At 37.8% G+C, this 72,089-nt stretch overlaps 2 protein-coding genes across 2 annotated transcripts; both read right to left on the bottom strand.

Annotated features, from left to right (window-relative positions):
* Nucleotides 1-9,765: 9,765 nt before the first annotated feature.
* On the bottom strand, nt 9,766-17,261 carry LOC587680 (iduronate 2-sulfatase). Its single transcript, XM_030978338.1, has 7 exons — nt 17,075-17,261; nt 16,018-16,160; nt 13,845-14,022; nt 13,024-13,112; nt 12,013-12,447; nt 11,408-11,534; nt 9,766-10,917 (listed from the first exon to the last, which is right to left on the bottom strand). Exons 1-7 carry the CDS (start codon nt 17,127-17,129, stop codon nt 10,184-10,186), a joined length of 1,761 nt encoding a protein of 586 aa, XP_030834198.1. The 5' UTR covers nt 17,130-17,261; the 3' UTR covers nt 9,766-10,183.
* Nucleotides 17,262-25,388: 8,127 nt separating this feature from the next.
* On the bottom strand, nt 25,389-63,000 carry LOC115921161 (cytochrome P450 2U1-like). Its single transcript, XM_030978337.1, has 6 exons — nt 61,910-63,000; nt 30,259-30,676; nt 29,288-29,537; nt 28,432-28,620; nt 26,822-26,954; nt 25,389-26,256 (listed from the first exon to the last, which is right to left on the bottom strand). Exons 1-6 carry the CDS (start codon nt 62,379-62,381, stop codon nt 26,075-26,077), a joined length of 1,644 nt encoding a protein of 547 aa, XP_030834197.1. The 5' UTR covers nt 62,382-63,000; the 3' UTR covers nt 25,389-26,074.
* Between the last annotated feature and the right edge of the window lie 9,089 nt (nt 63,001-72,089).

The following is a 72,089-nucleotide window of genomic DNA, read 5'->3' as shown; positions in this document are numbered from 1 at the left end:
AATTTTGCCGCCATCTGGCTCACGAAACCCTGATTACCATGTTTTTTCCTCGTCACCTAGGGCTTACGGAATGTTGCCCTCCCCTTCAATATATATAATGTATGTACGATATAGACTTAACTTTGCATGTAATATAATAAGGCTCGATCAGTATTATTTTGATTCGGATTCGTATTATGAAAATAAAACAACCTTAACATATTATTAATCATGTTACTGGTAAGATCGTAGCATAGAATAGAAAATTCAGCTGGAGTTCCTGTCAAAACTAACATCAATGTATTGAGGTCGAACATATGAAAAGAGACAAACAAAATTAATGTTAGATAAAAGTTGTATTATAGGTGGATACTATGCATGTAAATAAGCTTAGATTACGATGCGATCATCACGTAATGCGATAACCCAATAATGACTAGAATAAAGTATACGTTTATGCGAAGGTTTTGCATATTTTTTCCTCCCCATGGTAAGCTCTTTGTATACAACAAGTCTTAACATAAACTCATGACGACGTATCAAAGTGTTGCCCGGCACCAGACTAAGGGGTCAATTTGATTGTAGGAAAAGTCAAAATATTGTCGTTACTATGTCTGATTGTCGGAAGATTAATTTGCGAACGAGCGGAGCAAGTGAGCGAAAATCATAAATGAAATCCTCATGGGGTTTAAGCACATTCTTATAATGAGATAATGAATAAGACCGTTAAAGAATTGTTACATATCGAGATAGGTTTACCATCAATGCAAGCAAGCTTACACAATGACTCAAACAAACACACACACACGAAGGGTGCGGGCGGGCGCTGTGATGTGTATGTGAGGGACGCATTAATAGGGACTTTTAGATTCTGCACGACGAGAACGTAGACTGCCCTTTTAAGGCAATGTGACGTCCTTTTAAATCACTGGCGGTGACGTCACATTTCCTTAAAAGGGCAGTCCGCGTTCTCGTCGTGCAGAATCTAAAAGTCCCCACTATTCTTTCTGGGCAGCCCATATGGGCACAACCCATGCCATGACTACAATTTCCGATGCAACCTTAATAATTCTTTTGGATGGGGCGGTGAGGGTGTAGATAGAGAGAGAGAGAGAGAGAGAGAGAGAAAGGAATGGGAATTATTTGTGAGTATGTGGGTGAGAGAGAGCGAAAGAGAATGACTGAACGGATGGCTAAAGGAAGGAGAGAGACGGAGACAGAGAGAGAAAAAAATATTTATTTTTTCATTGTGTACCAGTTATTTTGTTTGCCAAAAGCGAAATAAATTGAAATATGTCATGCCTCGAATAGTTATGAAAATGAGTGTCAATATAAAGATGTTATCACTACCTCACTACACTACACAAAAATCAATTATGCGTGAGCGATTAGAAGAGCTATTCTATTCAGGGGACATTTCTGCTATTGTATTCTTCCACAGTGAGGCCAAGAGAAAAATATTCCTAGTTTATTGTCCCTGCAAGCATTTTATGTGGGTTTTTTTTTTAGCACTAATAGCACAAGTTAACAGGGAGCCATGCCTAATATGTGCGGCCTTCTTATCAAGAAATAAAATATAACATAATATGGAAACACACGCTCCTCATTTTAGACAAACCTGGACAAGAACTAGGAATCAATTTTACATAGCCTATAACAGACTGCAATCTGTTTTTTAATAAATATTTTACCTTTGATCGAGTGCACACAAGCGTGCTAACCACACGAATTCATCTACCAGAAAAAGAAAAAAAAGGCGTGGGTATAAGGTCGTAGTTCCCTTGCAGGTGCGCCAGAAGCAGTTTGGGATTGAGGGGGGGGGGGTCAGACATTTCAGGGGGCTCACCTTCCAGGGGCAGTGGCGTAATGAGCAAAAACGTTTGGAAGGGGGGAAGGGGAGAAGGAAAATCTGCATCACTACCACTCATACACGTTACATGCAGGCCCCGCGGAACGTTTCGAAGTGGAGTATTAACGATCAGGTAGAGCGTAAATTGGCGTGGGGTCCAGGGCCTGAGCCCCCAGAAGCTCTAGGTTTTTAGGTATTTAATTACGGTTAGATGAGCATCCAGTGGCCCTCTTTAAGGCCATTGATGTGGTCTAGGGGGCAGAGCCCCCGGAAGCTCAGAGGTTTTAGATATTTAAATACGGTCAGATGAGCATCCAGGGGTCTGCCGTAGGGCCCTTGGTGGGGTCCAGGGGGCAGAGCCCAGAAAGCTCAGGGGTTTTAGGTATTTAATGGCGGTCAGATGACCATCCAGGGGCCCGCCTTAGAGCCCTTGGTGGGGTCCAGGGGGCAGAGCCCACGGAACCCCGGGGTTTTAGGTATTTAATTACGGTCAGATGAGCATCAAGGGGACCACCTAAGGGCCCTTGGTGGGGTCCTGGGGCGAAGACCCCGTAAGCTCTTTTAGGAATTTAATTACGGTCAAATAAGCACATTTTGATACCTCATTTGTGACATTGGCAGGTCACTTATTTTTCTCTCTCTTTCTTTCTTTTTCTGTGTAACATACTTTTTCAAAAAGTGAAAGGGGCTCGAGCCCCCGAGCTCAGCCGTTCTGCAGGCCCTGACATAAAGGCTTCTAAATAAGCATATTTTTCGCCCGACTGTAAATTTGGGAATTTCAAATTTTCCAACAAACACATAAAAAGGTTTAACTTGAGAAAGTATACCGGAAAATCATGTCATTTCAGCAACATTTGTAAATCACTGGTATCGAATAAGAAATACCCCCTCCCCCCATTTAGTAAGCCAGCGTTTAGGGGCTCATGTCTTATCACCCCTTATCAAAAGCTTTCCCATTCTCTCACAATATTTCCACGATATTGATAAAAATATAGGTGGCATGCGGAATCGTTTAGGAAATTTAATTCCTGTTAACTTTTCTTTGAATGGAATTTGATATGTGATTTAATTCAGGTTTTTATTAGTATGTTCTTTTGGGTTAAAAATCTTTACTCCTTTACTGCTTGTCTTTCTTTTTGGAAGGGGTGGGGCGTTTTGCCACCCCCCCCCCCCCCCACCACACACTTTTTTGGTGGGGGGCGCCTATGTTCCCTTGTACATACATACATGCATAGCTAATGCCATTACATGTAAATAACTTTTCTTCTATCATTCCTGAGTACAATAAATATTGGAGAAGGGCGCTCATGTGATTGGAAAGGGGCATTTGTTGACGAAAATGGATCACTTATCAGATTTTAGTAGGGACATTTACCAGGGCTGTAAAGGGGCATTTATGAAAAGAGTAAGGTTCTCTTACAGAAAAGGAAAAGGGCCCCTTGTCAGAAGGAAAGAGGGTAATTATTAGAAAGGAAAATGGGGCACGTATCAAAATAAAAGGGGCTTTTATCAGAGGTTTGAAGATCAATCTATGAGGGGAAAAATAAGGTTTTACGTGAATAAAATGAAGTAGAAAAATCATGACACATTTTAAATAATTTCAAGACAATTAATTAAAAAATCAAAACTCTACACCCGGGAGATAATGATAGGATTGCAGGGCCCTCACTGAGAATAACAACATTTACACTGTTGACGCCACCGTGTGTAAACCTAACATAATTAATAACAAATATCCATATCAAACTCATGAATTTATCACCATGTGACTGCCATGTGACGGTACCCTTTAAATAGTACCGCAATGTCTATTGTCATCAAATATTCCAATAGCATTGAAGAGATGATGAACAAATAAGAGAAATAAAACATTGTCGCCCTCTGCTAAATCCTCTGAACCGTGGAATCACTGCGCAGAATCAATTGTAAAACGAGATATTATGACTCATGCCTGAAAGAGAAAATTGCCACGTCATTATTGTATCAAATGGCGAACGATTCCTGCTTAAATTTACCAAACAAATTTGCTAAGATTGTTTTCCCCTAATATAAAGATTACCATTATAGACAGAAAGTTCTGTTTAAAAAATGTCCGACAAAAATTTATATTGTCTAGACAACATTCAGGAAACATAGGTAATACATGTAAAATGATTAAGACATTCCAGTACCAAATTACCAAGCTCAACTCGGGAAAGATGCAAATAAGGGTTCTAACTAGCAAAACAACTTAATTAAAATTGTGTCTGAGGGGGAAGGTGGGACGGGCTTTCATTTTTGTGCCCATTGACTACTACTGCTAAGTCCATGTCTACGGGAACACGTAGAGTGATTTCCACTCAAAATGTGCATCCTGTACAAATATCAATTCGTCTGGGATAACATAAAATGATCTTTCACATTACAGTGTATCTGATATTTTCTTTTCTGTGCGTGGCTTGATAACATAATGTCTAATTAAGAAAATGTGTTTGATAATGGACAGATTTATGATGTGTAAAGAAACGTTGAAATATATGAGGTTTTATATCCTCCATATAATAGACTAAATCACACTTTTCTGTTTCATTGCGCCATACACAAGTGTGTTATATCCAACTTTAAAATGTATATTAGACTTCCAACTCATAAACAAAAATAAATAAAAATGAAAGGTCGTTTAAGAATAATACATATTTGGTCCAAAAAAAAATAAAAACCGTTATTTGTTTTTCTTTCTTCATTCTATCAAATTTTGAGCACCAAAATTACATATCTTGTAAAGAATGTGAGTAGCAACCAAGCCACATTTACCCAAAATATTCTCCAATGTAGACATAACTACGAATTGGCTGGTCCACTATTATAAAGATATGTATTCGTGATGGGTTCAATTGTTACACTGCATGTCTCTCAGTTGTATTGTAATTGGTGTTTTTTTAATAGCAATTCAGTATTATTTTTCTTTTTCTGTTCAACTTAAAAGAACACACTTTACACTTTACAAGTATATTGACATAAAGAACAAATTTTCCTCACTTTGTTCTATATTTTATATTTTTATTTTTCTCACATTTATTAAAACACAACCACCTCCCGATACCACATGTACAAACCCACACTGACATTAACACACACACACAATGACGAACAATAACAAAGCTCTCTATATTGTACTACTAATAATATTGATTTATATATGTCGCGACTACTCATAATACAAAATAATCTCTTGTGGTGCTGTTATTATGATGTGTTTACTTTAGTAACATTTTGAAGACTATCTTTGAACTACTCGACTACATATATTATTTTAAAAAATCAATCATTATTGTTTTAAAAATATTTTCATACTGTATAGATCTACTTAATTAAAATATTATTCAATACACTTTGGTTTTCTTCTTTATTGTTTTACCCCATGTTTTGTTTGTGCAGTAGACGACTATGAGCACAAGTTAACATGGAGCCATGCCTAATACCATTTGTAAGTGCGGCCACTATATCAAAGTATCTAGTATGAACAAAAATGCAAACACTCAAGCCTCATTTTCGAGAAGGAAAAAATGGACGAGAAACGAGGAATCGATTTTATATAGCCTATAACAGACTGCATTCGATAGCCTATCATAAATATATCAGATTCTGGTGGTTGTAAATACATTACCTTTAATCGAGTGCATGCGAGTTCGGGGCGCCAAGTGTTACCCTAATTTTTCGGTATAAAATCACCTCATTTTGTTACAAGATTTATACCGAATTAATATTGTTACTAAATTATTTGTACCGAATTTATTTTGTTACAAAATAACTAAAAACAGTTATTTTGTAACAAAATTGTATTTTGTTAAAAACTTTTGTAACAAAATAATTTGTACCGAATTCTGAAGCCCAACATGCGTACATATTTATCAGTATATTACCTATTTCGTTTTAAGGCGTTTTATTGGTTATAAACATTGGGCAAGGTTGTTTGAGGATGATGAGAAGGGGTTGGCTTAGTGATATAGCCTGGATGGTTAGGGGCTAGTGTGAGGGGCTGTTGGGGGTGTTCAGGGGAATAAAGGAGTATGTATTACCTACTTCGTTTTAAGGGTTTTTAATATTAATTATGAACAGTGGGCAGGATAGTCTTAGGGTGATGAGAAGGGGTTGGGCATAGTCATGTCGCCTGGATGGGTTGGGGCTAGCGGGGGGGGGGGGGGGGGGGCGTTATAGGATATATAGGGTAACACTTGGCGCCCCATATGCAAGCGCATCAATTCTCATAAGCCGAAGGGGGAACGAGCATTTATGACATAGGAACTTGAAGGGGTAATAGTCAAACTAAAAAGGGCAGTTATCTGTGGTGAAAGGGGGCCCTTCTCATATCTAAACATAATATGAAATAGTATGAACTACTCACTGTATTTATATAATCAATCGGAAGGCATTTAGTTGCAGGTCAGTCACGTCATTCACCGCCTTTAGTGTAGGTGCAAGATGAGTTGTTTCGATGTAAAGATACTTGAATAATACATGAACTATAAACAACTGAAGAGGACTATAATATTCCGTAATAATAGTCCATGTACCAAAGCTCTGCTCAACGCGTACGACGTTATTATACGGCTCACACTGGTGTAAACTGTGAGAATAAAGAAAACTTTAACAAGAGTCTATCGAATCACGATTCCAGCCAAATTCTGGAGTGTCCGAATTTGCTTGCGTTGAAATCTTCTTATTCACCAAATGCAATGTAACTTGCTTGAGTTAAGAAAGAATGAAATTAATCAAAAGTCGACTCCCTGTTTCGAAGAGACCGACATGAAGCAGCATACGAGGAAGTAATAACAAGCGTCAACAGCGTCAACAAGTCTAGTTGAACGCGGTCAGGTTGAGGGAAAACAAATTAACAATGCCTCGCTTGCATAGATAAACATTAAACAGATTCAGGCGCGTACGCAGGATTTTTTCAAGGGGGGGGGGGGGGGGGGGTTAACATTTATAAATCGGGCTGAAAATTTCGCAATGACTCAGCAAGCCGCTGAATAACCGGGGGGGGGGGGGGTATAAGGACATTTTATTTTTTGAGAATTTGACATTTGGCTCCGTTGGGGGAGGGGTAAGGTCACCTTTTTAGGTCAGCCATGGGATTTTTTTTTTTTTTTTTTTTTAATAATTAAAAAAAAAAAAAAAACCAAAGGGGGGGGTTTAGGGGGTAATAGGGGGGGGGGTTTACACACATAAAAATACCAAACGGGGGGGGGGTTAACCCCCCCCCCCCCCCCCCCGTGTACGCGCCTGAACAGATTAGTATATGTGACGGGCTTCAATGTTGCACTGGGGGGGGGGGGAGCGTCTATCAAAGTAGGGGTGCACCGACAAAAAGGGCACTTTCTGCCAACAGAAAGGGGCTCTTACAAAGGCTAATCTCAAAGCGGAAAGAAAACAAGTTACCAGAGATGACACTGACAGACTCGACTACCTTGACAACATTTAGAAAAATAGATAGTCGTAAATAGGCGTAAAATTTTGGTGAACTTGGAACACAGAAGTTAGTACATTGCGATATGTAGAATATTCTGAATATTTATCCTATTAATTGATTTGAGTGAGCATCTTGTGATCCAAGGAACCTGAGGTATTGTTTGATATTTTTATCTTGATGATGTTTGCAGTGTAAATTAAATTCGTAAAAAGGTGGTATGTTATCCTATTAATTGCTTTGAGTAAGGATCTTGTGATCCAAAGAACCTTTGGTATTGTTTGATATTTTGATCTTGATGATGTTTGCAGTGGAAATAAAATTCGTATAAAGGTATTTAATGCGTGATTTGCTTCAGTAGCATTGAGACATACAGACCACTCAACACAATACTTTCTGTCGATGTTTTTTTCAGGCATTATACGAAAACCCCACAAATTATGTCTATCTGGTTTAAACTTTTAAATAAATGAGGGGTGGAGACAAAAATGGGAAAACAGTTTTATATATCAGACACGATGATACCTTCATCTAAATTGTAGTGAACATTAGGATTAAATACGTTATCGATAAGCAATTGTGTGACAAAGGAATGTCGTGTTTCAACTATTTCGCAAGGGACATTGTGAGATATAGCATGCACAAGCTCAGTCACCAATAGCTCACAAGCGTTCATAAAAAAGACAATATGAACTTTAACTGGTTTATTTCAATTTATTGCAAGTATTGTCATTACATGACCAGTAACTTCCCCCTCAAAAAAAAAACAACCCAAAAACCCTTTTTATCACTGAATATCAGCTATCATATTTCATATGGCGCCAAATAATGTATATACACTTTGAAAGATGAAAGAAAGAAAAAATATATAGAAATGAGAGCACAGTTTATACCATTTATTGACACCTTATAAACACGGGAACTCATTTGTGAAGGTGATTACTCAATTACTAATCAAACAATAGTAAAATTTACCTCGTACAATATACAGTTATTAACTGGCAGGGGGTGTAATATAACATTATTTGGACCGCTGAAGGGAGTTATATTTCCCAAGTGGTTTTATTTTCGAGGGAAAATACAATCACGAGGGAAAATATAACTCCCTTCAGGTCCAAAGAATGTTATATACCCCCTGCCAGTCAGCCTTGGCTTGATTTTTTTTTTTGAGGGGGGGGGGGGGGGGTCCATATTTTTTTTGCCCGATTTTTTTTTTCGGGGACATCAACATTTTAGAAAAAGAGATGCAAACAAAAATTGACGGAAAATAATATTTCAAGATAATTCAAGAAAAAAAAAAATTCTTAGAAAATGTGGGGAAAATAATTTCAAGGGGAAAACAAAATTCATGAAAACAAAATATTAAGAAAAAAATGACCCACGGTAATGGTGTAATGTGTGTAATTGGTGACATACAGTCCTCAAGAGGGCGACATGCATTGATTAAAAATATATTCATTTCACCAGCTGGTTAATATAACACTGAAAAGTGACCGGCCAGGAAAATATAACAATTTGGATCCTCACAATTAATATCACGTGACGAGCTCTGGACCAATCACATCTCAGTGTTTGTCTAAGCTATCAAATATATAACAATATATGTATATCTAGAAGAGGAATATATACACCTTGCACGTATATAAAATTGTAAAGAAATACAGAATATAAACAACATTGCCAACTCTCCTGAAATGTTTTCATTGTGAAATTAAATGAGAAAATAATATGTAACGCCTACAAGGCACTGTGTAATATCTAAACACAATTCACTACACTTTTTTTTCAATTCATTAATTTACATTTTATAGTTCTACCATCCATTAAAAAAAAGGCTTGTATATTAGCAATAATTCCCAAAAATATGGCTCATTGATTACAACGCAATGCAGGTGCACTATACTGCTAACATACAGTACTATATCAGTATATCTTCATATCAGTATTACAGTAACACAAATCCATTATAAGTGTCGGCTTGCATGGTGATATAGATATACAGTAGGCTTGCGGGTGCACCACTCCTGACGACGGATAGTCAACCTGTTCGAAACGTCAAGCCACTCATCCTCTTCAAGCGCTATAGTTCTCCTTAGAACTATAAGCTAAGCAAGATAACAGTCCTTTTCAGGACTACACACCCCCAAGAAAGATTACCGAGTCAGAGTCCTTTTCAGGACTCCTCAATCCTCTCTCTCTCTCTCTCTCTCTCTCTCACATGGTGCACCTGCAAGCCTACTGTATAAATCCATTATAGTGTCGGCCTCATTGTTTGGGTTTTCTTTTCACAATCACGTAGCTTTTTATATCAGTTACTTAAACTTGTTATGTAAACAAATATGTATTCGTAAAAGAATTCATATGGCTCCAGACTGCAGATTTTGAAGGTCTCTATTCACGTGAAGACATATGCCAGACAAAACGTCAATTCATCGACCCCCCCCCCCCCAAAAAAAAAAAAAAAAAAAAAATCACATTTGCTTGCACAGTATATGATAACTCAATTCAATTCATTCCATTACAGGTTTTATTATTTGTTTGTATATATTGTTCAACTGTGAGTAGTGCAGGTATCAACAGATAATTGTTGACAGCTGGTCACAGCAGTCCCTGTAATCATAAGGTTGAATTTTGCACATTTACAACAATTTCTCAATATCATTTCAAATTACATATTGTACCATCAAAAAATTATTTAAAATCAAATGACAACTAAAAATACATTGCTTGAGAAACTGTACAATGTCTTATTTGTTTCGGTTAAATCTTTGCATTTTGTTTAGTAGAAATTTCTTACGATGGGTAATTTATTTTGTTATCATTTTCTGGTTTTGACTTTTAAATGTTGTTGGAGTTCTGATAACTTCCTGACTTTAAGATAAAGGGCGATATATGCATTCCATCGGGATTTATGCAGGGACGGGTAAGCTTTCGCGCCAGCCCTTCTGTAACTGATAGCTGAGTTGCTTAACGATGTCCTTAAACTGTGGATCAGCAGCAACATTTTGGTTTTGATCATAGTCCAAGCCATTGAAGTAAAGTTCTGTAGCCTTTACATCAGTCCAGTTACCTTGGAAGGTTTTTGGATTGAATCCTATCCATTCGGTGTAATGGTGATCCTTGGTCCTCATAGAGTACCCCATGACAGTAATGTCACCCAGACTAGGGAGATCAGTCTTTTTGTTTGGGATTACCCCTGGACGAGGATACTGACTGAATGTGGCATTCTTCCATCTGCTGTACCGCTTTGAAGTCAACTTCTCCATGCCATCTTTCTGCAGAATGGCGTTGGAGCCTTGGACTGGCTCCAGAAGAGGGGCGAAACTGTACCCCTCGGAACATAAGGTGACATTGAAAGGCTCTGGAGGACATACAGGTGGAACAGTGATGCCAGCGAGATCAGAGAGGGTGGGGAACAGATCAACAAGTTCTACAAACTCAGCAACAACCATTCCACTGGCAGCAGACAGTTTCACATTGTCTTGAGATTGAATCATCTTTAGAGAATTTTGAAGTTGATTTTTGATTGGCGATGACCTCGGCTTGTCTGTGACACCAGGAATGTGAACGATCAAAGGAACTCTTGTTGCCAGTTCATAGTTAGAGTACTTGCACCATTCTGCATGCTCACCTAATTGCCATCCTAAGAGGTAGAAAAACAAAAGGTTATTTTCAATCCGGGAGGAGTACATGAACACAGGCGAAGAAGATATGTTCCCAGAAATCTCTGCCTTTGCAATAATTTAATAATTGTATGAATTATGACTACACTTTGGAAGGTAATAGGGGTGTGGTATGCCGCCTCTGTATCATTCAGGGTTATTTCCTCCAAACAAAAATATATTCTATTTTTACGTATATCAACGTAGCTCTGAATTAAACAAACGTTTATCTAATGGAAATTATATATGCCATCAAAAGTATTACATGTATTATAAACAACAATAATAACACGGTTTATGCAAGGTCAAGAAATGAAGCCATCATACACGCCATAAACATGCTTTATTAATAACTTATCTAATACCAACAAATTACAAAAGAGTATTTTTAAAAGAAAGGCAAAAGGGGTACATGAAATAGAGACTGAGAGTGGGAGAAAGGGGGAGGGATCTTTGAAGAATTTAACATACCATGATCCCCAAAGAGAACGACGATGGTATTGTTTGAGAAGCCAGTTTCATCAAGGGTTTGAAGTAGTTTTCCCACCAAGGAATCTGTATAGGATGCAGCAGCATAGTAGCTCTGTCTCATCGGAGCCTGTCCGAAAATTAAAGGGAAAAAATGCTTAAGTGAACATGACAAATACACGATTATAATAAAAAGGTGGCCATGTTAAGTTTTCCTTTCCATGCAGGACCATGATTTCGGGAATTTAGAAAATATAGACCCACTGACCAGATTTAATTTGAAAATGAGCTCATAACATTTCTCCTTTTCAAATATTAAATGTTTTGACCACTACTTATAACACTGTCTTTATTCTTTCTTTCTGCTTTCTTTCTTGTTGTTGTAGTTCATGCCTCTCTCTCTCTCTCTCTCTCTCTGAGTGTTGGGGATGGGCTGTCTGTTTCATGCAGTCCCCCGAGTTCACCAATTGAAAATAAAACATATTTTTAATATGTTTAGTGTAAACCCATTAATTCGGCCAAAATGTCATGCATTGCTGCTAAGTAACGCTAAAGACTAAATCTAAAATTAAATTCAATGTTTTTGTTAGATCAAGGGATTATCTTACATGGAATTTAAGTGGTATTGTTCCAAAGGGGAAGCTCATATTCATAGCCTTCACATCTTCTCTATAAGTTCTCATAGTGTAATAATCCTCATAGGCGACATCCGGCTGGGTTGGAGACCGGTATGGATTGGTTGCAATAGAAACCGACTCGATCGGGTACAACGATTTGAATTCCTCTGGGTACTTCCACGGAATGTGCGGTTTGTGAAATCCAACGGCCAAGAAAAAGGGCGGTTGCATGTCCTGAGATGACTGACCGGTTTCAATCGGTTTGCCTTGCTTGTTTGTTGGATGGAGGGCTACGGATAGGTTCTTCAGGATAGATGAGGAGAATTCTAGAGACTGGATATCCGGGAGTGATTTTTGTGGCATGACACTTACGTTGACTGGACACATGACGTTATTGTGAAGCGTGCCATCCAAAGTGGGACACACCTATCAAAAGAAAATAGAATAATATAAGAGAGTATATATATGTATATATATATACATATATATATATATATATATATATATATACACACATGTATATACATGGATATACATTTTTGCATAGATATAGATATATATAGGCCCTAATCAATAATTGTTTTGGTAACCACGAAATGTATAAAAATATTAATACTATTGTATAATAATACTAATATTCTGATCACCCACAAGCATTAATTGTCATTCCTGAGGAATGGGGAAGGTCCCCGAAAAGTTGGAAAGAATATTATGAAGTTGGCATAAAATGTAATCTTCAGAATGTGATCTCTATACTTTCGAACACTGCCAACACGTGGATGAATCAACATAATTATAGGCCCTAAGATATAGCCTACCCATCTGGCCTACCCTCCCCCCTCCCTCCCCTTTTTTAATTTTTTTTTTATTACGGTATATCGGCAACGCCACTGCCTTCCGAAGGTATAGGCCATATACAAAACTTTCTTCTTTTCTCACACCCAAAATCAATAATTTGGCCATGAAATGGCGTACCTCGATCCAAACAAGATCTGTACTAACCTTGGCCCCGGTGTATTGTTCTGTCGGTGGATGGTAAGGAGGAACAGACCAGCTGTATGGATAGTCATCGTGACCACCACTTGTTACACCTTGTCAAACCAAACAGAAATTATCCAAGGTCATATTATGAATCTTGAACACATTGTCCGATATAAAATAGCATTGGAATTACAAAGAAGAAAAAAAATCAATTTATGAAAAGAAATGAGTTACATTGTGCTTTACACATACGAATGTTTGAAAATTAGGCCTACATTATTAAAAGATGAAGTAATAATTTCCAAATCCTTACTAAACCTGTAGTTCCGCTTTCATATCAGCCATATTTTAATTTGTATCACGTTAGTTACTACGTCTCGGTAATAATTTTGTTTACTATTATGTTTTCAATTATCTCCCCTAATGTACCGCGCAAAGAGAAGGAAGAAAATGCTTCAGTGATGCTTGCCATATGTTCTTTATAGATTTGAAATAATCTTCTTCTTCATCTTCTTCATCCTCTTCTTCTTCATCATCTTCTTCATAAATCTTCTTTTTCTTCTTCTTCTTCTTCTTCTTCTTCTTCTTCTTCTTCTTCTTCTTCTTCTTCTTTTCTTCTTTTCTTCTTCTTCTTCTTCTTCTTCTTCTTCTTCTTCTTCTTCTTCTTCTAATCATTACCATTATCATCATCAGCAGCAGCAGCAGCAGCAGCAGCAGCAGCATCATCATCATATTAGTTGTTGTTACTGTTTGTGGAGGAAAAGTACCAAGCCAATTTGTAAAACCTCCGGTAAAGGAATTCATATAATGTATGTGTTATGAGGCTTATTAATTGACGATACCTGGATGAAAAACCTTTCCTACTGACGCTGTGAAGTATCCGTTCTCTTTGAAGTGCTGTGGCAGGGTTGTATAATTGCCTGCATGTCTCCTCCAGTAAGACCCGAAGTCATAGAGGCGAGTGGTGTCGGGACGACGCCCCGTCAGGAACGATGTTCGACTGGGGGCACACACCGATTGCTAGAGAGTAGAGAGAGAGAGAGAAAAAAAGAGAAATTTGAAATAAAGCTTGGTCTTAAGTCTTCCCTCAAAAAATAAAGAAACTAAAAACCATGGATGTCAAGGGGCCAACAGCCGCACCCCCCCCCCCTCTTTCGTTGAGGGAAAAATGAAATACCACCTCTTAAGTTAGTCCTTATTTTTGTGATTATTTTTTCTCCAGTACCCCCCCCCCCCCCCCCCCCCCCTCACCCTCTCCCACCCTTTTATCACTGAATGAGCCTTAAAATAAGGGCCGGCGAGATTCTCGAAATCATGCTCTCAGGCAAAAAAAAATAATAGGAGACTGCGAACTTGCGATTGATTGGAGGACTTGCGATTGATTCGGATCAATCGAAACTCTTTATAATTATGACGGGTCCCAGATTAAAATGAACAGCGGTTAAAGATAAACTTTAGTACTGGTAATGCGATTGCATTGTGAAAGAAAAGGTGTGGAAAGGATCAGAAACAGTTGATCATGTAGCATGTAAGTATTGGTGTGCACTGCAAGGTTCTGGAGTCATCAAAATAATAATAAATTTGACCGAGTAAAGTAACAAGCACTGTACACAGAAAGCTATATATGGGACATCACACATGGTGTCGGGGCTAGTACTACCTTGATTTCCTTGTCTTTCTATGCTCATTACTCAGCCAGTATACATTTTATTCCAAAATTGTTTGGCACATGTCATTTATTTGTAATCTTGAACATTCAGTGTAAGTTTCGTTTGATTCTGTGAGAATTTATTTATTTATTTTTTACCAGAACTGGAGTTTATCTTTAAACTTCTAATCTTCAATCCTTTTTAACCTCAACAAAAATGTCAAAATGGAGGACAGCATTTAAAACTTTTAATTTTATTATTTGACTTTATTGTCTCATTTCCTTTCGCCATAAATTATATAAAATAAATGTACATGTGAATAATATCCGTGTGATGGAAGATAATAATTATATAAAATAAAACGAAAAATCCTTGCGAGTTTCACCTTTGTAATATAAGTTAATGCATGAATCTCGCAAGGATTCCTCTTTTGACTGCATAATAATGGGCACTATAATAGCGCTCATATCCGTCACGCCAAAGAAACTATACCGCTCAGTCATAAGGCCAAAAAAAAAAAAAAAAAACATGTTTAGCGTCCTGTTTTTTTTTGAGAAATAGGAAGGAGGAAGCCCTTTTTTTTTCTTTCAAAAAGGCCGCTCGGTACATTTTCCCCGACATTCGGGCTTTTTTTCAAATTGGCCGCCGACTCTTTTTTTTCTTTTTTTAAAATCAGAAATAGATCCATTTTAGCAGTGTTTTTCATGTTTTTTCCTTTAAAAAAAAAATTCAAAAAAAAAAATTCAAAAAATAAATAGGAGGCGGCCCCCAAAAGGGAAGCGGGCGGGGACGCTAAACATGTATATTTGTTTAAATGGCCTAATATCAGGTACCCATTTACACCTGGATGGAGAGGGGCAAATGTATGTATTAACGTCCTGCCAAAGGACGTTATCGGGCTTCACTATGAACATGACGGACATAGAAAGCGGACAAAATATACAGTTCCTCAGGTAGACAAAGGAACAATTCCCTTCACTGCTATTATGTAAAAATGTGTAGAACAGGTGAATATGCATGTGACACCTGTCCTACACATTTTTACATAATAGCAGTGAAGGGAATTGTTCCTTTGTCTACCTGAGGAACTGTATATTTTGTCTGCTTTCTATGTCCGTCATGTTCATAGTGCTTGTACGTACATTGCATAATAAACACAAACCATTATTAACAATTTGTATTGATGAAATATTGATTACGATCCATATATGTTGGGAGTCTTGAAGCAATGAATGCAGTGTTTAAGGGTTCAAGGTTACTGAACGATATAGGGTTAGAATCAAGACAGTTTACATCAAATTCCGTTGACTTAGGAAGCTTCTAACATCAAAGTTGATTATAAGTTGTAAACCCCATTTGTCCTTACCTGCACCATGGCGTTGGTGAAGAGAGCAGATTTGGATGCAAGTTGATCGATGTTTGGTGATATGATGGGACCCCCATAGCATCCAAGGGATGCTCGTAAATCATCTATCACGATGAACAGAACATTCGGTTTCTCTGACAAAGCTGTAACCATAACAAAAAAAATAAAATAAGATTGGCCTGATTAATTTGGTGATAATGAAAGCATAGGTCTAATGTGTTAAGTCTATTAGAAATGATGGGTATTGTCTAAGGCTGAGATTATAATAGTGTGTTACTTCAAATGATAAAATAATGTAATCATAACAATAATAATAACAATATAATAACAATTAAAATACTCCACTACTTATAATAATAACAATATTAATAATAATGATAATTATTTAAAAAAAAACAATGATAAAATATCGGTCCGACAACTTCTAATCTGATCAATTTAAAGATCAACATCCCCTGTGGACCTAGCTATTCCTTATTGAAGAACAGCAAAGGCGAACGCGATTATATACAGCCCACCTGATAAATCAGTCATGTGATAACATGTATAAACGGTTGTGTTGTTACGATTGGATAGTGGAGGCCATTGACAATGTGTATACTCTCTCTCTCTCTCCCTCGATCTGTCCGTCTTTGTGCGTTTCTCTCTGTCTCTCTCTCTCTCTCTCTCTCTCCATCACCCACCCACATGCACACAACCCTCGATCTCTTTTCTCTGGTCTCTCTCCAGCTCTCTCTCTCTCTCTCTCTCTCCCACACTCACTGTATACTCACACACTCGATCCTTCCATTCCTTGAATTTCTACTCCTTTTCTTTGCCCACTCTCCCTTAATTGCTCTGCCGTGTAGGCCTACGTACAGTCAGTCGTACAATATACCTTTTTAGCAGGTATATCTGCATTACATAATGTTTCAGATCATAGGTCATCACACCAAAAAACAACGACAAAAAATGCATTCATCTAGCTGCATGTCTGCTTATCATTCTCGATGTGACATTCCCGGCCATGGTATAACTTTAAATCATAAACTAGATACTGAAAATACATGATTCCTACCTGAGTTGGAAGAGACGTGAAGCAGAACACACAAAATAGCCACGATATTCTTCATAGTTCCTTCAACAATTAGAGTATGACCGCAAACAGAACCGTTTGTTGGAGCAGGCTATATTTATTATGGAGCGCCGCGCCAGGAAATCTGACACTCTGATCGACATACAAGAACCCACTATTGCCTGCTCAGTGTGTATACAAGCTACCGTAGCTTGGTTATGCAACATTATGCATATGAGATGCGCTCTTGAATACTTTTGTCTCCATGGTTGAGTGATTCAGAAAGAGCAAACAGAAATCAATTTTCGAAGCGTCTTATCCGGGGGCGGATCCAGTGAGGCGTAAAATATCCACAAAAAATGTTCAGTTTACTCATTCAGAAATGCTCCGAAATGTACCATAGCCAGTGGCGGATTCAGGGGGCACAGGGGCACTTGCCCCCCCCCCCCCCCCCTGGTAAAAAAGGGGGAAGGGGGGATGGGGAAAGAAAAGGAGAAAAAAGCGATCGAGGGAAAGAAAAAGGAGGGGAAAAAGAAAGAAAAGGTAAGAAAGAGAAAAAAGAAAAAGAGGAAGGAGAGGAAAGAAAGGAAAGGAAAGAAAAGAAATGGGGCGAAAGAGAGGGGGAGAGAGGGGGTAAGGGCCTGAGAGAAGAGGGGTGGGAGTAGGAGAGTGAGGGGGATGCTGGGAGGAGTCACCACGTCGAGGGAGCAAGAAAGATACGCATGATAATTATGTTGCTGTGTCGGATCCGCAGTGTCGATAATCTTGCTCGATCCTCATGTGCTATATCAATGCAGAAGCTTGAAGTCGGTGAGATGTATTATGTCGGTCGGCTGGCAATTTTCTTTTCCCTTCAAACTGACTTTTTATCGGACAAAGGAACATTTTGAAGATTCAAACTATGATTAAAGGTTTATGGTCATGCGATTGCATTGTGAAAGAAACGTTTTGGAATCGATCGGAAAAGGTTGATCATCTAGCATCTATCATCTGCAAGGTTCTGGAATCATCAAAATGATAAGAAATTTGGCCCATTCTTCGTAAAGTTACAAGCACTATACACAGAAAGATGTATATGGGACTACCCTATATCTCTCACAGACCATGAGAGAAACAAATTTACCAAATATATGAATTAGTAGGCGGTTTCCCGGCAAATTTTTTATCATCATGTATTAAGAGTCGAAAACAGTACAACGAATCGTCGTTTTTCTCTAATAATTTAATGAAAAGTCAAAGCTTTCGCGCTTCGCGCAGGAGTGGGTAAACTGAATTCAGACAAGGATCAAGAGTCGAGAACGGTATAACGAATCGTCTTCTTTCTCTAAAAATTTCGCGCGGGAGGGTGGAGGGGACACTTAAAAATAATTTTAATCCTGGCCCCTGGTTTATAGGGTTAAATTTGTAGATATTGGGACATTGGCATTAATATATTTGTCGGTAATTGGGGGCTAGTTTTGTCGGTAATCGGTGGCCTCTACACCCCCCCCCCCCCCCAACTGAAAAAGGTCTGGCGACGCCCCTGCTCACAACACGCACATACACACAGACACAAACCCTCGCCCACATCACCACACAAACACTAGTTTACAAAGTTAATGCATACTTGAACAAAACTGAAACTAAAATAATATTTTTTACCGATTACATCGTGAATTGTTTATTTTGCATTACTACACGAATTTCATTTTTGAAAGTTACATTCATTGAGATAGCGTAACACACGATTACTCATTGAACTGTCGATAAGTTTGAATAGGCCAATTTCATTCTATATATTCAAATAATTATAACCTCATCTCTCCTCTCTTTAGCGCAAGTACAATGTATTCATAAAAGACCTTAGTCCCTCGATGCGCACATGATATATGAAGCACCACGTATCACCTAATTTAATTTGATAAAATCATGAACTAAAAATAAGAAATGTATTTCATGATGACATGATTTATGTTAATTTGTTCAGTGAATTTTTTGTGCGGGATAAACATGTACAGATTGAAACATTATGCTCCGTAAATCAAGTACAGGTTTATGACAACCAGATATATTCAGCTGCTTTAAAAAGAAGAAGAAAATCTTGGCAAATCTGTACCTTTTTACCTCCAAATGTCTAAATATTCCTAAATATACCAACTTGGTTATTGCTAGGACGCAGAGGGCACTATGTCCACAAAGCTTCCATAGAATCGAAATACTGTACATGTACAGTGTATAATACGAAATTGGCCTATTGTGACGCAATTATTGTGCAATGCATTATGGTACATCTTACAACATTTACTGAAGATCTGTAATAGACCAGTTCACACATGTCTTCAAATTCAATGTATACCCTTGATAGAGGATTGTCCAACATAGCATCAACTGATGCATGCAAGCTGTATTTAAGAATGCAATAGCTCGTCACCAGTATCTTGTGGGTTGAAGTTGAATTTCATGAAATTTGAAACCATAATGTGCACTGGTCTACTTGATAGAATGGTGACTGAACTAAACAGGCAAAATAAAAATAAACGATGAAAATGAAATCAATTTTCTTAAAAGGAGAATCACACACGATATGCTCAAGTAGAGAATATGATGTATCTAGGCGATGTGAGTGTTATTTGGCTATCCAGCTTACACTCATAAAAATGGATTTGGTCTGAACTCGAGACTAATCTGATGTGATGTTGGCGTGAATATCTCAATGGGATAATAAGGATCATAATAACTTATCCAATAACAACAACAACAACATCATTGCCCAAAACAAGTTGGTCTCGTAGGCGTTCATGCTTTCCTTGTTAATGCTCTCGATTCGGTGTGGATGTCCAATTTCATTCCTGTATAAACAGAACTTGAGATCAAACTTCTCATATACATTAACCCCTCAAAATATAGTTTGGAAACTCAAGTTTGTTCAATTATTCTCTTGTCATTCGACAATTATCGTTTTGTTTAGTATCGTTTAAAACTATGTTTATTCGTCTTTAAAATGATACCAATTTTGTTATGACTTTGTCGCCATAGAATGGGTAGTATTAGAATCATTTTCATTAGAATAAGGAGCAGCACTATACACTCTTCAATTTTGACCCTGCCCCTTATTGCGATGTAATGCATATTCCATGACTGAAAAATCATAACAAATAGGGTATCATTTTAAACAGAAATAAGTACATTTCCAAATAATAAAAAATATAACGATGATTCTGCCACAAGAAATAAGACATACTCGATCAAACTTGAGTTTGCTAACTTTTTTAGAGGGTAATGTAGATTTTGTTTTGGTCAGAAACCCGCTTTGAGAACTTATGATACCTGTGACCGCAAGTGGTTCGTGAAATGAGATTACCTATCGCCATCTATCACGTTTATACCGATGTAATACATGACAGAATGATGGGTTGGTAGTGGCAGGGGGGGGGGGTGACACAACTGGTCCATGCCCCCACCTTTTACCAGAAGTACCTAACAAAACTGTCCTTAATTATATCATTTTCATCATGTTGTGTGCTCCGTTACAATTCCCGGATCCATCCCTGACTATCATCTGAAACGAACCTACATCAGACTAGTCTCGATATTTCAGACCAAATCTTAAATTCGTTAAAAGCCCTGATACAAGACCATCATACTGCAATATGAGCGAAAAGTATGAAACTCATAGAATATATATAAAAATATAAAATCTATATTTCGTGAAGACCCAATGCTTTACTTTTCAATATTTACAAACAGACACATATAGCAAGATACGAATACAATACGCATTATAGTCAAGTTATACATTATCTACAAAATAAAAAACAACAAGACTGCTAGAAAAGTAACACTTAACGTCCTTAGGAAAAGTTACCCTGTGTGTATGTAATTAACAGATTTGTGCTCTCAGCTTGGGCATAACACTGTGTACGTACTTTAAATCCCGTTTATCATCAAAAAACTTTCTCCCTTTTCTGGAATACTTGAGAGCGACGTAGAGTACTGATAATTACAAAGGGTAAAAGGAAGGACAGAATGTGATCAATTGAACTTTTAGAGCTATTACATGACGGAAAAAAGAGAAGCGTTTAAGAGCTATTAATATATGATTTTCATCTGTTGATACATGACTTCTTACAGCAAATCATTCTATCATAAATTATAAAATTATAAGATTTAATCCTCTAAAGTGGTAAGTTATTAATTTGGCAAGTTATTTTGTTATAGTCTAAATCATTAAGAATTAAGAAGAGAATTTAACAATTTGATGAATATCTATAATTCAACTTTCGATTTGCAAACATTTTTCTGGGGAAAATGTATTTCCCTTTGACAAAATGAGTTGTATTCTATCGAAACATTTGAATGTTTTCTTTAGCAAAGGAGATAAACCAAACTTTGGCACCTAGTACAAGAATTCATCTATAAAGAAAGTATTATCAACAATATCACTGTTGTAATACAATCATCGAAACAAACAATGATGTAATTACCTACTCAGCGAAACACAATATGCATAATTTATCATACCGGTATACATTAAACTACACCAATCTGTGTGAATGTGTGATGTTTGACAAGTTTTAAAATTTGCCAAGCATCAGCTCACTAAAGATGAGTTGTATTATTATTCGCTATGAACAAACATCTATATACATCACTTTAAAAGACGCAATGACTATTACAATTATTATATAATTGTACATTTAAAATGTACATATACAAGATGAAAGACAAAGTATATTCATTTCTTTATATACACACACGCACACACACGCGCGCACACACAATAAAGTATTACAAATTAATACACCCCAAACCCCACATGGTTAAAAACAAACGAGTATAATGTATAGGCCTAATGATCGTAAAGCAAAACATAAAATTGATTATTGAAGTACTTTTAAATAATAAAGGCAAATATCACTTCACAAATCTGTATATTCCACTTTGAACAATCGTCAAATTAAAAAGATAAAATGTTTTATCAAAATACAAAAATGCATGCTATTAGTTACTACATGAATGTTAGAATAATAGTCACAATTGTCGTAAGATCAAAATCCATCAACATAATTATTTTCAAAATCTCTTTTTTTTTCTTTCAATAGTATCTGATGGGCCTTTTTTCACAATTCATTATTCAATAAATTTTCTTTACACGGCATTGTTTTATAGTGAATTATGTCGTCTTTCTATTTCCGTCTTTCTATTTCTACAATTGCTAATGTTTAACACGATATGTTTTAAGGTCTAACAGACGCAGTACAATAAAGATAGAATAGGGACAGTTTCAAATGATTATGAAAAGAAGGAGAATAAGAAGAAGGAGAAGGAGGGAAGAATAACAACAACAAAAGAAAGAAGGCGGACTGCTCAAAGTGGAGTACGAGATTTCTGAAGTTGAAACATAACATGAAGGCTAAACGACGAAAACGTATCGAAAAATAATGATATTCAGATAACAATTTCATGTGCGGCAATATATACAGACAAAGTCGGCCCAAAACAAGACACTTTTGCATAGAATAGATTCAGGTACTCGAACAAGCAAATAACACCCTGTTAAAAAAATAATATGAATAGTGATCAATCGCTAGACATCACAGAATTGTTAGCATCTTTGATGTAAGTGAGGTAGGTTGGAAAAAGCAACTGTATTCATTATTTTCTTGTCGATAACAGATGCTAATTTGACATCGATCTATGTAGACATGAATCATCTACATTTTAATTGAGATATCGACTAAACTAGTAGACCTACTACTACTACCCTAGCTTTTAAAGTAACATTTCTTTTAAATCCGAGTATAGTTGGCGCCTCCATACCGTTGGTGGCACTATTTCACACCAGAGACACCTCTATACACAGAGTTTGGCCAACTAAGGTTCAGTTGTTCATAACATGGCGTGTATTCCTTTGTTTTGTGCTTGCCCAACGAAGCAGTATTAGCCATATGGGGGCCGGTTTCACGAAACCGTCATGAGTCCAAGTTTGTAGACAACTAGACGACATCCCATATATACGCATGTTAATTCTATAATACACGTTACAATGGAATGTCCTAGAAGTTAGAATTATGACGGTTTCAAGAAATGGCCCCCTGGTGCCCAACTCGATCCGGGTCAATGCCTCTATTACACACCAGGGGCCCGTTTCATAAAACTTGTTATCTATAACAACTGCTAAATTTCTATGACAAATTTGCTCTCAGCCAATCAGATGCCATGATTTCAGTAGCTTATAACAGTAGCTTGTAACTTGTTATTGATATCACGTTTCATGAAACAGGGCCCAGAGCCATCTATACACAGTTCTAGGTTTTGGGGATGTTTTTCTCTTTACAATATCACCAATACTGCTTCATTGGACAGGCACACAACAAATGAATATACGCCATCTTGTGACCAACTGAAACCAAGTTGGCCAAACTCTGCCTATAGGCGGATCATTTTTCACACACCCAAATTTTAGCTTCTCCAAATTTGCGCAGAAATTTGCAAGGTGAATGTACATGTTCTCACGAACAAAGTCTTGTAACCATGTCAACATCTTTTCGTTGTTGTTTCTTTTCTGTAATTCAATACCCTTCTTTCTTTTTTTTTGTTAATAAAAATGCGATTAAACAATCATTAATTTTAAAAAGTGCGCACTATTAAAACTAATTATACCTCCATTTCAATTACAAATAATGTACTGGAAACAGCTAAACTGTTATCACTAATTATATTCAGTCATTCTTTTCCATTAGATTTCCTTGCAAACAGCAAATGTTGTTAGCATTCCAATACTTCGTAAATACATGATTCGACGACATTTTATATTTGACACACTTTCTTTCCCATTTCACTTTGCTGAGTCCATTTTCAGCTGCTTTATTTTGACAGCAGCATAAAAGGTCGAATGTCCGTATTCATAAAGACGGATTATCAGTTAAACCGTGATTAATTTCATCCACTTATGTATGGAATACCAAAATGTAAACATCTACGTTTGTTACAAATTAATGTGAATAAAAAGCAATGAACTATATGTCACAAAATGACAATGATAAATTGATTTCATGATTACGGTGGTCTGTATTCATTCATTCAAGATAGGGTCATTGATGATTATTGAGATTCAGCGCTCCATAATATAGGAGATTAGATTAATACTAGATTAATTAACCCCGGTTTAATCTAAATCGTTTTTAATGAATACAAGCCGTATCACTGACACACCAAACGCAGCATTATATAGATGTCAAGTCCATAATATTGTGTAGTTACTATCTCTTGCTCTCTTCCTTTCAGCTGTGCCATTCTTTATGTTATTTCTATTCAGAAGCATTGCATTAAAGAGAAGGTTGAGTTCTGGGAAGAGGTGAAAAATAATTTGTGAGCGTTATCATTCTTATTATGCAAGTGTGGAAGAACATCAGATAAGACATGTTCCCTGAAAAGCATGGCTCTTCAAATGCCTTCATACTCTAAATATGGTATGTAACATCGTAAAACTCGGGGTGGGATTTTTACGCCACGTGTTCGTGTAGTCCCATATACAAATTTCTGTGTACAGTGTTTGTAACTTTACCAAGACTTGGCCAAATTTCTTATCATTTTGATGATTCCAGAACCTTGCAAAGTTGCAATACAAACAAATTCTAATATGCTAGATGATCAACCTTTTCTGGTCGATTTCACACCGTTTCTTTCACAATGCAATCGCATGACCAGAACTCAACTTCGTCTTTAATACCATCATTATTCTTATCAGTAATGTTATTATTACAACTATTATCATCATTAAAATAATTATTATCAATACTATTACGATCATTATCATCATCATCATCATCATCATCATCATTTATCTTTCTTAGATTGGGTAGCAGTCAGACATCTTAAGAGTATTTCCTCAACCAATAATTGCTGCTTAGAAATAACGTGAAAGTTAATTTATATCAATGTATGGGCTGTTCCCCTCAAAAATTTTGCATTCCTCAGTGAAAAAGCTTGTTTATCATGACAAGAAGTTGTGTTCTATTTTGACATGGTACCTTGAAACCCTCATAAGCAGAAATAAAGTCTACAATATCGATGGCCGTTTAGAATTGAACGCCAGTAGATTAATAGAAACAGCAAAGTAAACCAGCACCTTTGAAAATGTTAAAATATCTATTAAAAAGTGTTTTCCATACAAAAACAATGCGCGACAAGAAACCCGAAACACCTTAATAAGAAAGTGATTCTGTCACATTATGTTTTCCAAAGCAAGACGTAGATTGAGTTTTATATAACTGAGTTGTTTTGAGATCAATTCGATAAACAATGTTTTTTGTGCTTTATACAGCGCCCACACACGTTTTTTTTAAGGAGTAGCTAAAAGCGTTAATAGTGAACTTGTTTAGTAGCCATATAGTTAAAAAGGGGTTAACATAGCCTATCAAGAAATAAGAGATAAGGGGGCGACCCCTTCCCGGATGAAGAAGTCAGAATATATAAGGAAGGCCCGCGAACCCTCGACCTATCGCATAATTATGTAGTATGAATCCTGTCTGCGGGCTATATGCCAGTGTTGATAGGTATTCTGTTGTGAACGAACGTCTTTCCTCTCTCTCTCTCTCTCTCTCTCTCTCTCTTAAAAAACGAAGTCTTTTTCAACTTCGTAAAGGCGACCAGTTTGATTAGTGATTACATTTTCAATTGTGTAAATCACGATACGACCATCGTCAACTTCGTCAATCCCAACCCATTCGGAAACACTCGGAAAACATTCGGAAACATTCAGAAACACTCGGCCACTCTCGAATCTCGAGTCGAGAACTTTTGAAATCTCACAAAATGACTTACATCCGGGTTCTAATCCTCACGAAAGGCACCTCTATAACCTTCTTCATATTCGGAAACAATATTCACTATATTAGCTTGTAGACTGAGTGCGTTGCGCCGGAGAAACATCAGCATACATACTTCGAATGCTCATTTTTTCCTTCGATTCATTCGGCGTGCGATTCACTGTACTCGGAATGTTTCGGAATGTTTCGTTGACTATCGGCGTATGAACCTGAGCCTGTATTTGTCAGGGAGGAGCATCATGCCTTTGACTCGGCCTCGGATGTCGGGGATCGGGTCACCTTCGGGAAAGACGAGGTTGTACCGATGTAGCAGGATGGCCATGATCAGGAAACACTCCTGCTGGGCCATGGGTTCACCAGGGCACTTCCGGGGACCTGCGAAATAAAATAAATTGCCAATAACTTTGTTACGATTTGTTCTTTTCGTCCTATTTGTAATAGGTTCCTCAAATTCTACTTAATCTATTATATGAATTGAGAATCATTGAGACATGTTTATTTATACTACATGTATTGTATAGTTTTTATATGTATGTCTATATTTTGTGTAAAATGTGAAACAATAACAACTTGAAACTTGAAGTTGAAAACTTGAAAACATGACGTCTCTTGCCCAGATATTAACTTACCAGTTTCTAAATTTGATCGCGAAAAATTCACTGTTGGTGAATTGTGTGTCCATTTTATAACACTTAATGTATTTCACTTGTTGAAGTTATTATATTAGAATACATATAAAGTGAGCCTAGTGAGACTTGGTGAACGTATACAAATCAGACTGAAGGAAATTGATGAACAACTGCTGTAAAAGTGTTTTATGTCACATTACAGATTTTTTCCCTCAAATTTATCAAGCTCCTTTTCTTCAAGAATGATTCGATAAAATTTCATCGGGAAATCTCCGACATACAAGGCCCCTGTTGAGAGTTCTATATCTTACCTATGCCGAACGACTTGACGTCAGAAAGACCTTGTAAGCTGCCGTCTTCTGCTAAGAACCTTGATGGGCGGAATACATAGGGATCTTCAAAAACTTCCGGGTCATGATTTAAACTCCACAGATTCCCCAGAACCTAAAAAAGTGAAAAGCACATTCCAACTGGTTAATCACACACACACTAGAAGTCGGCAGATTATAATAAAAAACATTATGCTTTTAAACATTCTAGGAGATATGTTAACGTGTTTGGAAGGTCACACAGATGCAGTGGCGTACGCAGGATTTTTTTCAAGGGGGGGGGGGGGTTTAACATTTTGAAATCGGGCCGAAAATTTCGCAACGACTCAGCCAGCCGCTGAATAAGCGGGGGGGGGGGGGGGATGGGTAAGAGGACACTTTTTTAGGTCAGCCATTTGCATTTATTTTTTTATTTTTTTTTAAATCCGCAAAAGAAAACACATAAAAAAAACCAAAGGGGGGGGGGTTTAACCCCCTAACCCCCCCCCCCCCCCTGCGTACGCGCCTGCACAGATGAAACCATTTAAAACACTTTTCGCGTAAGTTACTGTGCATGATTTCGTTTTAAAAGTGGATAAGAAATGAGAAGTGCTGCTGACTTTTATAGACAAAAAATACCTGCCGCCCCCACCCTTCCATATAGTCCTGCAGGATGGCCAACAAACAAAACTTCAAACATGTAAAATTGAAACTTGGAGAGATTATGTACTAATTTGTGCAAAGTGTAAAGTCTCTTATGGTCGGGGCCTAGGGCTTGCTTTACAAAAGCTTAAGGGTTCTTACACTGCACTCTGGTGCCATCTGAGCGATATTCAGAAATAAATTTGATTTGGGAAGAATTTTAACCTGTCTCTGATTTCCAAACCTGTTACTGAATAGTTCAAACCTGTCGCTGATTTTTCAAACATGTAATTTGGAATTTCAAACCTACTACATATTAAAGGTAAAGACCAGTTATGGTCATGCGATTGCATTGTGAAAGAAACGTTGTGGAATCGATCAGGAAAGGTTGATCATCTAGCATCTAGCATCTGCAAGGTTCTGGAAACATCAAAATAAAAAGAAATTTGGCCCATTCTTCGTAAAGTTACAAGCACTATACACAGAAAGATGTATATGGGACTACCCTATATCTCGCACGGACCAACAGAAGAACAGCCTTTGGCTGAAGTTGGTGCCGTGCAAAAATAAAATAAACTGAACTGAACTGAACTGAACTGAACCATGAGAGAAACAAATTTACCAAATATATGAATTAGTAAGCGGTTTCCCGGCAATTTTTTATCATCATGTATTAGTCAAAAAATATTCTTTCACATGATTGGTAATCAGAGCTTCCATTTCATTTTTTGAAATTGGGGCGTTTCCAATACTGGTCTTTACCTTTAAAGTTGCTCAAGCATGGACATATAGAGGGCAGCACACAGACGTACGCACATGAGCGTAATACCTATTGGCTCAGTGTTATAGTGATTGGAAGTGATCGCCAAGTTGCCTACTTCACGAATGACTATATACCCACGCATGAACATCTTTTAAATCACTTGTGGACCACCCTGAATCCTAGACACACCCTAGGTTTGCAAACCTACCTGTGTACCCTTCGGGATGAAGAACTCCTTGAGATACGTGTCTTGGGTTGTATGATGTGGTACGGTGGTCGTCCCTATACTCGTACGAAGAACTTCACGAGCGATGGCCGTAACCAACGGGAGACGTGGTTGGTCATCGAGGGTCGGTAAACGATCACGACCGACAACCTGGTCGATTTGTGCTTGAGCCTGTCAAAGAAGAGATGAGTGTAAGTCTGTAAGATTACAACTTGTGTGTGAGTGATCCCAGGGAACACACCATTTTATTGGGACGTAAATAAACGCCAAAACGTATGAAGAATACTTAGGACGTTTCGAGAACGTGGTGTGTTTGCTGGGGAAAAAAAACATTTAGACACACCAAGTATAACATCTTAATCAGTGCCCGTTTCCCCGATTGAGGTATGACTCGTAGGAGGGTTACTTCGTGCATAGGTGGATCCATTTATCGCCCCACCGGAACAATTTCTCAGAATGTTACCATGGTTACGCTACCAGCTATCATCAAAATCGTGGACTTTCATAGCGTTCAAACATTTTGCACCCCTCACCTTACAGAAACCCATGCAGGAACCCTATTTTGTTTTTATGTTTTATGTAGCTTGTAACTTGTAATTGATATCAAGTTTTATGAAACAGGACCCAGACTTATTCTTACTGTCAATATCAACTTGCATGTTAACCGATTGAGGTATGACTCGTAGGAGGATAGAAACCGTCAACTAACAAAATAATCAATCAATCTATCCATAGAATAAATTAACAAATTTGTTTAGTTTCCTGCGGCAATCAACCCGGCTCTTCATCATTTCAGTTTAACAGAAAAATTGGATTCAAGTTGATAGTATTATTATACCTTTTCTTGGATCTCGGGGTAGTAGGCCATGTGTAGCATTGTCCACATCGTATGGTTGGACGTCGTGTCTACACCAGCGATCAACAGATCCAACACCCCTCTCCAACAAAACTGATCGTTGATGAAACTGCACGTGTGGTCCTGATCTTTCTCGTCGTCGTCGTCTTCCTCATCGTTGACCCTTGACCCTCTCTTGACCTCTCTGAGGTAGTAATCGATGACGTCGCGTAAAGAGTTATTGTTGAATGACCTATGAAAGATAAGTGATTATATGCTGTCAAACCATGATAATAGACCCGAGGGTTATGTCAATTCACATCATTTTCCTCTGCCAGTCACCGGTGATGCAGACACACACAAAATTAATTATAACCACAATATCAATCCGAAATAAATTGTACCGATTTGTTATAAACACGAATGAAGTGTATTCCAAAGCTTGGGGCCACGCCTTCACAAAAATATATAGAACAGTGCGTCACTTGACAATCTTGCGTTAAACTATTACACATGAAACGATTATGCCTGACGTAAGATTGCGTCAGTGACAGGTGTGGTCTCTGGCGCACCTCTGGCGCAACATGACATGAACGATGCAACGTTTATTCGAACTACTAGCGTATGGATTAATCGCCTTCCCATGGTTGATAACGCAATCGAAATGACACCACGTGTGGTGCTCCGGCATTTTGTGCTCGTGCGACAGTTATTGCTCCAGATTTTATGTTGTCAAGGTATAGGGGTTAGTGTAGCAGGAGGGTTAGGGAAGCAGTAGGCTTTCAGGTTAGGTTTAGGGTTAGGGTCGTGCTTAGGTATAGTGTTGGGTCGAGTTTACAGGGTACATGTTGTATGACACTGTAGGGAATGTCTCAGGAGCAAGTGTCGGAGCAAGTGTCGCAGGAATAAGAGTCGTACAACCGTGCCATGCAAGGGGAATACATAACTTGCAAACAATATCCGACGGTGCTTACTTGTCGTGTTCGATGACCTCATTCTTGACGTAGATCGTCACATTCTCTACAGCTTCTCTATATCTCTTACAGAGGCGCGTATGGTAAAGGAAAGGCAACATGTTGTAGATTGAAGTATTGGACAGATTGTCAAGGATCTCCTTGCAGTCCCGGCGTAGCTTCACGAACCGCGGGTCGTTGAAGTCGTAACGCTTCCCCAGCGCGACGGCATTCATGATGTTGCATGTCATGGTGGTCATCATTTGATCGGGGTTGATGGGGTTTCCCTCCAGCTTGTCCACGTAGTCACACATGTTGAGGCACTCATCGTTGATGCGTTTGCCCATTAGGCTGCGTCCCATGCCCAGGGTGCGGAGGGTTCGGTTCATGAAGCGCCGGTGCTCCTTCCAGGGATCGCCATTCTGCCACGCTATACTTCCTGAAAAATGACGAGGAAGAAAGAGAAGATGTTGAGAGTTATTAGGAAATAATGGATATATTGAGAGACACAGAGAAAATGATCTCTCCTATAGTTAACACATTGACTAAGAACATTGGAGTTTGTGGGGCATTTTAGATCAATTAAGCGCCCATCACCTAGAGATGAACATGGAAAGAAGCGATCATCATCCCTAACATCATCATCACCATCATCATCATCATCACCATCATCGTCATCATCACCATCACCATCATCATCACCATCATCATCATCATCATCACCATCATCATCATCATCATCACCATCATCACCATCATCACCATCATCATCATCATCATCACCATCATCATCATCACCATCATCATCATCATCACCATCATCATCATCATCATTAAATCATCATCACCATCTTTGTCATCACTACTGTCAATTTTAACATCATTGTAAGTTTACAACATGTCAATCGGCAAATAATCCAAAGGTTTCAATCTTGCGGACAACCCATCTTGACCCTTCCCCGCTTCCGAAAGCTTTTTGACTTTCACTACTACTCCAGACCCAGATAAACCCCAAATACCACCTCTTATTCACTCCCGCCCGGAAGCACAGACTATACGTCAACCCTCCCGCCCCCAGTTAGCCCATCTCGTAGGCTGGCCAATTCATCTTCTATTACGTGCCTATTCATCCAGCGGCCCATATCTCCTATGCTTTTGTTGGGAAGCGTTGCTCTTGAGTCATTTCAAATTGATATTGGGCAGGGTCGCTTTGCATATCAATTCTCATTACCCAAGCCATTATGTTGTGTATTAAACAGAGGGCGAGAGAGAGAGAGAGAGAGAGAGAGAGGGGGGGGGGGGAAGAGAGAGAGAGAGAGAGAGAGGGGGGGGGGAAGAGAGAGAGAGAGAGAGAGAGGGGGAGAGAAAATTGAAGACAAATATACAGTCAGGTAGATATTTAAAAAAGAAGGGGAATCGACGGGCGGTTAAGGAGGGAGAAAGAGATGCAAGAGGGAGTGCGAGTGTATGTGTGCTTGCGTGTGAGATAGAACGAGAAAGGGAGAAAGGGAGAGAGAGAGAGAGAGAGAGAGAGAGAGAGAATGATATTGATGGAGGAGCATGGTGTAGTTTAATACATAAAGAGAGCCACATGCTATAAGTGTGGACATCAATTCTAACCTAGTAGGCCCTATATGTTTTTCGTTCATATCATTACCGGCCGACAGACAACAAGTGATAATATTTTCACTGGGGGAAAACATATCTAACCGAAAATACGACCACTCCCATTCAGCAAAGCATTTATAAGTACGTTTATATGGGGGGGGGGGGGGGGGGGGGGGGAATACAAAAGTAATAATTTGTCATAAAATACCTCGAAAATTAATTTCAGTGACTGGAGAATGCAAACAAATCCAGATTTTACTACAGAAAGAGACACATACAACTTACATTACAAAAAAAAAGAATTGTTATCAAATAATTCATGCTCGTATTACGTCCTAATGTTCGCACAACATGAAACAATTCACATTACGTTGATTTCCTCTAAGGCCATGTAAACAAATATACATGTTTAGCGTCCCCGCCCGCTTCCTTTTTGGGGGCCGCCTCCTATTCATTTTATTATTATTATTTTTTTTTTTTTTTTAAAGAAAAAACACATCAAAAACACTGCTAAAATGGATCTATTTCTGATTTTAAAAAAAATAAAATAAAATTGTTGGCCGCCATCTTGAAAAATAGCCTGAATGTCAGGGAAAATGTACCGAGTGGCCATTTTGAGCGGCCAATTTGAAAGAAAAAAAAAGGGAAAAAAAGGGCCTCCTCCTTCCTATTTTTCGAAAAAACAGGACGCTAAACATGTTTTTTTTTTTATTTGGCCTAAAATCTTTACAATAGTATTTGGACTGTAAGTTATTGGATCTATAGCATTATCTATTACTCAAATTGTATGAAATGATGTCACTTAAATACACGTGTCTGTTAGGCGTCAATTCATCTTTAGACTGGGATTGTTTATTTACAAAATAAGCGCTCCAAAGTATTATTATACACATTTTATTGCGAACGCACTTGGATGTTATTGCCCTTGCCCCCCAACACCCCCTAGAACTGACGCCCCCACAAACAAAACATAAACATGGAATAACATATTGTTTAAAAACAGTATTATAATACTGTCTTTATTAGTAAAAGCTCACAACATTTGTCATCTATCGGTTTTACTATCAACAATAATGTCATTCAATTTTCTCCTTGCTGTATTTTTATCATTATTTTCAAATTTATTATCAAGATAATATTGCCACGAAAAACCCATATTGTCAATACCCCTCTCTGAAAAAATATTTCCCCTTGAAAATTGAAGTTATGGTATAGAAATATATACTGAATAGACAGTGTGTGGTATTCACCTGGCATCCCCTATACTCGGTCATCCAGCCTCTAGTCTGCGCTCATAGCTATACACGGAGACAACATCATTGCATTACAATTATTATCAGGTCTGCCCCTGGCTACATAATGCTCTTCAGAATGAGATATGCGGTGCACGGCCTCAGAGCAATTTGGTAGTTGCATTATGTATGGCAGATAGTCGTCTGGTGGTAAACATGGTGTATGCACCTATCCCTATAGCAACGTATCATAGTAGGTATTGTCCCAAATGATATTGCTACTGATTTGTAATTCAAGTTTGTTATAGAGAATTAGAGATGATCTCAATATTTCAATCATGCTAATTATTTGAACCCCCTCTTTTCCCTACTTCATCAGTTTACTCTTATCAAAATCTAATTCATTATTCAAAGTATCAACGTATTATTAAAGTTGATACTCTAAGCAAATAAATGTCCCTTAATTTGTTACCTACGGCAAGTATATGTTATTTTAAGTTTTTCAATTACTTAGTATATCACAACAAAATTCTGTCTACTCGAAATCCTCAATTGAAATGTCTAAAATATCCGCCTCTCTTTGCATAGAAAATCAGTCACGGCGCTGGTCTACTATTTATGACCTCACGTCCGGGAGAGAGTATATTCACGTACCCGGATGTTCCATAGCAAACATGTGCAGAGTGATACGATTTTCTGCATATTTTTGTTTCAAAGGCTGAAAAGTCTAATAAATCATAATTCTATGCACAATTCTTTACCTTCCCCTAGTACTTCATAGTATTAATATCAATTCCCCTTTTAAAAATTATGACATATACATGCCAACGATGTGCTATTAGTCGATATTTTCACCATGTAATTTTTGTTTTGGTGTTGAAATCGGCCCAGGCACGGAGTAAACAGTAGCTGTCTACCCATGCACAGTTCATTACCATACACTACAGCGATCTCCCGATGGTTTCTTCTTCCTTTTTCCCATGTCTTTCGCCTTCCTTGGCCCTGAACATCCTTCATCTACCAATTCTGACACCGGTAGTCAGGAGCAAGTCTTTGTTAGTTGTTTTTCTTAGCTGGCAACGTCGCTTTCATTCTCTTGCAATTGCCGATAAACATATAACTAGCGCACGTACGTTCCATCACAAGCAAGCAGCGCCTAGAGCAGCGGCTTGGTCTTACCTCCCGATTCTGCTCGCTTCACGAACGTTCATGCAAGAGCCGCATCACTCGCCAAAATATTATAGAGGAAGCGCGCTTGCATGATCTCGTTCAAGTTTGATATTTTACAACATAAAATGTTTAACTGGTACTGTATCCTTTTTTGAGGCAGTCACACACATCTATGATAAGTACTATCATAGTTCTAGACCTATTCGTTTTACAAAACTGCTCATGTACATCTGATGACAATATAATGCATCCGCCTATTCATAAGTGCACGATTTAACTTTAATTCCTAAGCAGTAAACTCGTCTTAAATCTCTACCAAATAGGTGAATATGAGGATATAAAAAGAAATCAGCGACTGGAAAATGTTGCTTCGTTATTCTTCATTCAAATAAAAACAGAAAATCCATCAAATATACTCCTTAACAACAACAAATCTAAGCTCTGACAGGATAGCATTTACGTAGGGATATCACTGCCATTCACTCTCACTGAGCCCATGACTCCCGTTCGTGACGTCACGGATAGAGGCCCGACTCTACGTGCACTTCCGGGTTTCAGACTTATATATTTTGGTAGAGTTTACTCGAATAAATTCATTATTCTAAACTTGTTTTGTCGGGTGGACACCATTTGGTGTTATTATGGGGGTTAAAAGCTTTCTATTTATGTAATTATCTCAGTATTTGGGATTGTCTTAGAGTATCAACTTTAAGGATTATAAACATTATATATCAGTTCAGCTTTTGCTTTTCCTAACCCCGCCTACCACTTTATCCGCCATTAAAGTTTCAAACGAAAAATAAAGTATTCAACGAATATATATATTTTTATTTAATTGTAGACTTTAAAGGAGTTTATTATTTATAATTTCATTACTTTAGACTCGATTTCAACCGCGACAACAATCCGTCGCTGTTTTCACGAAGTGACGGTAGTGAAAAAAAATTGCATTCACTTTGCGTTACGATTTTCCTTACTACCGTCACTTCGTGAAAACAAGGAATCATTGAATATTGTAAAATCGTATATGCTTCTAATATGTTCATTTGAACCAAATTAATGACCCCATACCAAAACTTTGTATTACCTTTAATCATTAGACATGTGTGGTTAAGAATACATGCATTCAATCATAATTACACAATTATCATTAATACCATCAGAATCGTACCCGTACCTAATGATGTGCACCATCTCCATTCCCTGTGGAGTACCGTTACCAAACTATGACCTTGGACATAATGGAGGCATAAAACATCATACCGATGTAAACTGCACACGGGCCCAATTTTTGTTTAAAGCCCATCTGTACTAGTTTGACCAGGAGGGATTAGACTATCCAGTGTCGTCACTTACAGGTAGTTATCTCATCAACTCAGCTCTCAAGTAACATAAGAAAAAGAGGATCATGAGGGACCAATGGTCACCGATTAGACATTGTTTTATATATAGAGGGAGCAAGTAGCTACAAGTAGTACAGTGTGGCTTTAAATCCTGGATCATCAACATGACCAAGGGCATATCAATGAATGCGATGCAGTCTTTCTCTGATCAACATCAAGGTCAAACGAAGCATATTGAAGATAATGACCCGTCAATTATTTACCATCATGATTAACTCTTTCAAAAAGCTTTGTATTGAAATGACGATGAGTCAAAATGAGTAAAATGAGTCAAACGATTCATCAGGCCAAATTCTGATTTGCATATGCATGCCCAAAACCGTGGAATTACTTTCATTTAGAAACTAGGAAGTCACCATGATTACGTACTTTTTAAATGGACTAAAAGTAGATTTTTTTCATTTAACTGCTAGATTTTTAAGCATATCAGGAACTCTTGCAGCACAGTAGAATATAATTGCATAGTTTCTGCATGGGCTTCATGAATGTAAATTATTACTATCATCTGTTCTCTTTTCATGAAGAACTACTAATGTTTCTGAACGAATAGAGTCAAATTAGATCTCAATTCCGAATTCTTGCCAATTGTCATGACTCAGGAGACAGTTCGCTGGTTAAAACATAACAAGCCCGGCAACACCATTCATTTTCTCCTCACTATTACATTATACTAGGTGATCCTCCTTGAAACGGTTTCACGGCAAAATAGTTCTTTTCTGACAAGTGACAATCCTGAAATAAAAAATGATATAAATTGAAGGCGCAAAATATCAATATAATAAAGAGTATGTGTATATACTCCAAGATGAGAGTAGGTCACTGTATACGACTATGATTTGTGTCTCAAAATGTATACCAGATTTGGGGTTGTCGGATAAGGGAGATGAGAGTTAAACTCATCTCCCTGGTCAGATGGAGGTCCTCTTATGACTGTATCTACATACACCTCGACATACTAAACTATATACATTATGTTAGAAGGCAAAGCTTCGTCAATCTGTCGGAGGAACCAGTCACCATTACCTTAGAGCTTATCAGTACTAGTTTACAGGAGGGATTAGACCACCCTGCAAGGTCACTGAACAGGTGGTTATCTTAGCAACTCAGCTCTCAGTTAACATAAGAAAAAAAGGATCATGGGGGACCAATGGTCACCGATTAGTTATTGTTTGATATAGAGAGGGCGCAAGTAGCTACAAGTAGTGCAGTGGGCCTTTAAAACGAATTCAGCGACAGCGGCCAATGGAGGATTATCGGATGGAGAGGTGGATGGGGGGGGGGGGGGGGCTCAGGTCTAAACAATCTTGAGAGCAGACATAATTCCACCTTCTATAGTATGGCACGAAGGGGGAACACAATTAAAATTTGTGCATTATTTCGTGTAGGCATATTAGATGCATCATGGCATATCTGACCTTGGCGGGGAGGGGGGCGTGTCCCCTGGACCACCCCTCGAAGATACACCATTGAGTGAGACGAACAAACGAATGGTTTCCGGGTTGCCATGATGCGGGTCATTACCATGGTACTTTGATTATGAAGTACACCACTGATGAAAAGGTCACCAAAGTACGACATAATCAAAAATGGGAATCGCCCCGCGAAGGTTGATTAAGAGAAAGGGCCATTAGCGCATCTACGGAGGGTGAGAGAGAGAGAGAGAGAGAGAGAGAGAGAGAGAGAGAGAGATACTAGTATTAAGTGGGGGTGGCTTGCGGAGTAGTGATGCTTTAGCCCCCACTTTCGAATATTCGGAAACTATATGGTCAGCCGTCACCTCATCTCTCCTTTCATTAAAATGCTTTAAAGAAAATTGGAGTCCTAAAGGTATACTGCCCCTCCTAGCTCTCCCCCCCCCCCCCCGCCCCTTTCCAAACCTAGTGTAGACATGTTGGCCAATCTTTGTAGAATGAATATGTCCAATTTTTGTGTTCGTAATGGGAGTATTATAAACACATTCACGTCGAAAATGCATTTACTACATGTATTACAATTAGCTTAAAGACCCATACCAACACACGCATGTAATTATACCAGTGCAATCCACAGCATAAAGTTACAGGGACGGGCCCCTTGGCGGATCGTAAATCCAACATCAGTCTTTTTGCTTGGGACTACAGTGATTCTCAGACGGCAATCTTCATACGATTACGACGCTTGACCTTTTCCTCCCTTCTTTATAGATTGCGTTTAAATGCCAGTATGGATTAAGCACAATTTTAGGACGAATATATTGTTGGCCCGTTCTACCCGCCATTTGCCATGCTTGCCTACATGCAATATGGGAGTAAGAGAAAAGCTTATTGCATTTTCGGTATTCATCGTTTATGTTACATGAATGGAATTATATTGGATACGCTTTTCAGAAGAGGAAGTGAAACCATTTAAGGAATCTATCCTCAACACATTCTACTTCGAAATGAACAGTAAACAGTAACAATCAATTTATAGCGAAAAAACGTTATGATTATTTCGCATTATTAGTACACTGCCTTAAATAGCCACTGCAGTTCAACGAATAATAGATGGGAGAATAACTTTGATTTTAAGAGACGGGAATAAAGAAATTGTACGTATGCCTAGATAGAGAAAACGCTGTTATTGTCTAGTTTCTTTCGATAGAACTTTTCTCTCTTTGCAGACATCATTATTATGTTTTCGCTATCATTTCCTGCCTTAGATTTTATTTAAATTTCCGTTCAAGTGTGTGAGCATTGCCAGGGGAAGGCTTAAAGATAAACTCCAGTTCTGGTAATGCGATTGCATTGTGAAAGAAAAGGTGTGGAATGGATCAGAAAAGTTGATCATATAGCATGTAAGTAATGGTGTGTAATGCAAGGTTCTGGAGTCATCAAAATCATCATAAATTTGGCAGAGTCTTGGTAAAGTAACAATCACTTACACAGAAAGATGTATATGGGACAACACACATGGTGTCGGGGCTTGTACTACCCTGATTTCCTTATCTTTCTATGCTCATTACTCAGCCAGTATACATTTTCTTCCAAAATTGTTTGGCACGTGTCATTTATTTGTAATCTTGAACATTCAGTGTAAGTTTCGTTAGATTCTGTGAGAATTAATATTCTTTTTTTACCAGAACTCAAGTTTATCTTTAATAATTATTGATTGAGGTTACTTCGTGCATAGGTGGATCCATTTATCGCCCCACCGGAACAATTTCTCAGAATGTTACCATGGTTACGCTACCAGCTATCATCAAAATCGTGGACTTTCATAGCGTTCAAACATTTTGCACCCCTCACCTTACAGAAACCCATGCAGGAACCCTATTTTGTTTTTATGTTTTACGTAGCTTGTAACTTGTAATTGATATCAAGTTTTATGAAACAGGACCCAGACTTATTCTTACTGTCAATATCAACTTGCATGTTAACCTCCCTAGTAATGACATTTTTGATGACATCAGATGAAAATTTTTAGAGTCCAGGGGACATTCTTAACACAGGGAGAGTCCTGGTCCACGAACGGCGTTCCATAAATGTCCTGCTACGTAACCCAATTACATATCATTCTTCACTCATTAGTTTTCCCCGTATGGGAGACCCGGGCTCACAGTGGGCGTTCCATGACATTGGGGGTTTGATTTTTGATGGGCGGGAGAAATTTGGGGTGGGGATGTTGGAGATTATTCGTAGGATGAAAAGGACAGACTTCAAAATGATACAATACTTTTCTGAGAAATTTCTATTTTATTTCCTTTCTCATTGATTCATGATATAATATTACCTAACGTCTTAAACGTATTTTCTTTGGTCAATTGTGGTCAATTTTTATTTTTGTTTATCTCATTATGTCAAAAAGGCTGTATAGATTACGATACTTTGGATGTCATGTAATAAAGTATAGGCCTACAAGTTGGGGCCTACAAAAGTTGAATGGCTTATACTACTGTAACACGAATGAACTAGTTATGTTGACATCGGAACTAAAAGTATGAAGACAAAATCATTTAATATTGAAAATGATCCAGGGCCTTAAAACATTTATAAGACTCGTTTTTCATAGTATAATATTGTTGATCATATTAATGTGCTCCAAGACAAAGGTACAAGTTATTCACTGCTGATTTCCTCTAACATTATAATTGCATTTCCTCATTTTCCTCTCAGTTCCAATCTCCTTTCTCTCGACTCCGCTATAAATACCATTACCAAGACTCCCGCCGTTCCTTTATTATTAACCACGAGAAAGTACAAGCGCCCTCTCGCTGCGAGGCACGGTCATGGTCAAGGTCAATACGAAGTTTGTAGCAGATGACACGGAATTAACGCGCTGCTGTGCGTGCGTTTCGCCTACATCCGATCGGTGGGTTCTCCCTGGTTCTATGGCGGAACTCCAGGCATCCGTCGGCTCACAGCTGGCTGCCGTCTGCCGCAAATGTTAATGAGATTCTGTCGTGTAATGTTGAATCCCTGGATAAACTTATTGCATCAGTATAATTATTTTCTTGTCATCGCTAGAATAATGTTGAAGTTGTATGATATACAATGATAAAGAGATGTTTCACAATTTATTCATTTTAATTAATTGGTGTTTGCAACAACAAAATATAATTGATAAATATAATGCTTTTGAACAAAAGCGTGTTTGCAAAGTAATAGCCTAATAGGTTGTGAAACTTATCTTTCTTATGTCATGTACGTAGACCCATTTTTGCGGGAGACTGGAGCTCAAATCGTTTTAAGCTAGATTAGCTCAAAACCAAATGAATTACGAACAAGAATAGATATGACCCCCTCAAAACTGAATTTCCAATCTTGTAAATTTATCGGGTTTTATCAGTATTCCTGGCTCACGTACCATCAATACCGGTGGCCAAAACACCCTAGAAGGAAAATAAAGACACAGGATTTGGAATTGGATGCCAACTTGTATAAATTGAATCATGAGAGAATCACATCATCGCAGCGTGAATCAGGCAATGTATGCGATCATGTTTAGACAAACATGCACAGAATAACAAGACATCGTGCTTCACATTACAACACCGGAGGGGCCGATCGGTGGTGGTGAGGGCGATTACCCCTCAACTATGCATGGATATCTAATATTATATCGACAAAAAGGATGAAATAAGTTTTGTGCACGTTATCGGCAAAATAGTGCCCCCCCCCCCCGACCCCGCCGCATCATCTGACTTTTTAAAAAATGTATAAAGCTTTTATGTATTATCACAGCGTACAAAGATTGTACGACCCCCCCCCCCCCCCAAGCAAAGAAATACGCAAATAGCAAAACAAACAAACAAAAAAGAAAATGGTCCAAAAGAACTGAATGACAGGATAAAGTGATGAATAAAATAATTTCAATGTTGCAAAAAGATTAATGACATAATAGAGAATAGGGGTTTATTCAATAACAGGGTGACGAAACAATTCAAGATAAAGTACTGGGTTTAGAGTGGTAATGAAGTATTTAGAATGTGATTTTGATTTGAAAAATATTCAATTAAAAATGGCATCATAATTTTATATGAGATCAATTCCCCATGAAATGTAACAAGAGACTCCGAAATTAAAAGATAACCGAGTCATAATAATTAGGTTAGCTTTTGCATGTGTATTGCAAAATATTTTCATTGAATATGAAACGCGTTGTGCAACAGGTGATGAAATCTGAGCCGTCTTGTAACAAACAGAGCTGTCCTAGGGGCTTTATGTGACAGTATCACACAGAGCTGACATAATTTACATGATCATCTTTCAGAGAACACCTCTTTACGATTCCATTATTATCTACGATCAGGGGCGTAGTACAAGGGGGCACTGGGGCGCGTGCTCCCAAATGGATGTTGAATATGCATGAAAGGGGGATAAGAACATAATTGAGAAAGAAAGGCCTGGAGATGACAAGGACAAAAAGAAAATTTCCCTCCCTCGATAACCTTATTCTCTCGCATTTCATCCACCAAGTAAGACAGGTGCCCCCTCCCCGACCCCGTCACCGATGCCCCTTAAACGTCTGAAGTTCAGAACCCATTCTACACTCACATATGGACTGCTTTTCCATGCTTCGTCTTCACAACATGAAAGTACTTTAAACCACGGTAGCACCTCCCTGTTTAAACCGACTACCACAACTTGAAGTGTTTACAACTATTCAATTCAATTCGGGGGGGGGGGGGGTGCAAGACACTTTGAAGGAGGGGGGGTAGGTCAGACCAAAACTGCCGACCTAATTTTGTAGATTTCAGATTTGTTATTCTGTCACGTGTTAAAATAATCTGGTGAGGATTTTCAAAAAGCCTCTGCGTTACGAATTTTAGAAGTTGAAGAGGGTGGTAGGTAGGGGGAAGGGGGTGTTCCCCCAAATATTCAAGCCTTTATAATGCCCCTGTATCATTCATTGCATTACGAAACCTGGAATACGAGGTCAATCATGTATTATCTTCTCACGAGTTACTATTGTATAGCAGACTATTAACGTCAAACCGAAAGTCAACAAACGAGAGTTCCATATTGCACGTTATTTAAATGGTAAAGCGTGATTGTGCAATAGTATTGTATTGTATTGTATTTATTAAACTTCATTGATGTACATCAATATTCTGTTGATGAACATATAAATCAATTTACAATGTAATATAACAAATCAACATTCTGTTTGTAAACAAATTACCGTATAAACCAATTTACAATGCAGTGTTTATAGCAAAACAGAAGGAAATTAATTCGATTGTTACACTGCGTTTCAATTCGTGAATTTACATGAAGATAAATCTTGTTGACCTAACATGCATTCCGCGGTTTATGTCTCACCCCCAACAATACAGGAAGCGATTTTAATTTCAAGCTCCTTTTCATGTAACGACAAAATCAACAGAAAAACAATGGGCCGGCATTTGCAGACAGAATCTCAGATGTGCTAATAACATTCCTTCCCTTTTACCTTTTTGTTTTGTAAGGGGGTGGCATCCCCGCCATTGGTTTACGCTAACGAGTCTACACAAAGCATTGCAGACATCAACAAAATGATGGCAGCCCATTTTCGCTGAGGAACAATTTTTTTAGTCCACGCCCCGTCTCTGTTCTCCTATCATTAGCATGTTGGAGAAAGTGAATGCATGTCACCAGCGAAACTATCCACTGCATACTCGAAAAGATATGCATGAACAACACTGTTTCGTCACCCAGCATCCCATTCGGTAGCCTCTAGGCGAGGGAGTCTCTATAAATAGGGATAGGGGAGAAACAAATTAACCTACAAGTACCTATCCCCACCCCAACCTCACACAACAACAACAAATGAAAAAGGCGAAAATAGTACAAGCGTTTGAATATGCCGATTTTAAAAATTTTGTTAAAGAAATCAAGTTATAACAATTTTGTCGACAGGATTAGACAAATTACTCTATCAAGCGAGAAAAGAAAATTCGCCGAGAAATCGAAAAGTCTATACTGCACCTTTACAGATTTGGAATGGCGTGGATGAGGGTTTGTGGGGTTATGGCGTGAGTGCCCCCCCCCCCCCCACACACACACACACACCCTTCCCCACCATTGCCCATGGGTGCGCTTGCCTCCTGTATTTTGCTTTACTAGCAAAATTCAACTTCATTAATCATTGGAGGTTGACATTCCCTTCTCTCCTCATTAACTTGATAAACGGATATGCATCCTTTGTGATCCATGTTTCACTTTTGCAAACATAATTACCCCGTGACGACTCCGCCTTCACGCTTGAGTGAACCCATCTATCGAAATAGGAGCCCTTTCACATTTTGTCTTCAAATTTCGGATTCTAAGCTTCTTTGAAGTTTGAGTCAAGTCTATATATTGCCTGACATAGCAACACGTTATGTATAGGGAAGAGAATGTGTGTCCACATAAATAATGTAAGGAAAAAAAGAACATAGCCAATATAATCATCTGAAGTTATTCGATGAGCATATATTTTTGATATACGACGTCGTGTCCCCTCGACAGTTGCTCCACGTCAATAATGTTACACTGCACACGTCTTCACAACAACCCTAGACCATAATACCCAACCCTATCCTAAACCTTACCATTGCAAGCTTAAAGCCCCACTGCACTACTTGCAGCTACTTGCGCCATCTATATAGCAAACAATGGCTAATCGGCGCATGTTAGTCCCCCGTGATCCCCTTTTTTCTTTGATGAGATAATGACCTATCAGTGACTTTGCACGGAGGTCTAATCCCCCTGGACAAACTAGTTCAGACGGGATTTAAAACTAAAACAATAGGCCCCATGTTGAAATAAAATATGGAATAAATAATGTCACGAGTTTTTGTGTGCAGATTGCCACTATTTTGGACAGTAGCGTCGGGATGTGAACCGACCCTATTTTGTGACGATTTGGCCTAGATAATTACGTTTTTTTTTTTAAATACCTTCAAATAAATGATCCGTGTCCTGAATGATGGACTAATTATGATAACGAGTACAAGACGGGAGTTGGTTCATCCTTCTGGACATAATGAATGAATTAAGCTAACTCACTGGTAAAGGGGAAGGGAAGGTTTAGAAAGCTGACATGGTGAAAAAAACAAATTGAGCAGGGCTACAAGGGCGTTTCACTATTGCCTATTTTCTGATGCTATTTCAGTTTGACATATTTATAAACAAAAACGGCTTTTGTATTGATATTTTGATCAATCACAATTGAGAAGATGCAGAAAATTATACTGCGAAATTGTACAATGATTATAATGTATTAGTTAACGTTTCATGTCGTATGATTGTTTATGTGAGTACAGTGTATACTGCATATAGCTACTCTATTTTTGATTTGTTTGCTGTTTTATCATAAATGTCCACTTCTTTTTATTACAATACCTTATCTACTCGTTCCTTTGCCCCGATTGTAAAATTACCATTTTACGAATGCGTCCATAAAAAAAGAATATTTTCATCATTTAACAAAATGATTGGGAGAAGTTTGTTATAATATATGCATGCATGTATATTATATCCCATATGTTTCTCATATGTTTCTCATATAGCTTTATAAAGGGCTTATATGATAATAAAAATTGTCAATATAAAACATACCCATGTATTGTCTTTTGTTTGCAGTGTTTTTTAATCCTCGACAGACTCAATGACAGCATCATTTAGACATTATTATTATTATTATCACGTAGGAATACATGGATGTCATCAAGAACGCCTGCAGAGAGACTAAGCTACTACCTCGCTTTTTGCAAGACGGGATGAGAATCCATCATGCTTGATTTGGATTGATTTCTACATGAATGAACTCAATCTATACATGCAGGTATAACAGAAAAGCAGATAATGCCATAGGACCGTGTGTTGGTAATGGCCGAACTTCAACCACGGTGAAAGCCTTACATAGCTTACGTAGCCCGGAGGATCGGCGGTGCTCTAGCGGCAGTACTCGTGGTCCGTTTATGTGTACATACACACCGCACCAAGCATGCCAAGTCACAGGGATATATTATGCTTCATGACAATATTCTGACCATAAACATTATAACATTTGTTTATATTTATATGGATTGCAGAAGATAATAAATCAAATCAAAAACAAATCAAATCTAAATGAGGTTATCCATAATCAGCAGCGGTTTTAATGGGGGTTCGAAAGCTAAATCGATCCCCCTATAAAAAATTCTTTCTGACAATAAAACACGTGAAATATGTTCTTGAAGACATAATATTATTATTATCACAAGTATACTCATGTTACCGAAAAGTAAGTGTTTTAGAAAGAAAACAAGTAATTGTTGAAGGGATGCGTCACATTGCGAAATGCCACTTTCTTATGAAGATAAATAAATTAACATTTTTTAAAGCTCAAAATGGATTCAATAGCAAACGTATTCAAAGTTTGGTTAAATGAAATGATTTCAAATTATGAGAGATAAAAATCGTCATGAGGACAATTTTATGAAGAGTAACACCTAATCATGAAGCAGTGTTCATAGCATTGTTACGTCATAAAGGTAATTAGTAATGATTAGTGTACCTTCAAATCATGATCCTCAGGGGGACAGCTCTATCGAGAAATACCACCAGATGACAACTTCCGTCAAACTTTCCTTTTAATTAGAACATTCATGTAAAGAACTAATACGCAGGATCAAAATGGGATTTAGGTATAATTATAAAATGGAATAAATTGAATTAAAGGTCTTTGAAAAAATTATCAATCGGATATTCACGCTCATTATTAAACTACCTTGGCCCCAAGGGAAACGACAGCTGAGCAAAATCAAATTAATTTCACGTCACCTGCTTTTACATTATGCTTCACGGGATTTCATGAGCAAGTGTGGTCGAGTGGTCCTGATTATGGGGCTTTGGGAAGGAGGTTCGGGGTTCCAAAGCATTAATGCGCAACGCCCCTGCCTCCCATCTCTCTCTCTCTCTCTCTCTCTCTCTCTCTAAATACTAGAGAGAGAGAGAGAGAGAGAGAGAGAGAGAGAGAGAGAGAGATGGGAGGCAGATAGACACAAAGGGGACCTTTTTTCTATGACGTAAAAAAAACCAGAGTTACTGAAGAAGGAATGGAAGATAAAAAGACAAAGAAAGAAGAGGAAGAAAAGACTCAAAATAGTAGACTATCTATTGGATTGACAGTTATGTGCGCCTATACATGTCGTATCTGTTGCATCTACATTCAAAAGTTTGCCTTTCATTCCGTGTACTGTAATTATCACTCATGTAATTATTAATGCTGTACCGAGCTAAAAAGTACATCTAACGATTAAATCTCATTATTTCTTGTTCGCATGTACACCGTGTACAAAACAATTCACATCGCGCATGACTGAAGCTAATCGTTCTGAGACTTAATTAAACCGTCAGAAAATCCATTAGAACATTTTGTTAAAGGAGCCTAAAATTAACGAATACAAAGTCATGTATACTTCTGAATTCCGAATTACTGTTATGAAAAGTTCATTTCTTTAGAAGCTGTAATATTAATAATAATGATGATGATGATAGTTATCATACTACTACTACAACTACTACTACTAATGATGATATTAATAATAATAATAATGAAAATGGTAATAATATTGATTATTGAATTTTAGCGACAGAACCAAGGAACGATTGTTCCTTGCCACCCCCCCCCCCTCCCCAGTTACACGCTAATGACTTTAACTGTGCCAATCATTCATAACATTATCTAAGCTCATTTTGGAAAAGCGCGAAGAAAACGTTCCATGATAACATAATGAATTTAATCTAATATATTACTTGATGTTCATTTTAACGATTTAATTAGATCACGCGGGTGCTAGAGAGTTGCACTGTTTGATTGAGCTACGTCTAGTCATTTAATTTAAAAGCTGACGGCCTTAGCATAAATGTACTGCCATATCATCCTACAAATCTAATACTCGTTGTTTGTCTGACGGCTCACTTTTGACGGCTCAAATGAAGCACATTCTGATCTGTGAATGTCAAGGTTTCTGAGAGCGAGGACTTGGAATAATAGCATTACATCCGATGAGTATTGCTATGTGACCTTGAGCTTGAGCTTGTAAAAGCATAGCTTCTATCTCTAAAACTAGCTATACTCAGCCAAGGAGTTATTAATCAAAGCTCCTCGGTTCAGCTATAAATGCATAGCGTTCGAAAGGGGTGTGGCATGCTTCATGTTTTAAGCACGAAAAGGGACGTGGCATGATCATTTCATGTTTTACACGAAAGGGCGTGGCTTATTAATAATAATAACCTCGACTGCCTACAATCAAGAGTATTATATTAATGACATGAGCAGGGGCGTCGCAGGGGGCACAGTCAATCGAAATTTCGATCGGCAAAATCTGCGATCGCTTTCTGCAATCTGTAATTCTGAGGACCTACTCCGATTGTCTTTCAATGTAATGTTGAGGCCCATTTTGTGCTTGTCGGGGAAAAATAAACATCGACAACTTGTCGGCAACATTTTGTCCGTTCTCCCCGCCACCTAGATACTCTATGATACCCCTATATTTGAACGGAGCATGGTTCGATGTTTTTTACTTTCACTTTCTACATGGTAATGAAGTGATTCAATGGCACAACGCGCAGTTGCAGGCCCTATAATAAGCAAATTAGGAAATTACTTGGCAACCATTAATGTCAATGTTGGTCTATTGTCATTTCTAATGAGTTAAGGGCTCGCATGCACTCATGTTGAATATTCTGCATTGAAAGAATGAGACGAACGTATGACTTTTTCGCCTTAGAAAAAAGAGAGAAAAAAAGGTTACAATGGAAATGAAACGAATAATCAACCAAGTGGTGTGCAGGACAAGAACACATTTCATCGCAGCCATATTTTGTCTGAATCATGCATGCAGTGAAACATAAAGGATGGGGATTTTCTTAATTAAAAAATCGAGTGCACACTGGATGCATACAATCACGTTGAAATGGATACATCAAATATTCAACAAATCATTGTCATTTTGTTTCTACAGCATTTGTGGCGACCTTACAAAAAGATGAAACACTAGTCTGATAAGGATTATTGTGCGCGACTATCTGCTCAACAAAAGCCCCTTCTCTACCACAAAAGCGAATGATCTGCGTTTACATCTTGCAAAAAAATTACCACCACGCACCCTCGTCTCCCCCTCTGCCCCTCTCACCCCATTTTAAAAGCCTTCATTGTGCCCCTCTCGGCGCATCCCAGTCTAAATGTTTGGACAAATCTACCCGAAATGATTTGGAATAGAAATATAATTAGAGTGGATCTTTTGACTCGGCTGCGGGGCGCGCGCACCTGCCTCGTCTAACATCCCTCGGGGCCAGGCTAGGAAACCCGTTATCATAGAAAGTAAACGGATTGTGTCGTCTGCGCTTTGCTAAAAGGTGATAGGTGAGCATTTTAATAGATTCTTTGAGGGGAGGATTGATGGAAGGGATGGATGGGGTATCTGGCCACAAAGGAAACAAAGGGGTAAATGTATCTCCAAACGAAAATGAAAGAGTTACGGTACAAAGCAAGGCATTATTTTCATCATTATTAAGAGGGGAATCAAGCATGAAAATGTAAAGTAAAACTGTATCATCAGTGATCAATGTGTTCACACTTCTCTGAAAATATAATCAGGAAAAGGGGATGTTTTTATTGTGGAACAGTGCTATCGTTTCAAGTAATAGTCACAACTATGTCAAAATTAATCAAAATGGTTCTATCATATTAATTAAGATCAGTCAGAAGAAAAGGGCAAGAATAACGGTCTTAAATCTTTATGCAAATTAAAAAATAGTCCATGAAAATTGATTATAACCGATTCATTAACAAATAATCTCCTCATTTTCAATGATGATTGATTGATTGATTGATTGAAAAGGTTTTATTATGATTGCACTTCGCCGGCATATGGCTGAATTATGTACAATTAACATTGGCAATAATACATACAAACGTGGTTTGACATTCTCACAAAGTATAATATCCAGTATATAACAAAATTCATGATTATAATGTTTGAAATGTAGGCCAATATGGGCTCAAAATCAGACCGTTATTAGGGGTATCGCAATAATGCCTAATTCAGGCTTACACAATTTCTTTGATAGGATGAAGTGAAGCTGATTTTGCTGCATTCGAAAATCTCAGACGTAAAATAGGGCAAACTGCTCACTTTGACGTCTCAATTCCTGAACATGATGTGACTGGTCCCTTTAAGCGATGCCACAAGCTCTGCCCAATAATTGGTTAAATGCGAATTAATTGGCCTGCCGGTAGAACGGCTCTGGTGCCATTCAATAATACGATTGAGAGGCAGAGAGAGAGAGAGAGAAGGGGGAGAGCTTTCTGAATTATAAATGCACAGACATTACTATACTACGCGTTGAGCATGTATCTAGATGAGCATATCGCACTCATTCAAAATTATTCGAAGCGTCATTAAAAAGTCAATCTATAAATTAAGATTTCGAAGAAGAAAAAATACATAGTCTTCAGTGGTTTTCGTAATATCATATCGGTATCGTAGCGTCATTTTAATCTATTTCAATCATTCGAGGCGAATAATTAATCCGCAGTTTGATGATTCAGGCACAAAACACATGACAAACGCGAAATAAATTATCTTTTTATTAATTTGAATTTTGTATGAATTGTATCCGTCTATCAAATTTCTCTTTTAACATGTTTAATGTTAATACTACAGATAAAAATACTTTGTAGGCGCCTTGAGAATCATCTGCGATGGATATGTGCGGCTTGTGCGCAATATAAATGTAGCTTTTACTATCATAAATTCATCATTGTTATACTTGGATTTTAAATGAGATTATATTTTGCGCTTTCCAAACATTTTCATTTTCATTTACATTTGAAAAATATTACGCTGTACCTTTACCGCAAGGTATTGTCAGCTCAATCTCCACTGATGTAATAGTTTTCTTATCTTATCCCATACCCCATTTAGTGACGCCTTCAAACTAGATGATGTTGTACATAATATTTAGTTCCTCTCATCCATATTACTTTGATAGTAGAAACATGGAGTACTTCGTAAATTAACATCTACAAAGATTAATTGAAATATTAGAAAATATAAACATAATTTTATTTAAAAATATAATTAAAAGTTCATTCACCTTTACCTCTTACATAATTTTATGAGAACTAAACATATTTCTTTTAAATTTGTATCATAATTTATGAACGCTTCACAATAACATGTTATGTTTACTCCGCCTTCGTCGCACAGTCAATTTCATTTTCTGTAAACTTTGCATATTCCAAGCCGCGCTTACGAGAAGCAAATCAGAGCGACTTGGGCTCTATAGCGAATAGCATGGTTGTCATGTCACATGGGTGTCATTCAATGAAGCATGTATTTGGTTGCCTGGCATTTGTTATGTGTACTTCATTTTAGTCCGCTCATGTGAAAACTCATTGATTTACAAACACACACAAACCCTCCCTTAAATCCTTCATTCATAAAAAGATAAAAGTACACAGTGAATAAAAAAAATATGAGAAAAAAAAAGAATCATGATTAAAGAGGAAAACCAATGTCATAATGATTCATTCAACTACACACGCACAAATACCCTATTATACAGGTAGCCATCATACAATGGCAGAGAAGAAAATTTGCTCCATGAAACAGAAGATTTCCTGAACATTCATTATAATTTAATCACCTTGCACTTGTAAAAAACGAATGATTTACAAACACACACACATCCTTTTATACGATACATATACGAATCCTTCATCCATAAAATGGCAGAAAAGAAAATTTCTAAAATGAGTGTGTTTTTTTTAATGCCCCAAATTATAAAGAGAAATAGTTCATAGTAATTCATCTAATCATCGTGTGAGTTCGCCCACGAGCATAATACTAACACAAACACACACCAACCCTCTAATGCATAATTATAACAATCCTTCATTCATTATGATAGTGAGAAGTAATAACAAAAGATAATCAGAAAATGAAAAAAAGGAGGAGTAATTCCCTTATTGCTGCCCCCAACATAGGCGAACGAAACGGGAGGGGAAGATGCTGATGGAGGTTGGGCCTCCACCCTCCCCGATAATTTCGAAACTACCAATATACTGGCAACCATCAACGCGGCAAGGTCGTACATTTCGTTAGTTCACTGAATAAATTAGATTAAAACATTAAATGGATACACAATCAACTGCTTGCAACTGTCACCTACAAAAGAAACCCTAATGCTATCTAGTTCGCTCGCTTCGTTCGCTCGCTTTGGTCGAAACTGCATGAAATATCATACTCGGGTAATGGATAAAAGCACCCCTCCTCTTTAACTACGGTAATGTTCCCCATGAATGCAGTCAATATGAAATTCATTGAATATTCGACTTCTGGAAAGGAATTTTTTGTGTGTGTGGTTTACGACTTGAAGTAGATATTTTATAATCACAATGGCAAACTAACGCAGTAGGGGGCTACTGCATTTTGCGTGCATAATGCTTTCACAAATGATTAGAGTCAAAATTGCATAAAACCGCACAAGTACAGATAGTGACCGTATATTTGTATATGCTTGCAGCGGTTTGTATGTTCTTACAATCGATATTTCATGTGTTAATGTACTTTTAGCACGTTTCGCTTCTGATTCGAACTAAACCTTCTCGAGGCGATCACATTGTTAGGATAAAAGTTAATAGAAATGTATTGAACATTGTCCTTATCAATAAATGACAAAATGTGCAGACCATACATGTTATATACAACAAACAGGAATCGTGGTTGCGTACCCCCCCCCCCCCCCCCACAACAAAATGAAATAACGAAAATGAATTTAGAGTTTAATTAGTACACATAAATGACATCTATTGATTCCATAATTCATTATATTTGAAATGACTAAATACACGGTAATTATACAAGAGGAAAAGAATATTCTATTTCAATGATGCTGCATAACAAAGATTTATGTTATCCAATCATTTTATTTGACTTTGATAGAGAAAAAAAGCAGGGGGCTGTAGGAAGATGTGTTTCGGTCCGCAGGAAAGTAAGAGAAAACTATGCATTTCCAACAATATGTTTCCCAAAAAAAGTTTATAAATAAACGCCACCTACGTTTATTTATTGATGAATGTTTTCCCTTTTGTTCCTTTGCACGATTAGGGACAGAAATATCGATCAGCTATTAACTCAGTTCACACAATGGAAGAGCCATTCGGGATTTATTGAACGGGTATTTAGAAGACAACGTTAGACTTAAAGATAAAGTTGAGTTCTGGTCATTAAATGCGATTGCATTGTGAAAGAAGCGATGTGAAATCGATCAGAAAGGGTAGATAATGTGGCATATAAGTATTGATGTGTACTGCAAGGTTCTGGATTCTGGAATCATCAACATGATATGAAATTTGGCCCAGTCTAGGTAAAGTAACAAGCACTGTGCACAGACAGATGTAAAAATGGGAATACAAATGAGGCCCACAATGTTAAGCTGTTACAAGACATATTCAGAAATTGAAGGCATTTGCAGAGCCATGCTTTTCAGGGAACATTTTTTCTCTGATGTTCTTCCACACTTGCATAATAAGAATGATAACACTCACAACTTATTGTTCACCTCTCCTCGGAACTCAACCTTCTCTTTAAATACGTCTGGTTAGAAAAGTGGGCTTTACAGCGCAGTCAATAACTAACTGTCGGGAATATATTATGTATTAAGATGAGATTATGGCGATGGACAATACGTGGAGGCGGTGGAGGAAAGTTAGGAAATCGGCCAGAGGTAATTTAAGGATTACCTTAAAGAGGGATGTAATGAGATAAGCATAGGTTGAGAGAGAGAGAGAGAGAGAGAGAGAGAGAGAGAGAGAGAGAGAGGGGGGTGGTTATAGTGAGAGGGGTTGGAGAATCGGTCAGGTAGACTGTTAAACTGTTTAATGAAACCAAGCAGACAGCCATTCACACAAACAGACAGACCGACAAGGTAAATAGAAAGTCAGAAAGAAAGACGGAAAGACAGAGGCCCAAAATACAAACACACGTATAGACAAAGGAACAGTAGACGAGCAGACAGACAAAATGGCGGGCATAATAATAGCTGATGATCTAATCATTTATGTATGATCCCTGGATAACGTCCCAGTATAAACAAGTGAGCAGACCCATGTGTCTACACACAACTGTTTTTCTATATATTTTACGATAGCGTTTACTTTTAGGGCTAAATATTGTTGGTCACATGTTGTTTTTCAAATAGGCAACAATAATGTTTTTCTTTTCTAGCTACGTTGTTCTAATAGTATCTACTACCTCTTAAAACAATATACGTGGGTGAGAATTGAGAACTTATGAAAAGGTTGATAATTTGGCATTTTGATCAAAAACATTGATTGGAACCTCTCAATGCGCTGCCTATTTAAGAATTGTAAAGTTTTTATATTGCTTTTTAAAATGCACAGCATCAATACAATATGATCATGCAACAAAAACCGAGTCAGTGTACGCAGAAATGTTTGCACTCTCTACTCGTGCACCTGGTTTATTTTTAGGACTCAGAATAAATTTAATAAAAAGGTATCAAGCCAAAGAAAGAGATACTCAGATAAGTGACAAAGAAAGAGAATAAAAAGGGAACCAACCTTCCTCTGACTTAAATACAATTCCCTCGAAACGGAGAAGGAATGTGGAGTATAATGGTTTTTGTCTGCGATTTGAAAAGAAGATAAAATGGCCATCCATTCAAAAGGAAGATGAAATACCCATCCTTAGAAAGCGATAAGTGCTAGAAAGAAGCGTCAATACATCTTTTAGTCGAATATAAAATAATTCACAGAGTCGCTTATCGTATTAAGACCAAAAGAAAACCAAATTATCTTCAGGACATAAAGAGAATAAAACATCTATTCTGTGTCTGTAGCGAAGGTTATTTCAGTTCATATAAACTTATATGTTGTTGTTGTTGTTGGCAATAGTTTAATGGCGTTCATTCAGTAATGAATATATTCGCCATATTCAGTTTTAACTTATATGATTATGATAATATAATATGGCTAAAGTAGACAATGCAGTTCGAGGTATATATCTACCACATGCCTGCACTCATTTTTTTTTATGTACGTGACATAATTTCGATTTGATACGATACAATTGCAACTAACATAATTGTGTGCACTTCATAGAAAAAAGTAAATCTTCGTCATCTTGGAATAGACAGATTATATATGAAGATTTTTTATTTAGATTCTCAAAAATATGAATTCAAAAATTAAAACTGTGCTGTAAGAACTGAAAAAAGGGAATAGAGAAAACAATAAATAGCATAGAAAGGGAGATGACTGTGATGTGCGTGCGATAGATAAATATATTTTGATATATATATATATATATATATATATATATATACTATAATAATGATTAATTTGTACGTTTGTTATACCATTTATCGTTTGGTTTGGTTTGGTGTGATTTATGGTTTATGGTGGTGGTTATTTTACCTGACTGCTAAGAATGCATAAATGCTTGTAAATAATTTGTAAAGGATGAGCATTTTATCTTCTTTTCAAAGCGCATATACAAACATCTATATAGCTACCCCACGCTCATCCCTTCTCTCTTTCTATATGTGACATTATTATTTTCTCTATTTAAGTTCTTATATAATTATATATGTACATACATATATTTGGTATATATATTTGCATTCAATCATACAGGGAGGGAGATATGGAGATAAAAGCATGTCATGATGCATACTAAAACAGGGAGACGGGAAGGCAGAGATAGGGAGAGAGAGAGAGAGAGAGAGAGAGAGAGAGAGAGAGAGAGGTGGGAGGGAAAGTGTGTGTATGTGTACTGAGCGTGCATGTGTAAGAAAGAGATAGAGAGAGAGAGAGAGAGAGAGAGAGAGAGAGAGAGAGAGAGAGGTGGGAGGGAAAGTGTGTGTATGTGTACTGAGCGTGCATGTGTAAGAAAGAGATAGAGATACAGAGAGGAAAGGAGGGAGGGGGAGAAAGAGAGAGGGAGATATACAGAGAGAGGAGAGAGAGAGTAGAGAGGAGAGAGAGTGTGGGTGAGAGAGAGAGAGAACTAGAGAGAGAGAGAGAGAGAGAGAGAGGGAGAGAGAGAAGAGAGATGGATCAAGGCTTTATTGGGTCTACTCAAAATGAATGGGAGGTCCCGTGAACAGACGATACGCTATATCACATGACTCCGAAAATATTGTCCTCCAGTTGATCTTCGCGACGCCACCAAAATGGATCCCTGTATAACAATCGCCTGAACATACGCGCCAACTGCATTTCTATACACTAAGCAAATATGTGGATAAATTGAACTTGAACTTAATATAGACCTTCGGGGGCCAGAAGGGCGTAACTCCATGTAATATGTAAGTAACGTAATGCCCTTCTAGCCCATAGCCGACGAGATATTTCATTATTTATCCATATCAGTATATTCTTTATCAATGAAATAACACTATATAATATGAAACAGAATGTAAACGACTTTTTAGCTTGTATGAACCGAAAATTCTTAATCATCTTTGAAGTAAATGTGTTAACAAACAAACTTTCAATTCAAAATTTCAACTTCAAACAAGAATTTGACATACTCTGGTCAGATACCTAATCATATACGAAAGTTTATTTTTGAAATAACAAATTAAACAGATAGATATTGTAGTGGTAAGTATGCAACAAGAAATAAATGGTGGTGGACTGGTGGTTATTTAACCTGACTGCTATGAAAAAGCATAAATGCTTGTTAGTAAGCAACCAGACGGTTGACGGCTTTAGGTCCTCTCCGAGGGACCTGGTAATGAGGATTAATGCCTTACCAAAGGGCACTAGTGCATCGACTTGGTTTTGAACCCGGGTCATCACCGGATAATGAGACCACTGCTCTACCAACTGAGCTATCGCGCCTCCTCTTTATTCTTAACTTGTTAATTCTAGTCTAGTTGAACTTCAACTGAAAGGCACAAAATAATGCGACAAATGGCAAGTTTCGGGCTACTTCACCTTTTTCTTTAATCTTTATCTTTAATCTTTATCAAACATTTTAATATAATTAAATATAAATGTGTATACTATACAGTGTTAATCACGATGCTATACTTTATTATAATTATTCAGACATGAAAGTAACGAAGAAGAGACGACCTTGATGGTCACAACTAAATCACCGCTCCGGGATCTATCAAGTGTATTATAGATATAGAATAGAGCAATTGACCTTCAAAATATTATCGTTAACAAGGCAGTCTGCCAGACATAGACAATACATTGGGTAGACCTCGACCCAACGAAAGTACGATACAGGCACTCATAAACAACGTCAAACTATTTCGTTAATTATCCTTCAATAATAATGCTGCGATGTATAGTATACACATTTATCAATTATATTAAAATGTTTGATCAAGATTAAAGAAAAGGGCGAAGTATCCCGAAACCTGCCATTATTTTGTCGCATTATTTTGTGCCTTTAATACATAATTTTATTTTCCTTTTGAGAAGATTACGAATTCATGAAAAAGGGAGTTTTGTTTAATACAACCAGTATCATAATATAAACGTTTATTCATGATTATTTCTATAATTATCATCATCATAATTCTACTAACACAACCTCTACAACTACTAGTGTTCCTGTTATTATTCATTCATTCATTATCATTATCATTATTATCAATTAATCTTTAAAAAAAACGGGCTCATAATTATGATACATAAAATTTGCCTTTTGGATGTACCAGCAATTCACTAGAATGACTAGTCTGTTTCGCTCTCTAATATCCCTGGTTATTCCTATATTCATCGTCTGGCGGGGGAGGGGGTTGGGACTGTCTCCGTTAGGGGGACGATTTTCCCTCGCGGGGGACTGCTTTCGGCGGGACAAGCCGGTTACCCCCGTAATGAAAATCCTTTCGATATCATAAAAACAAGATTTGCCTTGGAATCCCCAAGTCCACGATGCTCCCCACATTATAGAGAGATGACATTCTCCTTCAGAGCACTCCCACCGAGTCATATAGCCTTGATATTGAGGCTTGATATTGGGGGTTGATCATGCAATATGACTGCGTGTGTCATGGGCTAAAGCGTTACGTCAATCATGTATTTCAATGTCATATAATGTTCCATGCTTTACATACAATGTACATACGGGTCTGTGGTATAAGTAGTTTCTATTTCCACGAGTTGAAATGGTATATTTTAGTTATAGAGATATAGTGTGTATTGTGTAAGATGATGTAAATGTTTTATCATTATCTTTAATCGAGAAGAAAAGTGGCTGCGTGTGTCATGGGCTAAAGCGTAACGTCAATCATGTATTTTAATGTCATATAATGTTCCATGACCTGGTTCCATGCTTTACATACATACGGGTATGTGGTATTAGTAGTTTCTATTCCCACGAGTTGAAATGGTAACATGATAACTATCGAGTTGTGGTGTGTATTGAATAAGATGTTATCATTATCTTTAATCGAGAAGAAAAATGGCTGCGTGGGTCATGGGCTAGGACGATACGCCAATCATCTATTTAAATGTCATATGTTCCATGCTTTACATACATACGGGTACGTGGTATTAGTAGTTTCTATTCCCACGAGTTGGATTGGTAATATGATATAGTGTGTAAGATGTCGTTAATGTTTTATCGATAATAATCGAGAAGAAAAGTGGAAAGGAAATTAGAAATTAGAAAATGGGCGAATGTTTCAAAGCGTCATACCTCATGTCAATCACGTAATTATCATAGTAACTATGTTAATCACATAATTATCATAGTAACTATGTTGTCTTTACTTTGTATGCTATGCAGTATGCATTCATGTGGGTCTCAGGTATTACTGGTTTCTATAAATAAATATTTGGATTGTAAAGTATGGTCAAATGTGATCTCAACTATAACTGATAAGAAAAGAGGAAAGGAAGATGTCTTTCTTATGAGTTGCAGACTTTATATTCTTTATTTATATACGGGAAAGGGGAGGGGTTGGGTCATTGTGCACGTGTATCATAAAGTAGTCGTTATTCACCATATTATGCATACATACGGGTGTCAGGTATTAGTGATTCTATTACATGCGAGTTGGAATGGCATGATATGGTATACAATTATTATTATAATAACTGAGAAGAAAAGTGATCAAAGAAATATGATCGCATATATTGTGTCTGAAACCAAAACGTCAATTATTAGTATTCTACTTTGCATACATGCTGGTCGGTGACTCGGTGGTATTAAGCACATTACTGGTTCGGGAATGCATTATATTACGTAGATTTTTGTCTGGTGAAATATTATCTTCACACGATCTAAAACTAAAAGAGAAATTCTGTCTTTTATTGATGTCTAGCTAACTGATTTTTATGTTGTTCATATATGGAGAGCTCCTGATATGCTTAGATTTACAGTTAATTGAAAAGATGTGTTTTCAGTTTTGATTTAGAGATAATCACAGATGGTGATTTCCTGATTTCAAATGGCAAGTTATTCCGGAGTTTTGGGGCTGCACAAGCAAAATAATGCTCGATCACCTAACATTATTTGTTATACACACATGTCACAACATGTTAATGCAATAATTACATGTATAATACATGTACTAACCAATTAACCATCAAGGCGTCAAAATAATGCTCTCTCTTTCGTCACGTTTCTGCCCCTATTATTACATTACACCAATGTTCATTGGAGTAGGAAGTCAAGGCTAGACATAAAAAGAAACAGTGAAGTGGGATGAAAGCCAAAATAAATCATTGATTGTCTCTGAACAATACTAGCTATTGACCAAGAATATTGACAAAGAAACCATGAAAGAGAGCGAGGGAGAAAGGGAGAGATGTGAGTGTATAGAGCGGGAAGAAATGTATGAATATATATAGAGAGAGAGGGAGAGAGGGAGAGAGAGAGAGAGAGAGGGGGAGGATATTAAGAGAAGTGAAGGAAGAGAAAAGGAAAGAAAGAAAATAATAATGAGAGGGGGTAAATGAGAGAGAGAGAGAAAGATGGAGAGAGAAAAATAGAAAGAGAGATAGATAGAAAGATAGAAAGAGAGATGAAGATAGGAAGAGAGAGAGGGAGAGAGAGAGCAATGAAAGAGAACAAGATTAGTGCACGAGATAACCAATATTTACTCTTCATTTTTTTGTTTTAGTCGACTAAACTTATTCTTCTGCATTAATTTTGTAAATTATTATTTTGCGGAAATACACCTTCACGGTATGTTCTTTTCGAAGCAACCTTGCGTGCGAGGAGCATGTACAATGTAAATACACATGACCTTGACGGGAAGGAGATCTATTGTATCGTATTTTATAGGTCGAACATGCACAGGTAGTATTATGATAGCTGAATCATTTTGAACCTTATACATGTATTATGGGAACCATATTCGGCACGGGTATACTCCTATTTATTCAATTTATTCAACCACAATTTGTATTGGGAATTATGCATGTACATGAACTTCAACTTCATGAAGTCAATTGCTAACGTATAAAGCTACAGATTAAGAGAATGGTATAACATTATCAATTTATCATGTTCCCATATTATAATTTAGAGGAGATTAAAGCTACAGCAGACGGTAAATAAAATGTCCAAAATAGAAATTCAATTCAAATCAACTTTACTTCTGACTTCTGTTTCCGAGAAAATATTACTAATCAATTATAATCATTTACAACAATTAAGGAATACAATACTGGAGAAACTTTTCGTTTCTTTTTCTTGATATTAATATGTGCCTTGGCTTGTGGGAACGTGGTGGACGAAATTGTAGCCAGTAACGCCTTAGCCCGTATTCATGTCATGACGGCATGATGAAGAAGACGAGATGATTTGGGCTGACATTAATACTTCAACATACTGTAATGAATCGTTAATAATCAATGTTTATACCTCGAGTTGAAACAACAACAACACGCGTGTTTAGTAGCTCCAAAATATCTTGTAATTATTTTAAGCCAAGTAATTATGTCATTGCCATTAATCATACTTCCACCAATGGGGGGGGGGGGGGTATTTACCCCTTGCTTTACGCTCCTATGTTTTGAATCAGTTTATTACGTAACTGCAATTAATTGGCCATTTAAAGCAAGGGGCACGGATGGCAATTATCCAGCTGTCGGCATCAATACACCTGTATATCGTAGCCAATTTAAGGGTTTTGTTCATGTTGACAGTGCCCATATTAATATCAATAAATAAATATATTAGCCATGGTATAGCTTTATAGGCGTGTATGAGGCAGGGAGGGGCTTGGGGTTTCTCCCATTCAAATGATCCTGAAAGTACGAGGATTCGGACAACTGTCGTCTCAGGCTGCAAGGACGTCTACGTGCAAATACTACAATGTTGATATCTTACGTAATACACTTTAATTACTAATTTCCATCAAAAGGCTATAAATTAATACCAATTTGGAAACTATATACAGTGACATACACGGTTGCCCTTGGTACATGTAGGCTCCCAACCGTGTATGTCACTACAATAGTTTCAAAATTGGAGAACTTTACAAGTTGATATTTAGGCAAGAGTCGTTGGGCAGCCACCCCCCCCCCCCAGAAAATCGTGTCCTTTCCTTAATTTCATTTGAAAAACTAATGTAATTCAACTAAAATTAGTGAAAGTTTTAAATAACAAAGTGTCTGCGCTTTTGAATAAAGATCTATAATAATATCAAGACTTTGATAGTCTATCTTCCAGACAGAGTATTTAATATTTCTGCTCCAAATGGGGCTGCGTTTATTCGCTGCATGGACGCCAGGCTCACATGCAGGGGCGTATCCAACTTGGGATAGAGTCGGTGTACGCCCCTCCCTTTTACAGGCCAAATAAGAAAAAAATCCCCCAAAATTGTTTAACATAACTATAATAAGGTTGCCTGGCATTGCAGGAGAAATATGCGAAAGTTATTTCAAAATGGATTTGCCCAGCATGATTACTGCAGGGTTATTTCATATTTCGTTTTTATGTTCATAAACATAACACTTGATAGACTACTCGTCAATATCCCAGCATGCTGTATACGTGGGGGAGTTTGGTGAAAACATCATCCCAACACGGGGCCATCGCTATTATATCAACATTTCAAGTATAATGTACTTCAGTCAAACAGCTGACTTGTATAGGCCTACATGGTGATAATTTCTGGCAAGTTTTCAAAAAAAGATAGTAATTCCATATTTCAATTAGGCCTTACTCTTCTCCTCATAATATATAGAAACATCTCGCGAATCCATTTATTGAAAATCGTCGTATTTGTGAATCAAGTAAACAATATCAATTTCCTTTCTTTTTACATAATTACGATTCATACATCGGATGATAATAATGTTTCTGTTTGTTTTGCTTTTAAAATGGGTAAATATTCCTATGGTATAATTATTACGCCCTGATATTCTAACTTTGACGTTGCTTCTTCTTCTTCTTCAGTAGCAGTACAGGCCACCGTCAGGTGTATTGTCGTATTGTTGAGGTGCAGTTTCTTTAACAGTAATACACACATGTCCCTGTATACAAAAATATACCTTCTTTGTAACTGGCATTTCACTTTGTATATAGACGTTCCTTATTTTAGGGTAAATAATGATTTATTCTGTCATAGGGTCATTATTATACGAATCTGTTAGTGAAGATTTCATCTTCTGCATGTGCAGATTAGGTACAGCCGTTTTCTTTTTAAAAGTATTTGAATGTAGCTTTGCATGGAAGTACATGTAAGTGACAGGATGCGCAATATTGCAAAAACACAAAACAGAGTATACTTCACAAAATAAATGGATGATAATGTCAGAGATTGTTTACTTTTCACTTACCTTCAACGGGGAACGAGACTGATATTAATCCATTGACTTTCCTATCGGAGAAGATATTAGCTTGTTTAATCAATGCTTCCCGGAGTAAATCTCCATCACTTATCACAATCATCCTGGGGCCTGGCCAACCCAATCTAATCATATAAATGCCCCCGTAAGTCCGGGCTAGTTCTGTCAGCGCCCCTGCCCCATGTTCCTTCCCCATTTTCACTAATGTTGGTAAATCGCCCAAAAGCGGCCATGCCTGAGGACCAGGCGGCAGCCGCTCCCTCCACCGGGCAAGCCCCCGGGTTAACAGCGACCATTTCCCGATATCCCCCGCGGATTTACCCTCGCTCTCTTTCACCGTGGGTCTCTGGTTTCGGAGCATATAGGCGGCGAAAAGCATGAAAGTTGAGGAGAGGAGGACCGCTGAGGTGATAGAAGAAGAAAGCAGTGCCAAAGCGCTGCTACTCACAAGTTTTTCCAGCATATTCAAAGGTGTTGATTAACCGTTCTTGCTTTCCCGGTCCGTCCGAAACTATCTACCAATCGCAATACACGCTGGGTGTAATTTGATACGGAGTCATGTAAGAAAGAAGGGCCGTACAGAGAGCGGGCGAACCGTACGGGAGATAGCGAACGCAGTCAAATCAACGGGCGGTTGATGTTCCGTGTTATTCAAACGAATTAAAGAAGATAACTGATGGTGAGGCATCAAGCCGGTTATGAATATAGAAACATATTTCTCCCAGTTTCTCTACGAGGGTATGGCTTGCATGAAAACTGTTCTCGCCTTTAGTCCTGTGTCTCTCAAGGCTTTTGGAGAATATCAGAAAAACACGAACGGTGCGTTTCCGCGCTAATTCATTTCAATAGTATTAGCGAAGCTCGGTGTGTATATACGGGGAGGTGCTGGCAAGCTTTCCCGCACCCACTCGCCTCTATCCCTTTCAGAATCACGCCTGGATGAGCCTCTACCCTTATGCTTCAATGAACATGTAAAGCGCTCCCCTCTCTTCAAAAACCCAGCTCACCCTTTCAATTTGCCTGTCATCATTTTTTTTCTTCCCCGAGATGAAAATAGAAAAAGAGCCGCGTTGAACACCAGCGAGAAGAGGGAATATAGTTAGTGAGGCCGCTTAGTACAGCTTCAAGCCTTCATAATATAAGTCTTCAGGTCATAACTACATATTTTACCACCATACCCCCACCATAACAAACACAGGGATCTGGATTTAGCAAACATTTACAACAATACCATGTTTTTCTACAACAGCGGATAAATATATATTGGACCCAGCCCCCACCATTCAAACTCGTCCATTCAACAACCCACGAAGCAATTGAAAAGAGCGAATTGTCCTTGTATAGGGGTCGCTAAGAGCAAACATGTATTTTATTTGTACACGTTCATGAACCCATGTTATCTGTGACTGCGGAGCGCCGTTGGCAAAGCCATCCATTTGCCTGTCGAGTAATGCCATATTGTATGTTATGACACTATCTCAAGATGGTTTATCTTTGAGTGCTTTGTGACCTTGAAGCAAAGTTGCTCTAAATCATTACGTAATAAAAGTGAGGGGCACCCAAAGCCTGTTGACATGAGTCAATCACAATTAGTAGGTCCGTGATCAAATTAACGAAAAGTCAGTCGCACTGTAGTCAATAATAATTATAAGTGTTTAATGATTAGTGCGTAAGAGTCATGTCATTTTTAACTTAATTTCAATTTCAATTCTGTAATTCTTTTACTTTGTGTACCTATTTGCTTTGATTATTGTTTAATGGGATAACCTAGATTATACTTTTGTTATCCCTACACTTCATCTGATTGTACATGACCTTTTTGTATAATCTTGTACACTTTTATGTTTTGTGGAAATAAATTCAATTAAAAAATCAAGTATAGGGATTGGTACATTGTGATTAAACGTTATGCCTTGCTTTCAGAAAAGAACACTTTATATACAAGTACCCGATTTCTTTCATGTATTGTTTTTTACACATTTTAATCCGCCTTCTTTATAGACGAATGTTTTCAAAGACAAATACCAAAATGAGCAAAAATATCGAGTCAGGATAGCGGTTTTGATAGCGGTTGATAAGGCTTACAATATTATAAAGCCAATTTCAAATTACATTTAATTGATCACGTGTTTACAATGATTTTATGTGAGTTCCATTAAAAAATGAATAACATATCAGCATTGTTTGACCAAGGAGTAATTATACTCTAATACAATATGTAAGTATGGCGAATTTTACCTAACAAATCTATCTATGATGTAACTGTTAGCCGTGTTGACCTGCATAATTTGCATCGAGAGATAAATCAGAAGAAATGAATTTATTTAATTGTCAATAGCAGCTAATCATTGGGAATTAATATGGCTTCTATACTATGTCTTCTTCTTCTGTCTGTTTTGATCGGCATGCTATTTGGTGACGTTTCCTTTCCCATAAGTCCATTCATTATATTACTGTGTATAACGTTTCATTACGTAATAACAAAATACCGCCTTTTTTTTACCACGGACAGTTATAAGGATTTACGGGTTGTAAATCCAAGAATAAAAAACGCAGTGGTTTGATGTGGTTTGCTTCTGTTTTTTATCTAGTTTGTTTGTCTGTTCGTTTGTCTTTTTTGCTTATTAATTTTGTTTTATTTCGTTGTCTGTTTGTTTGTTTGTTTTGGAGAGTCAGATGAGTATTGCGTGAGAATGAGGGAAAGAGAAAAAGAGATAATATTATCTATGTTATTTAGAGAGAGAGAGAGAGAGAGAGAGAGAGCAGAGAGAGCAGAGAGAGAAAGGGGGTACAGTCTACAATACTGCATGAGAGAGAGAGAGAGAGAGAGAAAGATATAAATATAATTATGTACATATTTATTATAAATAGAGAGACAGAGACAGAGAGAGACACAAGAAGAAGAAGAAGAAAGAGAGAGAGAGAGAGAGAGAGAGAGAGAGAGGGAGAGGCAGATGGGGTACAGAGGAAGAGCGACTATTCATCGGATATGGGTCACAACATAAAATTAAGAGAGAATTAAATGAGAGTATAAGGGAGATTCAAAATAAAATATTGAATACGCATACAAAAACAGACCAGAAAATAATTATGTGGGCATTCAAATAACACACTTGAGGAGCCTATAGTCCTGGTTGGATATAATATATAAGATGATAATAATTAGTGTCAAAAAGTTCAGCTGACCTCTTCTGGAAGTTTCAATTCCGTCTAAACCGGGAAATCAACATAAGGATGGAATTAATGCTGATGTGGCTATAATCAATGTTTGAATGACAAACATTGAATGAATTGGAACAACCATCGTACCACCTGTGATCACCTGACATTTTCTCCAGTTTAATACTCGCAAATGGCCCTCTCTTAAAGGCACACTGTCCTACTTGTAGCTACTTGCTCCCTCTATATAGAAAACTTCCCCAATCGGTGCCTGTTGGTCCCCATGATCCTCTTTTTCTTATGTTAAATGAGAGCTGAGTTAATGAGATAGCCACCTGTCACAGTGACCTCGCTGGCTCGCTGGGTGGTCTAATATCTTCTAGCTGAAGTAGTAAAGCCTGCCTTTAAATTCGCCAAAGGTTATGGTAAGGGTTGCGAGTGGGTTTTATGTTATAGGGTTAGGGTTAGAGTTAGGTATAGTGTAAGCTCCAGGATTGAAGTTTGTAATCATGTTATTTGCAAGGAGCAATTGTCGCAGGAGCATGTGTCGTATAACCAAGGAGATTTTCCATTCATGTTTTTGTTGTTGACCAAAGTCAGGTTAACTTTAAAAAAATGGTCTCACGACTCCCCTCACCCCCCCCCCCCCCCCCCTCGATAAATTGAACAAATTCGACAACAATCGCTCCGCAATCGTTTCCCTCTCATAACCGGATTCCAAATTTTGACCCTGGCGATAAAACTAGAGCGAGCCCTAAACTCTCAACCCCCCCCCCCCCTCCAAAAAAAGGAGAAAAATCATGTTTGAAAAATGTTGACCTATAGAACACACTGCCCAGGTACCTTGGACTCTCGCGGTTTTCAAAACATCCCCCCCCCCCCACCCCCTTTTCATCTCATACAAGCCTTGATCCGCCTTCGCTTTAATACACTCACTATCAATGACAACATTTAACGAGATTATGAAAATGTTTAACATAAGTCTCTGTCACACGCTATGTGGTATAATGAATAATAATTGGCATGAACGGGGGAAGGAAGAGAAAGCAAAACTGATTACATCCGTTTCAAAATGGGTCGAAAGCTTGTGCCAAGGATTTGAATCAAATAGGCCTAGTGTATGAACGGATATTTCCTATACCGTTTGAATATAGATTTGTGTAAAATACTGAAAGAGAGTTCATCTATGGGGGAAGGGAGTGGTAGTATTAGTGTAGCCAGCTTTGTCATTATATGTGTGTGTGGGGCGGGGGGGGGGGCGATCAAATTGTAGACATAATGCAAAATGTTAATGTGTGCAAAGTGAAGTTGCCCTTCTTCTACTCCAAAAGTGAATCCATTTTGGGTCCTTTTGAGACGAGGGGGGGGGGGGGCGGTGTAGAATGAGGAAAATGGGGATGGGAAGGAGGCCTGTTGTTTCAACTATCATAATGGCTAATTATTTTCCGGGGGCGGCTGGGGGCTGCATCCGAATAGCCCCTGTCGGAAACGCCAACCACATGAACATGGACACGACTTCAAACGTTTATATCACATGCAACACATCCTTCCCCTCTTTCCCAGTTCTCCCCAACCCTTTCCCCGATCAAAATATTATTATTTTCTGCACTTACCTCTCTCTCTCTCCTTTATTTCGAGTTTTCCAGATGTACGCGTAATTTAATAATGTCGTTGCATTCGCCTCCCTGGGCTGTCTGTACGAATGTTGCATAAAGGAAGATTGAATTATATTTCCATTTCAGCCTTTGACATTGAGTGAGAGTGAAGGTGACCTTCAAAAGAAGAATGGCATTTAGAAAGAAAAATAATGAAAAGCGAATTGACAGACGGAAATTTTGATACGCATTTTGCAAATATAAGATAATTTGTTTTTCTTCTATCAGGTCAAAGAAACCGGGAGGTCCCGGGTTTGAATCCAAGTCATGCGCTGTGCCCTTTGGTAAGGCATTACTCCTCATGATTAAGTCCTTCGGAGAGGACTTAAAGCCGTCGGTTTTTTGGTTGCTTAATTACAAGCATACACAATGCTTTCTAAGCAGTCAGGTAAAACAAACAAAAGCTTCCCCTCCCCCCTAAAATAATGATACTTCATAAAAATCTACTTCCTTTTTCTGTTTTGGTGTGTATGTAAGGAATTCGTTGCTCTTCGTCTTTCATATCTCTTTCTTCACCATCTCCATGCCTCTCTTCCCATTTCTATCATTCTATCTGCCATCAGTGTTATCTTCTCTGTCTGTCTGTCTCTGTCTGTTTGTCTCTCTATACCTCTCTCTCTCCTGTCCGTCTATAATTATATCTGTCTGTGTCACTCTGCCCCTCTCTGTCTCATCTCCCTCTCTCTCTCTCTCTCTCTCTCTCTCTCTCTCTCTCTCTCTCTCTCTCACACACACACACACACACTCTGTCTCCCTCACTTTGTCTCCTTCTGTCCTCTCGACCTCCTCCTCCTCCCTCCCTCCCTCCCTCCCTCACCCTCCCTTCGTTATTCCACAGTAGTAGGTCCATGGTTAGTCTTTCCCTCCCTTCCATCCCACCTGTCTAAACCAACAGACAATAACACAGTCCAGGAACCGGCGTCCTTTTGCTGGAGCGCTGGCAGTATCGATCACATATCCTTTACTCACCAAGGCAGGTGGAATTTATGTTATCTGAGCCCGCCAAAATAACTTCCCCCTATGATCATGTTCAAAGTAGTCTGATGTATTATCATTGGTCTGCGAACAAGAGGCTGATGCATGTCTCTCTTTCAAAAGCATTTGTTTGATGGCTCAGCGGTATAAAGCAGTGGTTTCGTAACAGGAAGGCCCTGGATTCGAAACCAAGTCGATATTTTAGGGCTCATTAGTGAGACATTACTTTTCACCAAGTCTCTCGGCCTAACGTTGATTTTTTTTTTCTCGAAAGTAACTGGGATCACGTTAAAAAATAAAATAAATAAAGCGAGCAATGCAAGAGAATGAACACCGAGCACCAACAGGCAATCCTTGATTTAGCCCTTGACATGACAGTGTTACATGTTGATTACTCATACACATGTCATACACCCATCGTCTAGCTGTCAAAATGGCAGCCATTACTGTGACGGCAGACATCATAACGACTTGTCGTCTGCTCCTACATTGTCTCTCTGAGCTGTGGCGTAGATACACATGACACGGGGGCACCCCCCCCCCCCCTCAATCGTGTGGTGAAAAATGTAAAAGAAAGAAGAAACGAGAAGGAGAGAATGTGAAAGGAAGGATGAGAGAAAAAAAAGGAAAATAATATACCTGATCAACGGCCTGCATCCTCCCCTTTTCGACAATGACCACTGCCACATTCGTTCCAGCGCCCCCACAGATGGTGGACTCACGTGCGCTACGCCATAGTCTCTGAGAACAAGAAGGGCTTTATGTTTCGTTAACAAATAGGTAACGCCCCTTTAGCGTCTCAATATACAACTGTATCATGATCTTCTCTAGTATTGAGTAAGAACTCTGACAATATTTTATATCGTCCTTATTAGTCGAAGCACCTGTATGATATTTCTAAAGTTATTTGCATTTCCAAATCCCAATGTATATATTCATTTCAATTAATTTCAATTTCAATTTTGTTTTTAAACATTAAAAACATGATAATTACAAAAAGAATACATTAAAAATACATTGAAAGGACCACTCAGAAGCAAATCTTATTAAGAGGGGCACTGTACACATAAATGAACATAGGCCTAAATGAAATTTGAATTTGAATAAGTCAACATACAAAAGGGATCATTAAACCCTTGAACCGCGGTGTTGAAATTTCATCTAACTTTTGAAAAATGAACGCCTGGTTGATGATTCTTCATTTTTTTTTTAAATGCAAATTCTTTGGATTAAGTACCTTGTTTCTCAAGGTCAAACATTAAATCAAAATACTGAAACTTATGAAAACCTAAATATAATTGTCATGCCGGTTAAAGGCATATAGACAAAACACATGCTTTAGACATTTTAACGACATGCACGCAAATAGTACTGTTGTTTGTCGTTATAGTGACAGCAATTCTTCCTGTTTTTATCTGTTCCTTTGGGCGTGCGTCATTACGTTAGCTGAATCATTTTCTACCATCCATATGCATCTGTTCATCTCGATTTGTGATAAAAAGAAGTAAAAATCTGCATTTTGAATGAAAGGAGTTCGTCATCAAATTATCCTCGCTTCGTCAATTGTCATAATGAGAGCCTGCTTACGTAGTTTACAAAATTCAGACCATTTTGTGAGTTCATGACATTTAATCCGTCATGCAGCCCTATAACATGCATCGCAATCATACACTACATTGATGTACATTTTGCCACACTCAACCCAGGTGATGTAAAATACCTGGCAGGAATTAATTCCTTGAAATGCTTGAGCGCCGTAATGGCAGCCAAGCTAAAGCTAGGGTAATATTTAATCGGGAGCGCCAGGAGTTTCAAGTCTGACAGATTATTATGAGCGATACTACAAGAACCCAATATTATTATTGGGTTCTTGATCGGAAAGACTTTCGAGAAATCAAGTTAAGGGCATTTTCAAAACCCTTTTATATATACCATAGAAATTATGTTCGGTAGACATCATTGCAAAATTAATTCGCACTTCTCGGTAAAATCGTCTGAAATAAGTTGATTTTTCGGAAGTCTTTGCGATTATGTCTATCGTGTTTATGAGATAAGGAAAAAAAAAAGATTGTGTCGTGAATAATTTCTGTAGATATAACTATATGACTTGCATGCATGTAAACTGCATGGAACCGCAAATTGTGGCGAACCGAAATACAGACCTATACAATTTACCTCAACTAGTAAGAAGACGATATAATTATTATGTTGAATAAATCAACATTGACGAAGTCCTGGGCGTCGTCTTACAAAACATTTGCGATTGATATCATTTGCAAATATTATGTACATCAGAGAATGGGAGACAGCGAACTTTCGATTGATTTGGATCAATCATTACTCTTTGTAAGACGGGGCCCTGGGGTACATGGGAGAATATCTGCCCCCCCCCCACACACACACCAAAACTAATCAGTCAAACACAGAAATAAGAAATGTAAAGAAATATGAAATATAATTTAGGTAAGTGTGTCCCCTTCTGTTGCTTACTTTTATGTTGTCAGAGATTTCTAGACTGCCCCCCCCCCCCACCTCCCACTTCCCCCATCTTTATTTATGCTACTTTTGATAACGAGCCCCCTCATTCAATGTCTTCAACTGACATGCCAGTGAAAAAGGCCTCCAGGTTTTAGATGATTAAGTCTGAATTACTACACTAGACATACACGGCCAAGTGCACGGCCGAAGCTGGCAGGCGGGAAGCAGCGAACCGTGAAATCATTTTGCATAATAATAATGACCCCCTGATATACTGGTGAGTCTCCTCTGTACATACACACGCCGTATACCACCAACAAGAGTACGGGCTTTTAGCGTACATTGCAGCCGTCCACCGCCCCGCTTCTCCCCGGACACTCTACGGCGATGTGCTGTCATCCGTGAGCCGAACCAATGCACCCGGCTAAAAACGCCGTGACGTCAGTAGTTATTCTTTATCTCACGTAGATTGCACGTGGGTACATTTGATAGTGACGTCACAATGTTTAGCCAAACACACACTACATTGCTTCTTTGCATAAGAATTGTGAATGTATTTGTCTAAGCATATAGTTCCTCTACGTCAGTAAGCATATAGACTGATTTTGTTGGCATAAAAATGTACAAGTATGATCAGCGATTATTTTACATCATAGGCCTATTATACTCCAATGATAGGCCTATTTATAGAGAGGCCTCAGCTTGCACATTTTGAACATGATAATATTTCAAATTCTGAATTTTGAAATCTGCTTATTTGAAATTCGTTAAAAAAGTGACATACAAGTTCAAGATAAGAGAAGAAGAAATAGGAAAGAAAAACACAATTAATAAATACATGGAAACGAAGGATAAGTCCCACTGTCGTTTTATTAGTCTATCTCGATTTTCCTTTCATTTCGTTCTTATTTCATAAACCATGATTAAGAAACATATTACAAATATAAATCTGGTGAGATATAGAAAGTACAAAATTGCTTTAAACAATAATGTAATACATACAAATATTGGTAAAATAAATATTAGGGGTTAAATAAAATTGTGGTTGCGAGGCACACCTGAAAAATACTAGAGGCCCGTGGGCAAGGTAGCCCATGTAAAATAGATGATGGTAAATAAAAAGAAGAACACAATTAAGGTTGCAGCCTTAAAATTAAGAGAAAAAGAAAAGAGGGAAGTTGACAAGGTAAACGGAGAGGGAAAGCGAGGAGAAAGGGAAAAGGAGGGGAACTAGTATTTTAAACCAAATAGAAAGGCATTTTGTTGAGACCGTGGTCAAAATACAAAGACAGTCGATCATCATATCGTTGGACAATGGTCAATGCAAATCCACTTGACCAGTGCAATTTATTCTCCAGCCATACAGCCTATTTATTTTTATTTTCTTCATTACAGCCTATGGCTATTATAGAAGCCTAAGATAATGCCAGAAAAGTCTTTTTCATTTCAAATATCAGTGGCGTATCAAGACCTTTGCCTCAGAAGGGGGAAAACATTTCAAATTACTATGATCCATATACTCTTAGATAGAAGGCCCTCATTTTTGCATTACAGGGGAGGGGGAATCCCCCAAAATTACTTATTATTTTAAGAATGATATTATTGTATCCATACTTCGTGTGTTTTCTTGCTTTACAGTGCCTATAATTATGGCGATTCCTAAACTGCTTGATATTCTAGTGATGCAGCATTATTTTATTTTTCTTGGTCGAAAATCAGTCAGGAGGGGGCAATATGACACTGCCTCCCCCTCCCCTCCTTCAAGTACGCCTAATGGTTAGACAATTCTATTTCATTTCTGATATAGATATTATTGTTTTTCAAGGTCATGCATGCGTCATCCATTTAAGATGATATAGGATCAGTATAGACTTGAATGCCAGTCGCTTTGTTCCTACGTTTTC

This window comes from Strongylocentrotus purpuratus, unplaced genomic scaffold (assembly GCF_000002235.5).
Source record: "Strongylocentrotus purpuratus isolate Spur 01 unplaced genomic scaffold, Spur_5.0 spur5_scaffold_1, whole genome shotgun sequence".
NCBI lineage: Eukaryota > Metazoa > Echinodermata > Echinoidea > Camarodonta > Strongylocentrotidae > Strongylocentrotus > Strongylocentrotus purpuratus.
This window is presented reverse-complemented; position numbering and strand designations above follow the sequence as displayed.

What these genes read in the sequence shown, in the direction of transcription:
- LOC587680 (XM_030978338.1), bottom strand. Translation starts at nt 17,129, where the DNA reads ATGAAGAATATCGTGGCTATTTTGTGTGTTCTGCTTCACGTCTCTTCC. An exon ending in TCACGTCTCTTCCAACTCAG is followed by an intron (nt 16,161 to 17,074) that starts GTAGGAATCATG and finishes TTATGGTTACAG; the next exon opens with CTTTGTCAGAGAAACCGAAT. An exon ending in AACAATACACCGGGGCCAAG is followed by an intron (nt 12,448 to 13,023) that starts GTTAGTACAGAT and finishes TTCTTTTGATAG; the next exon opens with GTGTGTCCCACTTTGGATGG.
- LOC115921161 (XM_030978337.1), bottom strand. Translation starts at nt 62,381, where the DNA reads ATGCTGGAAAAACTTGTGAGTAGCAGCGCTTTGGCACTGCTTTCTTCT. An exon ending in AGTCTCGTTCCCCGTTGAAG is followed by an intron (nt 30,677 to 61,909) that starts GTAAGTGAAAAG and finishes GTCATTTTTCAG; the next exon opens with GAAGTATAGCGTGGCAGAAT. An exon ending in CGTCAAGTCGTTCGGCATAG is followed by an intron (nt 26,257 to 26,821) that starts GTAAGATATAGA and finishes TTTATTTCGCAG; the next exon opens with GTCCCCGGAAGTGCCCTGGT.